The sequence below is a fragment of the Lytechinus variegatus genome, chromosome 8, assembly GCF_018143015.1.
Source record: "Lytechinus variegatus isolate NC3 chromosome 8, Lvar_3.0, whole genome shotgun sequence".
Lineage (NCBI taxonomy): Eukaryota > Metazoa > Echinodermata > Echinoidea > Temnopleuroida > Toxopneustidae > Lytechinus > Lytechinus variegatus.
Window position 1 is genome coordinate 30415442 of NC_054747.1, and position 72089 is coordinate 30487530.

General features: G+C 35.2%; 2 protein-coding genes across 2 annotated transcripts; one reads left to right on the forward strand and one right to left on the reverse strand.

Moving 5' to 3' along the window:
- Window positions 1-15842: 15842 nt before the first annotated feature.
- On the reverse strand, window positions 15843-26195 carry LOC121420320. The gene is made up of 2 exons (XM_041614908.1): window positions 25519-26195; window positions 15843-17896 (listed from the first exon to the last, which is right to left on the reverse strand). Exons 1-2 carry the CDS (start codon window positions 25659-25661, stop codon window positions 16849-16851), a joined length of 1191 nt encoding a protein of 396 aa, XP_041470842.1. The 5' UTR covers window positions 25662-26195; the 3' UTR covers window positions 15843-16848.
- Window positions 26196-40851: 14656 nt separating this feature from the next.
- LOC121420812 (carbohydrate sulfotransferase 11-like) lies at window positions 40852-47049 on the forward strand. Its single transcript, XM_041615446.1, has 3 exons — window positions 40852-41204; window positions 42665-42771; window positions 44884-47049. The coding sequence occupies exons 1-3, from the start codon at window positions 41129-41131 to the stop codon at window positions 45766-45768; spliced, it is 1068 nt and encodes a 355-aa protein (XP_041471380.1). The 5' UTR covers window positions 40852-41128; the 3' UTR covers window positions 45769-47049.
- Window positions 47050-72089: the final 25040 nt, after the last annotated feature.

Genomic DNA, 72089 nt, shown 5'->3' on the forward strand with positions numbered 1-72089 from the left:
GATTGGACCCAGTGACTGGAAAGATGTCGTGTTTAGATCTAAGTATAGCATCCCCAGATATATCGAATAAATGTTCTTGGGAAGTACTCGACACCTCACTCGGGAGTGACCACTTTCCAATAGCAATAAAGGTGCTAATGGAAAAGACTACAAGCATATGTTCTGAAATTGACAACCAAACTCCAGAAAATTTCTGGTCCTTCAAGAACATGGACTGGGTTAAATTCTCCGAAAGATGTGAAGAAATTTTCAAGGATATGACCTGGTCTGATTTACAAGAGGACTACGCTCTCTTCAAACAATGTGTTTTAAATGTTATAAATGAAACAATACCTAAAAGAGGCAAGAAACATCACAAGCCTATCCCCTGGTGGACAAAAGAATGTTCCAAAACAATTAAGGATAGAAATAAAGCTAGTAACAAATTGAAAAGACACATCTCAATAGAAAACCTGAATACATTCAAAAAGAAAAAAGCCCAAGCCCAAAAGACGCTCCGTCAAGCGGAACGTAATTACTGGCACAATTTTTGCATCAAATTAAATCGCTTCGTGCCAGAATCGGTAGTATGGTCGATTATAAAACAGATGAATGGAATTCAGATTAAAAAAGGAAATAAAATACCGATTATAGTAGAAAAAGAAAAGGAATTTATTACAGACCAAGAAAAGGCGGAAGCCTTTGGTACTTTTTTCCAAGCTATAAGCAAAAATAAAATCAGTCTAAGTTTGCCTCTAAACATAACTCAAATACATGGAAATATCCTCGATGAGCCATACAAATTCTTCGAATTGGAAAAGGCTCTAAACTCCTGCAAAAATTCTGCTCCAGGAGAGGATAAAATCCCCTACGAAGTATATAAAAAACTTCCATTTTCAACAAAAGAAACCATGCTAAAAATAATAAACTCAATGTGGGACACTGGAAAGATACCCACTGAACTGAAACACTCTATTCTCATCCCTATTCCGAAACAAAACAAAGACTTAAGTTTACTGTCCTCATACAGACCCATTGCACTTACTTCGTGTTTCATAAAAATATTTGAGCGTATGATTAAAGACAGACTTGACTGGTTCATAGAAAAATCTGATATATTGCCTATGCATATGGGCGGCTTCCGCAAAGGAAGAAGTACAACAGATAATATCATTAATCTAGAAAATGATATTCAAAAGAGCATCAATAATGGAGAATACACCCTTGCCTTCTTCTTAGATATTGAGAAAGCCTATGATAGGCTCAACATAGATGGACTTGTTTACAAACTATTAAAAAACAATATCAATGGAAAAATAATAATTTTTCTTCAAAACTATTTGAAAAATAGAACCTTCCAAGTGGCTGTGGGAAAAGCAAAATCTGAAATATACACTATGGACAACGGTCTACCGCAAGGGAGTGTCCTTAGTCCCATTTTATTTAACATCATGTTAAGTGATATTCCATCTGAAGAATCAATTTCTATCTCCACTTATGCAGACGATTGTGCAATATGGATATCAGGTAATAACCTTGACCAAATCACTGGAAAATTGCAGAAATATATAAATAGACTAAGTGATTGGTTTGAAAAATGGGGTTTCCATCTATCTCAAAATAAATCGAACCCAGTACTCTTCACAAAAAAACACAAAATACAATACCCAAAATTAGAACTGAATGGCAAGGACCTTACTTTCCAAAGTTCTAAACGATTTCTGGGAGTGATTTTTGATCAGAAGCTTACGTGGCAACAACATATTGCTGATATTATAATTAGATGCAAAAGAAAATTGAATATCATCCGCAATCTAACAGGAACCACATGGGGAAGCTCAACAAAATCTCTTCTAATGGTCTATAGAGCCTATATACGATCTTTAATTGACTATGGCTGTGAAGCCTATGACAGCGCGGCACCCTCTATTAAAAAACAACTAGATTCGATTCAGTATCAAGCCCTAAGAATATGTGCAGGTGCATTACCACTCACTTCTTTGGAAGCTCTCCAGGTGGAACTAGGAGAACTTCCACTCGATTTACGTAGACAGATGTTGTCCGATAACTTTCGTCAAAAGATTGAAACGCATAAAGACCATCCTGTATTAAAAGGTATCGAACCATGTTGGCAGTTGGAACTTTCCAAACTACAAAAAATAAATAAACCTTTTGGCTGTAGAACAGAAAACCAGGGCCCCCATATTGAAACAAATATGAGTAATTTTCCACCGTGGTTTTTCATACCCCCTGTAGTATCCACTGAACTTAGTAACTCTTTAAATAAGAACGAAAACCCCTCATTTCTGCATCAAGAAAGTCTCAGACTAATTAACAAGAAATGGTGTCATCAACTACACATATATACAGATGGATCTAAAGCACCCAATACAGGTGCTTCTGCGGCTTCATTCTTCGTACCCACATGGTCTTACCACCAATCAAAAAGACTAAATGATAATACTTCAGTTTTCCGGGCTGAGTTGGCTGCAATAGTACTTGCATTAGAGTGGTTAGAAAATATTAATGTTTACGTTGGAACAGTTATTTTAAGTGACTCACAAAGTGCGCTGTTAGCTATTCAAAATATGAAAAACATATCATTTGTAACTGAAATACTAACTTTAACTACTAAGCTTCAATACCAGGGTAAAGAAATATTTCTAGAATGGATACCAAGCCATTGTGGTATAAGTGGAAACGAAACAGCAGATTTTCATGCAAAAGTAGCTTTAACGAAGAGAATCGAAATTCAAAATAGTTTAGGTTCCGATGAAGCAAAAACATTGATAACAAAAAAATATACACAGGAATGGCAAAACAGGTGGAAGTATTCCATTTGTAATATGAGACAGATACAACCACGAGTGAATCTTTCTTTATACGAATGCCACTTGAACAGATTTGCCGAAAGTCTACTACATAAACTTCGTTTCGGAATAATAGGTCTTAACTTTGATCTTTTCCGATTAAAACTACATCCCACCGGTTTTTGTGATTCCTGTAAAATATTGGAAACTGTTGACCATTTTCTCGTGAAATGCCCACGTTATATCATTCAAAGAGCTATGCTGCTCGCTGAAACAAATTTGACGGAACCTATAGAGATTCCCTCCCTGCTAAAAAGCATAGACACCGACAAACAAAAATCACTCGTACGTTTCGTCCTTAGAACGAAACGAATATATAACAAACAGTAATACATATATCTTCTCAGAACAGTTTGAATTGTACAACTTGTTGAATTATACGAAATAATATAACAATCCTGAAACAATGAACATTATATAAACCCCTTTAAAGAATGGCATGAAGTATGGTATTTTCGATTTTCTCAAAATTTACCTAAAATACAAAAGAAAATTATTAAAGGAAGAATGTTTTATGTATTTATATTTGCATGCCTTTTCGGCTAGCTTGTTTTTAAATATATATTATAATCCTTTGGAAAAAAAACACTGCAATATGCACAGAAAGCCCGGATGCTTTCCTCAATTAATTCTGTAAATCGGATACTGGGGCCAATGTTTTTATGTTGGTCAACGGTTGGAGAAAGTCTCCTTCTCGGCTGATGATTAGTCATAGGTGACTCGAGGAAAATGGCCGATGAAAGCACAATGTCGATCTAGTTCATCAGTTACCCAGCTATTCGAGGAGCAGTTAAAAAATTGAGCTTTTTGTTTTGCCATAACCATATGCCAAGCTTCATTGGTGATATTCAAACTCACGAGAGAGAGGGGAAAAAAAGAATTACAATTCGATTTTCTCAAAATTTACCTAAAATACAAAATAAAAATATTGAAGGAAGAATGTTTTATGTATTTATATTTGCATGCATTTTCGGCTAGTTTGTTTTGAAATATATATCATAATCCTTTGGAAAACAATGCAATATGCACAGAAAGCCCGGATGCTTTCCTCAATTAATTCTGTAAGTCGGATACTGGGGCCAATGTATTTATGTTGGTCAACGGTTGGAGAAAGTCTCCTTCTCGGCTGATGATTAGTCATGGGTGACTCGAGGAAAACGGCCGATGAAAGCACCATGTCGATCTAGTTCATCAGTTACCCAGCTATTCGAGGAGCAGTTAAAAAATTGAGCTTTTTTGTTTTGTTTTCCCATAACCATATGCCAAGCTCCATGGGGGATATTCAAACTCACGACAAAAAAAAAAGAATTACAAGAGAGCCAATTGAGAAAGAAAAAAACACAGAAAAAATAGAAAGTTGGACTGTTCTTGATTACTTCTAATTACTTTACATTATAGCCAAATACTGTTTATTTTGCAATTACATCTTTATATATGGTCATGACTAACATGTATACTATAGCCTTCAGATAATTGCCTTACGGTTTACTTATACTTAAATTATGAATACGTATGCATATGAATATATATATATATATGTGTGTATGTATATATATATAAATAAATATATTTTTTCCCCCTAACTCATCCAAAATCACATTCCATCCTACAAGGGCTTGTCTCCTAAAGTAGGTAGGATTTAAAGGCGTCTTGTCTCCGGGAAAGATCGAGACTTCACTGACGTTGATGTTCACATCAACGGGACAGACGTATCCCTATACTCCGGTACGGGCGTAGGATTGGAGCTGTGATTTTCCTCATTTCTTTTCTCTGTCATCTCATCCTAGGTTTTACTTGCAAACTTGTTGTAGGTCTTTATAACATATTTTCAGTAAAAGCCCTGATTTTAAAACTGAGAGACACACCTACTTGACTTTAAATCCTAGTACGTGTAGATATATCCTATAAAAAAGACATAGAAAAGGAAAAAAAAGAAGAAAAAGAAATATAATTTTGAATTTTACTTTTTTCATTTATTTTTTAAGGAAAAAAAAAACGTTAAAAAAATTAATATGATGGCGAAAATAGTCAAATTTGACTGGTTGCCAAATAAAAATAAGAACCCCCCCCCTCCATTTCGCTGGTGTACCAAAGCAGTTGCGGTGTCCATAGGCTTGTACATGTAAAAAGGGAGCAGTGTGCACTTTTGACCCTCCAAAATTTTCTTCAATTCTGACCGGATGCAGAAGCGGAGTTTCCACCCCCTGTGGACAGATTGTAATAGCGCCCCCGCTTGGTAGCAACAACGCATTTTTGTCATCGAATTCGACGATTTTTGCATCATTTTCGTCGTGACCTAGTGATTGGTGGCCGGGGGGGGGGGGGGGAGTCCTACAGCCACAAATTTCCCGGTCATTTCCTGATATGAACAGGGAATTGCGTAATGAGGCAAACATTTTGAGGGCGCCAGACATGGTGTATCAGGCAGAAAATATTTAAAAAAGTTGCGATCGAACAAACAATTTCACATTTTATTACAAAAATTCATTTTCGTGATAGATTTTGACAAAATATTGAAAAAATATATCACACTTCTCTATTACTTTTCTCTCCTTTTCTTTTTTTTCTTGGTCTGTTATGCCACAGTGACTCGGAGCACGATTTTTTTTAAATGAGTGAAAAAATATATAATAAAAAAAGAGGAAGCACAGTATGGCGCGTGTAGCAAAAAGTTGCTTAATAAAAGCCTCGAGCGAGGAAAATCACCTTTTCTTTGAGGCAAATATTGATGAAATTCAGAAAATAACATCACTTTTCCTTTTCTTTTTTTTGTTCTTAGGTGTAGAACTTGTGGGGGCCATGGTACGCCATTGGTATGCGGGTAGGGTACGGGGGCTCCACCCCCGGAGCCTCTTGAAATTATCGTCATTTTTAAACCTTACAGATGGCCGCTGTTTTTGATCAAATTCTGCATAGGTTTTTTACTCAACACATTAATTCAACCCAGTTGTGTAATAAACCAAATAACAAATTGGAAAAAAAAAACGTAAAAGTCGCCAGTGAGCAAAGCCAGTCAGAAAACAATTGGCCTTGACAGGTTTTTACATCATATTCATGAAATGATAATGACATATTTCATTGCTTCCCCTTATATTCATTTCATTGCCTTTTCTTTTATTACTCCTTGGCTGAGGAATCATGCATGCAAGAACTCACCCCCCCCCCTCACGCCAGTGCTTGAATGTAAAGCTTAATAGTGCAGGAAGGGTCCATACAGGGGGCCCGTTGTACAGTGCGTATCAAGAAAAAGTTGCAATATCCTGACAATTTTTCAACATTTTAATCATTGGTACAGATCCAGTTAAGCAAATTATGATATAACTTTTGAAAAGTTAGTGAAAAATGATTTGCGCAGAACTTTGAAATAGTAATGCGAATAAAAGTACATGTAGACCTTAATCATGAAGAACACTTGGAATTTAGCTAGTAAAATTGATTTGAAAATATATATCACCCTTTTTTAAACTTGTTTCCTTGCTCAAAATATTTCGAAGAGTGCACCCCGCTCCTCCACATACCAAGGTCATCGTGACCATTGGCGGCGGAAGCCAAAAAATTTAGGGGGTGTCCACTTGAACTTTTGGGATGGACACAGGTAAACAAATTTGACAAGCAAAAAAATAAAACTAAAAGAAAAAAGAAATAAAAAGGTCATCAACCTAAATTTTAGGGGGGGACAACACACGTTTCAGGGGGGTCCACGGGAATTTAGGAGGGGCGCAGGAAAAAAATTGACAAGCAAAAAAAAAAGTATCAAATTTTTCTTTGCGGGGGAATGTCCCCCACCTAAAATTTAGGGGGGACACGTTCCCCCCCCCCCCGCTTCCGCCGCCTATGATCGTGAAGATATTTGCTTTACACTGAGCTGTGATTTACATTAAATGGCTTAGGCTTGATTTTCGTATTGATAATCATTGTGAAGCCTGGAAAAAGTGTGGAGAAAGAAGTATTAGATGAAAAATGAAATGTAAACCCCCTTTAAATTATAAAAACTTAGTGAAAAAAATGCTGGACATGTCTGATATAAAGTTTTGTTCACATTCAGTTATATCCTCAGATCCAGCTGGCACAAAAAGGGTGAAGGCTGTGCTTACTTAGTGTTGAAATTTCAGTTTGGGTGGCAAAAGTGCAAGGGAAATGCTTGAGAAATATTTCGCAGGCATGGCAGGGTAAGTTTGATTTCACCCTGAATTCCCTTGACACAACATGAAAATGAGCATTTCTGCGCAAACAGATTTATGCGGGCTTTACAAAAATGGACATTGCCCACTCAAGTGTAACATTCTGTTAAAACTTTTAATTTCATATGATAGATGAGACCCTAACCCAAGATTATATGAGAAAAAAATTATCCACGTGTTGTATATTTTTTAATTCCCTTGGATTTTCAAAGAGTAAACTTTCTGTTTGATACGCACTGTGGAGCCCTTTGAAGGTTTGAGATGAAGAGCCCCTTTACCGAAGGGACACAACGTACATATAATCATGGTAGTTCCAAAGTCATTGATATATCTTCCCAATTTGGGGAAGGTAGTTCAGTAGTTGCCATTTCTAGAATCAGTGTTAGATTTTCAATTATATTCATACGCTTTTGTCATTTAGTAATATGAAAGTGAAAAAAAAATCGAATGGGTTGGGTCGAACGAATATCTTTAGCCTTCCTGTTGGAATTAGGCTCATGAACGTACAATGATTACGAAAAGGCTATACCGTTATATATGAGGTATACGGGAAGCAGGGGAGTAAGCTGGATGAGAGGAGGAATGATGTAAGAAAGGAGGGGCAACTGCATGAAGACATAAAAAAGGCCCAACTTTCCGACCATTCCCGTCTTTCCTTTAATAAGGTGAAGTATAAATCAGAATACCTTATTTGCTGCAAAACATCATAAGATTAAGCAGCGCTTTCAAAAGTTTGTTTCTGTTATCCAACTTGAATAAACCTGCATTTTCATTTCATTTATTGATTTTTTCAACATTTTTTTCTTAAACTAAACTTTGAACAAGAAAATGCTTTATTTGAAATCAAGATAATGAACAAATAATTATGTGTATTAATCATGCAATGAACCATACAATTTAAATAGTATTTTATGTTGATGGTTGTAAGGGTGGTGACAAAAGCAAAGCTTGAAATCATGACAGCCTTTGTGAATCAATTTTGAAAGCCCAATAAAAATGATAAAACATGAAATACAATGAATACGACTGAATTGTAATTCAAAAGAGAGAGAGAAAAAAAGTGGGGGCCCGAAATGAAGAATGAATAAGGTATTTAGTTTGGGGTCAATTGTAAAAGCATTTATTGAAATAAACCACAATGACATTCATACCAATTGGTCCAGTAATGTATACATTCAGACGTGATGTGAATCCGAACAATGAATTACACAAATGTATCGCATATATACAGTGCGTATCAACAAAAAAGTTTACACTTAGAAAAAATCCTGTAAAATAATTTTTCCACATTTTAACATTGGTACAGATCCATTTAAGAAAATGATGATAAAACTGTCGAAAAATATTTCCGCTTGAGTGAGCAACACTTACTTTTGAAAAGTTAGTGAAAAATGATTTGCGAAGAACTTTGAAATAGTTCTGCGAATAAAAGTAGACCTTAATCATAAAAAACACGTGGAATTTAGCAAGTAAAATTGATTTGAAGATATATTTTACCTTTTTTTAACTTGTTCCCTTGCCACAAAACACTTCGAAGAGTGAGTGCATTGCGCCCCATCCCACTCCCCCACACACTAAGGCTATCTTGACGAATTTTGCTTTACAATGAGCTGTGATTTGCATGAAATGGCTAACGCTTGACTTTCGTTTTGTTAATCATTGTCAACCTTGGTAAGTGTGTGGAGAAACAAGTATTGAATGAAACATGAAATGTAAACCCACTTTAAATGATAAAAACTCAGCGAAAAAAATGCTGGAGATGTCAGATATATACTTTTGTTCAGATTTAAATATGTCCCCATATCCAGCTGGCACAAAAAAGGGTAAAAGTTGTGCTTTCTAAGTGTTGAATTTTCAATTTGGGTGGCAAAATCGTTTCAAAATGCTTGAATGTATCCGTTATATTTCAATTGACTAAAATTGCAAGGGAATATATAAGAAATGTTTCGCAGGGTGAGTTTGATTTTGTCCTTTCTCCTTGACACAGCGTCAAAACGAGCATTTCTGCGAGCTTTACAAAAATGGGCAGTGCTCACTCAAGTGTAACATTCTGTCAAAACTTTTACTTTCATTGGATAGATGACACCCAAACAAAAGATTATATGTGAAAAAATCACCCACATGTTGTATATTTTTTAATTCCCAGGGCTTTTTCAAAGTGTAAACTTTTTTTTGATACGCACTGTAGTATGAACATCAATGAGATCAAGGCAATTGTCATAATGATGCAAAAACACAACTGACTTTATATTAATAAACATTGTTAGTAGGGGCGGCGATTCTAGGGGGCGGGGGAGGGGCATAGTGTTCCCCACTTTTTGAAGCACTGAAAAGGTGCCCCTTTTACTCAAGAAAAATTCCCCCTCACGAACGTTTACTGTGACCCTTTCAATTACGGAAAAAATCATGTAATTCTATTTTCATGGATTTAGCTCCTTTTGGTGAATGTCAATTTTTACCAATTTAAACATCAATATTGGAAATTGTACACCGTAAAAAATAAATATTGCAGCGGAGGAGGTTTTGCGTCATTTCTGATGTTTATCCATCAAAAGTTTAAAAAATATATATTTTTAAGGACAGTGAATTTTCAATTCTCAAATTAGCTAAATCTTCCAAAAATGTTCGTAAAAATAGTAAAAGTCTGTTATTTAAAAAAAAAAATTGCACAGATGGTTTGAACTATGTACCTTAAAAATTTTAATACATAACTCTATCTTAAGTTTCAAAATTAATCTTAAACGACCCGGCGGTAGATTTACCTTCTTTAGAATAAAACTGTTTGGATTTATAGCTCCTTTCGGAATAAAACCCAAATTTGCAATCAATTTTTATCAAACTTTCCTAAAAGAAAAATCAAATGAGACAAGGTGCATTTGATTCCCAGTCCTAAAACAATTATATTTATATTAAAAAAACAAATGGTCAAGAGTGGATTTAGCCCCTTTTGGAATCAAGCTCTTCAGTTAACAATACATTTTAAGGGGAAGTTCACCCCAGTAAAAGTGTAAAAAAGAAACAAAAATCAAAAAGATACATCGGCAAAGGTTGGCGAAAAATTCATCAAAGAATAAAAAAGTTATTAGCATTTTTATCATTTGTCACGTTAAGTGCGAGCAGCTTTATTAGATATCGTATGGTAAAAAAAATATATAAAACGTTATTTTCTCAGAAAATTGAAAATGGAAATTTACTATTTCTTCAGAATCTCAATAGACAAATAATTTCACACCCGTTTCTAAAAAGGAAAACAAAAATAAGTCACCACGAACCATTAAGAAACTTTAACATATGCATTGCATATTACATAACATATTGGGCAGCTACACATTAATGACGTCACAAATCCAAAACCTAATATCTAATAACTTTTTTTAAAATCTTTAATGGACTTTCCTTGAACTTTCACTAATATTGTTATAATCCCTTTCTGCTATATTTACAACAAACTTCCCATCAGGGTGAGCTTCCACTTTAATCCTATGAAATATTTTTCTCTCTTTCTCTCTCTCTCCTGGTAACCCCCCCCCCCGCAATTAAAATTTATCTAAATTATCATACTAGAACAGCGGGTAGCTCACCAATACCATAATTTTTCCTAAAATTATACGTCTTGTTCTTTTGCATTTTTAAACATAAATAGTAGAAGTTCAATTAATCAACTCTTTATCAATGAAATTATTACGAACCGTCTGTCTTCACAATTAAAGAATTAGGGACAACAATTATAGTAAACCTTTGAGACATACAATGTATACAAAATTTTTCATCTTTGGCTTCCAATAAATTCAGCCCAGAAGATGGACTTCAGAATACGGGTCATAGTATTTAAAGGACAAGTCCACCTCAACAAAAACTTGATTTGAATAAAAATACAAAAATTCAACAAGCATGACATTGAAAAATCAACAAAATCGGATGTAAAATAAGAAAGTTATGGCATTTTAAAGTTTCGCTTCATTTCACAAAACAGTTATATGCACATCTCAGACAATATGCAAATGAGGGAACTGATGACATCACTCACTATTTCTTTTGTATTTTATTACATGAAATATATATGCATATATATATATATATATATATATATATATATATATATATATATATATACAGTGCGTCCCAGAAAAAACGAAACCGAGATTTAGCGATGATTTATCATAACTTAATCATAAATAAAATAGACAAATGACCTATCAATGTAAAGCTTAGAATCTCCTCTTTCATCTGGTATTACTTAGATTATTCCTCATTCACGCATGAGTGAGTAAAAACAATTTGAAAAGGGGATACCAAAAACTCACTTGGCGGGGGGTATCTGAATTTCAAAAAGAAAATCACATGACTAAAAAGTTCAATATCTGCTCTTTTCTGTGATACCTTAATCACAGAAAATGGTCGAGAATTAAAAAAGTTATGATCCCTCGAAACAATGCTTGTATTTCCCTAATTTCATTAAATAAACTTGTTTTCACCGGTTTCCCACAGAAGCTATCGCACGGTAACAAAAGACTTCATGCATGGCTGATCGTCAACAAAACGGAGTGTCGAGTGAGTTTGAACGCTAGCCTGTAAAACCTCTTCATTTTCTGAAATTATTGAAATTCAAGCCTTATTTCAAATAACCAGAACTTTGTTATTTCTTGACCATTTTCTGTAATTGAGGTATCAAATTAAAGAGTAGATATTGAACTTTTTAAAAATGTGGTTTTCTTTTTAAAACACAGATACGGCCCGCCAAGTGACTTTTTGGTATCCCCTTTTCAAATTGTTTTTGCTCACTCATGCGTGAATGAGAAATAATCTAAGTAATACCAGATGAAAGAGGAGATTCTAAGCTTTATATTGGTAGGTCATTTGTCTATTTTATTTATGATTAAGTTATGATATTTCATCGCTAAATCTCGGTTTCGTTTTTTCTGGGACGCACTGTATATATATATATATATATATATATATATATATATATATATATATATATATATATATCATGTATATATATATATATATATTGTAAAGAAATGGATGAAGAGAACAATGGTAGGCGTAGCTTAAATCAAGGTTACCCAGAGCTATCTACCCTTTGGAAAAAATGGTGATGCCGAAAAAATGTCTCTGCCGGGAATCGAACCCGGGCTCCCTGCTTTGAACACCGGTGCCTTAACCACTAGACCACAGAGACGGTTAGTAGCTAGGGCGAGCCCGATCCGATTGACCGTCAGATAGACAGATTTTCGACACTATACCAATTATATATTCCTTTGTCGGGTGAAGGTGAGTTTTGGACAATGACAAGCCGCCATGCCTCAGCTGGATCAAAGCTATTGCTTCGATACAGTACACATATGGGAGAAGAAATACAAATGTGTAAAGTTATACATGTACAACAGTTTTTGGCAACTCTTTTTTTTATTTATATTATTATATATATATTATTATTATATATATATATATATATATATATATATATATATATATATATATATATATATATATATATATATATATATATATATATATATAAATGTATGAAGTTACACATGCACAACAGCTTTGGCAACTCTTTTATTTAGATATTGTAAAGAAATTCATTCATTTCTTTACAATACATAGATATATTGCTTTATTGCTTTATTCCGAAGTATCTGATCACTTGCCTATATTCACTGTGTGTGGAAAATCATTGACTCGTTTTAAACCACCACAACATTTGATGTATCGGAAAGAAACCCCTCGTAATATTGAAATGGTAAAACAAGATTTATTATTCGAAGAATGGAATGATATCCTAAATACAAATGATATGAATACTGCATATGAAAATTTTAATTCAAAGCTACAATTCTATTACAATAAAAACATTCCACTTGTAAGAAATAAACATAAACGTAATACACCCATAAACCCATGGATAACGAAAGGTATACTTAAATCTATAAAAACAAGAAACCGACTTTATAAACAACATTTGAAAAACCCTACGGATACGAGTCTAGTTGTGAACAAAACGTATCGTAACAAATTAACAAAGTTAATTCGCTTTTCTCGCAAGTTACATTTTTCAAACAAATTACAAAAGGTAAAATCCAACTCAGGAGCCACGTGGAAAGTTATAAAAGAAATTATGGGAACAAAAAACGAGTCTATACCTAAGGATGACCTTACTTTCCATGGTAACAAAATCACAGATTCTAACGACTATGCCGATAGCTTTAATTCTTTCTTCACTAATATTGGTCCTCAACTTGCCACCCAAATTGCTACTCCGAATAATGCTCATTTTACTGAATTCTTTTCAGAACCGATTCAAGACTCTTTATTTTTAAGACCGACAAACCCGAATGAAATCATTAATATTGCTAAATCATTAAATTCTTCGAAATCCAAAGGTCATGATAACATTAATACTTCACTTTTAAAGGAAATAATCCATTTCATTGCTGATCCACTAACACACATATTTAACCAGTCTTTACAATCCGGTATTTTCCCAGACTTGTTAAAAATAGCCAAAGTAACCCCAATTTTCAAAAAAGATGACCAACATGAAATCACTTATTACCGTCCTATTTCCATTCTCCCAAGTATATCAAAAATTTTAGAAAAAATTGTTTATAATAGATTATATAATTTTCTAAACTTCCATAAAATATTAAATCCAAACCAGTATGGTTTTCGAAAAAATCATTCCACGGATCTAGCTCTGGTTCAGATATATGATAAAATTACAGAAGCCATGGCCAAAAAAGAACACATTATTGGTATTTTCTTAGACCTTAGTAAAGCATTCGACACTCTTAATCATGATATATTGTTTTCGAAATTGTATTCCTTTGGTGTAAGGGGCTCGGCGCTCGTATGGTTTAAAAGTTATTTAAGCAATCGAAAACAGTATGTGACTTTTAATGGTATTAACTCACGGTCTCTTCCAATCAAATGTGGTGTTCCCCAGGGATCTATCCTGGGTCCACTTCTGTTTTTATTATACGTTAATGACATAATCAATACATCATCACTGTTATCTTTTGTTTTATTTGCAGATGACACTAACATATTTTATTCTCATAAGAGCCTTAAGTCTCTAGAAAATATTTTGAATGCCGAATTAATAAAAATTTCGAAATGGTTCAAATGCAATAAACTTTCTCTCAATATTCAGAAAACCCATTTTATACATTTCAAGCATAACAATATCCATGTGAATAATAATCCAATTAATATTAACATTGACAACAATACAATCGAAGAAAAGAAGAGTTCGAAATTCCTGGGTGTCATTATTGACGAGAATTTAACTTGGAATAATCACATAAATCATGTTACACTATGTATTTCTCGAGGCGTGGGAATTATTAATAAGTTAAAGTTTATGTTACCACGAGTAACTCTGTTTTTACTATACAATACACTAGTACTTCCTTACATAACATATTGTAATATTGTTTGGGCCAATTATGGAACTACCAAACTCAATCCTATTCTCACTACAAAAGCGGGCTCTTCGTATCTGTACAGGATCGTCTTATTTTTCTCATTCTGATCCACTATTCTGTAAGCTCAAAACATTGAAGGTTTCTGATTTGAATGTCATGCAAGTTGCAGTTTTTATGTTCAAATACAAAAACCACCAACTTCCCTCCTCATTTCAAAATTTATTTAATCTAAACAGTACAATTCACACATACCCTACACGTATTTCTGGAAATTTTCACCTAACAAACCCAAAGTTATTAATAACTCATAAATCAATTAGACACCATGGCCCCGACTTATGGAACAATTTACCCGAAACTACAAAAATGTGTTCCTCACTTTATTCCTTTAAAGCCACTATGAAGCGCAACCTAATATCATTGTATTCAAATCCGCCACATTGATTATACTTGTATTTCTTTTAATGATGAATTTTGACCCCTCTTCTAATGTACTTGCACTACACTTGCACTACACTCGCACTTGCACTACACCCTCATGACCTTTTGTCAAAAAATGTGTAAGTTTTACATGTCGCTTTTTTTACCCTGAGGCCGTCGTCTACATCAAGCAGGTCGCTCATGACGACGGTCTCCTGCGTTCTGAAATTGAGTTAAATAATATTATTCATATATTTTTTTTATATTCAGAAAGAGATCGTAAATGATACGTGTGTCTAAAATGTATATACATGTAATTGTAAAATCTATGTTATAATTGATTATGTTGTATTATGTTGAACATGTTGAACGCAGAAATAAATTTCAAGCAAACAAACAAAATATATAGATTTTTAAACAGATGTATACCGGTAAATAGACTGATAGGTAGATAGACATGTTTGAACAAAAGGTAGATATTAGATAAAGATAGATAGAAAGGCATATACACAACATAGATCCACAAACAGATAGAATGATAGATACTTTTAAAAAATAAATTAATAACGAAGTGAATAGAATGACAGACAAAATCAAGATAGATAGACAGATACCTATAATAGATAAGTAGATAGATAAATAGCTGATATAGAATAGATAGACTAGAATAGATAGATAGAGAAAGAGATACCGAAAGATAAATAGGCAGATGGATATGAAGACTGATGGACAGATATATATTTAAACAGCTGGATAAATCATTAAAGAGATAGATAAATAGATAGATAGATTGATTGATAGATATGATTGATTAGTCGATTGATTGATCAATTGATTGATTGAGAAAAAAAAGCATTAACATATTTAATGAGATGAATACATATAATAATTAAATAGATATATAGATAGAGAGAAAGACAGACAGATTGATATATATATATAGAGAGAGAGAGAAAATAAGATAGGTAGATAGATATATTGATATATATAACAGAGATAGTGGATAGACAGATTATGATTAGAGATAATAAAGGTTAGAGATAATATGAAAAAGAATACTGTATGTTTAATTTTAGATGATTTTGTGATGACCACACCTGTACTTTACTTAAGCGAGATTCAATCTGAGCAATCACTGTGGCACGATTGGCATTTTGTTGAAAAGAAATTTAGATTTGACTGTCATCAGCATGTATCATTCTGTTAATACCACATTTCTCTATTTTATCTTCTAACGGTAAAGCGTACATTGACAAACACAGTGGCCCCATTACTGAACCCTGAGAAACGCCTTCGCTGAGGACAACAGGATGAGAAAGAGTACCGTTTACAACAACACTTTGAGTACGATTAAGCATGAGTGAAAAAGTTCAATGCCGATCCAGTAATTCCATATCTCGTTGACAGGCGCCGGAACATAATGTCATGATCAAGAGTGTCAAAAACAGACGAGTAATCAAGCACCAAGAGCACCGATTCCTGGCCTCTGTCTGCTGCAAGGAGTAAATGAGAACCATTGCCGTCTCAACGCTGTGATGTTTCCTGTAAGCCGATTGTGTACTCCCTTGTCATGTAAACCATTCACATTTAGATAAGCATGTATTTGATCTTCAGATGCTCGCTCAGTTAATTTTCCAAGAAATTGAAGCATCGCAATTGGTCGTGCGTGTGAGCGCAGGAACAAGTTCATTAATGCATTTTTGACAAACCATGTAGGTATAGAATCCTACTCGCAGGATAAAGATGGAAAGTACGCGTTTGACTGCTCCTTCAGTGACAGTATTGCACTTTTGTAAAAGTAGGACAGTCTACAGCATTCGATGGTTGTGCTACTAGAACGCGATGTAGCTGACATCTGGCAACTTAATCTTTAACCTTCTTTAGAGAAGAATTTATGCATAGGCCTACTAGTCAGCTGGCCGTGTATCGTTAGAATAAGCTCATTGCGTAATTGGCAGGATTTTCCTAATGATTGTTGGTAAGGAACGCCAAACTTTGACGCTTGAATATTTCTTTAGCTTTTTCATAAATGACTATATCAGCGCGAAGAGCTTCATAGACCTCCGGGTCTTCTTTAAGGTTTCTTTTCCATTCTACAACACTCTTCTCTTTGCTGATTCTTCTACTTCTTGCTACGTTGCGGTAATCACTCTTGTTCAGCTGGCTCCGGCCACACGTTTTTTGGAATGGTAAATGGTATACCTTTTCAAGCATTCGAAGTGTGAGGTCGTATTGCTCGGTTAGTCCGATCATAGTGAACCATTCTTCCAGATGTTCTACACAGTACTGTAGAAGGATGTCCATCTGGCCTGAGGTGAGGGCGCGCTTCAAGATAACCTTCTGCCGGAACCAGCACGGAGTATTAGAGAAAGTCCTTCCCTTGGAATGGGGAATGCCGTCAAGTCCTTGCTTTGCGTATTCGGGGTTTGCACCGCAGAACCACGGTTTCATCAGCAACTGTCTGAAGAAATAACTTCCTTGGTGAACAGCCCATCTCTTCAGATCAGCTTCCCAAGGGTTTAGTCCTTCGCATAGCTGGTCTTTCGCGCGCTTGCAGTATGAGAACGAGGAGAGCAGCCTTTCGTATGGATCCCTCAAAATAGTAAAGTAAGAGCAGCTTTTATTACCGACTGCGTCGCAGATACCAAATGAATAATCACCCATTAAGATGTCATATTTTAATTTACCATTTTTGATGTCCGTTTGGATTCTTGCCCTAGCTTCACTAACCGTGACAACTGGTTTCGGATTGGGACGTGTCTTTGACATCATTGAGAGGCATGTCTTAGTGGTGGTCCCGGCTGCTTTATTGAGATGCATGTACACGAGAATGCCATCTGCGTACCTACGTTCATTTGTTACGTTGTCTCTCATCGTGAAGTAATTCGGCAGTAAGTTTTTGGTATCGGGGAGCCATTTCTTGATGTGATCAGTGGAGATTTCTTGTGCAGCTGTATGGTTGTCGGACTTCATTTCTTCATGATCTTCGGACATGTAAGAGATGTCTAGCGATCTGTAAACGAAGTGGGAAAATGACATTATTAATTACGAATAATCATTCGAAATGGTGATAAATGAATTATTGATCATAATGATCTTATGCAACCACGTGAGTGCGGTTTTCGGATTCCAGTGACCGGGGTTCCATTCCCACTTGTTGCGCTAGTGCCTCTTTGGTATTGACACCAATCCTCACTACCATGTCCATTGGAGACTCGGGGGGGGGGGGGCAGTGGCACTTCCATTGATAAGTAGAGATCATGCGCGACAATAGGGTCTCGAAAAAGGACCCAAAGCAAGTATTTTCCGTATCCTGAAAATACACCCTAACAAGTATTGGTGTGTGAAACCCTACCCTTAACAAGCATTGGAAACAAAACGATACTTATGACAGGTATTCCCTGAATTATTGAACCCCTAAACAAGTACAGCGGTATTGTCACGGATGTCGGTAGTCGGTTTTACCTTTAATTTACCTACATCGTTGGGTTTAGTACGGCCCCATCTCGCACTCTAAAACGGTCGTCGGTAGTCGGTTTTACCCTTAATTTACCTAAGTCATTGGGTTTAGTACGGCCCCACCTCGTACTCTAAACGGACGTCGGTAGATGGTTTTATCTTTAATTTACCTACATCATTGGGTCTAGTACGGCCCCACCTAGCTCTTACTCAAAACAGGTAGTGTTGACTGTTGGGGCAGAAAGTACATCCTTTATTTTTCATATCCTCACAAATTTGACCCTAAACACGGAGCTTTCCAAGCGAAAATAGATACCCGTTTTAGCATTATTTTAGTGTTTCTTACACCCTTATTCCGTTACGTACGTAACATGCCCTATCTCGAAAAAGGCATTTTTTATACGTGTTTTTTTCTTGGTCGCGCATGGTATCCTCTCGTCATAAGTGCCCCCCCCCCCCCCGGATCGGAGAGGACCTGAAGCCGTCGGTTTCCTGGTTGATTACTCACAGACATTCATGCTTTCTAAGCAATCAGGGTAAAAAATCACCACCATTAACCATTAAAAATCGCGAAGAATGTCAAACAAAAGACACACAACGGAGGGTGTTTTCTGACTGGTACTATTATAATCAAGGTTTTTTACATCCCATACTTTGACTAATGTAACTGTACACAGCCAAAACGGTGGCGTTAACCGGTGTACCTAGAGGACCACACCAGTTATTTTAAAATTGTTGGTGTTAGTTTTACACCTATAGGTGTTATTACAACACCTTTTGTTATTACATTTACACTCTTTGCTGGTATGTTTAATCTCTAGGGTGTAATTTTCAGGGTGTGGTCCTCTATTAACACAAATTGGTGTCAGTTTTAACACCGAAGTTTTTACAGTGTAGAAAAGTGGCATGTCAAGCGCTGTCTAAGCATCACTGATCGAGATTCTGAACAGCAGAAAACACATCATTGTTCAAGAACTCATACACTTGACAAACTTGAAAGAAATAAGTTGAAAATCGATACGATGAGGTGTCGGACTAAAAAAAAATCCAAGGGGGGGGTGTTAGCTCGGGGGATTGGTAGCTATGCCTACTATTATTCTCTATTCCTATTTCTTTCACAAGATTTTTTATTAAGAGTTCCCAATCTGTTATACATGCAATTTTACACATACATACAGCATGGTCATGGGAAGTGGGGTGCTGGGCTGCAGAAGTAGGCAGGAATCTGGTAGGTGTCGGAAATTTGGAAAATATTTTTTTAAAATACCCACAATTTGTAGTGAAACTATTTTTGGACGGGTCAAATCTTCTTCCGCACCCCATCCAACAGAATCGTTTCCAGGGCCGCCCTGACATACAGTGCTGCTCAAAGCTTGAACTTCACCAAAAAATAACATAATTAGAGTGTTCTGTGTTGTCTTAGATAATTATGAAGTCAGATAATAAAATAGTTTGTGTTTCTGGGCTCGCCGAACATTATAGTGCTGTTGTCTACATTCAACTCTTAGCATGAATGAGTGCCTTTTGTGGTAGGGTTTACTTACCTTTAAGCACAACTATATGTGCGTGAGAGAGTGGGTGTGAGGGGGCGTGTATAATTTTACTATCGACCAGAGCCCCGTTGAATGACTTACATGTATTGCCATCTAGTGGTAACTTCCGTGGTAACGATGATCAACAGCCAATCAGAATCAAAGATTCCATGCAAGTTACCACCGCTGGATGGCATGATGGCGACTTTATTATGCAACGGGGCCCAGGTGACTGCCCAGGGTCGCTGCTAATGAAATTAAATGGACTGCGCATGCACCTGTTGCGTAATTTCAGCGATTGTTTTTCAGTTGTATTCTATAGCGATTAGCGAACCTAAAATCTATCCTCGACGAGGAAATACTCTGGCATTCAGGTTTTGCATGTTTGGCAGGTATACTGTAAAGGTCTATGCTCTGGCGCATTGCGTTTTTCATTTTTTATTCTTTCATTGGCAATAACACACTTCTCCAAACAGCTCAATGGATCTGGTATTTTCTTATCTTCTTATCCACTAAACCTTGTTTACTATATATGAACCTTACTGTATAGCTGCTTAAACGGTTCAAACAGATGTTGAAAATCTTGATCAACTGAGTTTGATATTTAATTCTCAACAAATCAAACATGTTTTTTAACTGTTAAACAATTATTGTATAGACAAACTAGTGAACCACTGCATAGAGGATAGGAGCGTTTCATTAATATTTTGAGCTAACAAGTATGCAGATCTGATTCCTTGATCTTTACTGCCGGATGAAATAGGACTTAGTCTGTTCATGAAACGTTTCCACCGGGCCAGTTAAACAACTAGAAAGCTGTGTTAATTTATGATTGAGAATTAGGCCTCTATTAATTTCTATCTTTTCACTTTTTAGCTATCATTTAACCCGCTGCCAAATAACAATCCTGTCTGAAATTTTTGTCTTATTCTTAAAAAAATGCATATTTGAAAACAACATGAAATGATTAGCTGAAAGCACTTGTTGGTATTTGTTATTTCTTTTTATCTTAATTTGATTTACTCTTGCGAGGTCTGGTAAACAGTACATTGTTTTCAACCAACGGTGACATCGTACACTTTTATGACTTTGGTGCTTTATTCAACAAATAATTTTGCCATGTATATTCCCTATTATCTCCAAACGCGTCCGGTCTACAACCATTCGATTCTTTCATTATCTACGCATAATGGAACTTTCATTTTGAAAAAAAAAATGTTTCGAAGTGCCCATGAAAATAATAATGATAGGCATTTATATAGCGCCATCTATCTAGTCATTACTATTATTATTACCCCGGCTTTAGCTCGAGCTGCCTTTCAACGCTCATGCATTGTAGTAATTAATCCTGCCGGATACCCATTCATCTCACCTGGGTTGAGTGCAGGACAATGTGGATAAATATCTTGCTGAAGAAAATTACGCCATGGCTGGGATTCGAACACATGACCCTTTGTTTCAAAGTCAGAAGACTAATCCACTGGGCCACAACGCTCCAGTCTTTTCCATGTAATCACAAATGTACGTATTGAGGTATCAGCTGTTAAGATTGCATGTTACAATTGACACATTTTTGTGAGAAAGGGATATTGTACAATAAAGGTTGCTGTTGTTTTATTCATATTCTGTTTAAATTGTAAAGCGCTTAGAAACAGTTTTGTAATAGGCGCTATATGAAAGGTCCATATTATTATTATTTATTATTATGTAGTAATGGATAATTGGATATGTACACTTACATTGCATATTTTCTCCCCTGTGGAACTGGATTTCTGAAATATACAGTACATTGCGATACGAATAAAGAACGCGAGGTAGAACAAGGAAAATTGAAAAGCCATGCAGAAAATTTGAAAAGAATCGTAAGAGTTTATCCAGTGAACATCCAGTTAACAGTGCAGTGCCATAACAGTATGCAGATTCGAGGAATGATTAATTCACCATTTTTATGAAATGAATAAAAAAATATGATAATGATTAAAACATTTGTTACCAAATATTTAAACGGGCTGTGTCTACGTAGCAACTCTAATCGCTGCAAGCTATTTAACTGGTAAGCACTGGCACCTACATGTACGCAGGGGGGGGGGTAGGGGGCAGTCTACCCTCCCTGACGAGTCACAACCCATGCAAGGGGTGTGTCCCTGCCGCCACCCCCCCCCCCCCCCCCGACGAGTTTGAAGACCTATTTTTTCCCTTACGAAATCCTACATTTGTGGTTGAAGACCTTTTTTTTCTTTTTTTCCTTTTCAAATTTTTCGGCGGACGAATTGCCCCTCCCCCCCTGTGGAAAATCCTAGGTACGCCACTGCTGGTAAGCAGGTGATTGTAACTCCTATATAGGCTTAAAAAGGAGTTAGGAGATTTAGTCAGGTACTCTTTTATCCGGTCATGGCAGAGTAAGTCCATGATGCTAGGTTGAGACACCAAAAACCTAGGGCAATGCATATGCATATGCATACAGCTAAGAGCGCCATATAACTGCTAGGACGATGCAAAGTTAATTTAGCAGCAGGAAACCCAAGAGTCATAGTCCAAGATAGAAGAGGCATAACTTGTTTTTTTCATGTATACAATATTTTTTTATGGTTTCTTGTCAATTCGAGGGTGCTGATTACGAATCTAAATAATGCCACTCGTGTAACCTTGAGCATTTTCCGCAAATTGGCAAAATCCAATATGGCCGCTAAAATATGCAAATTGCCCCAATATTGTATATAATGCATGAAATTGTGTGGCAGGAGTGAAATACTCTGAAAAAAATTACAAAATATTTATTTTCTGGATATCCAAAATGGCCAAAGTTACACAAGTAGCGTCATTCAGATTCGTAATCAGCACCCTCGAACTGACAAGAAACCCTAAAAAAATATTGTATATATGAAAATTAAGGTTTAGTCACTTTTTCTATGGGGCCTATCCTGGCCTTGATGCCAGGACACGCATGGAACACATCCTGCAGTCCCAGTGAACATATTTCTTTTAAGACATCGGCCTACCGTAACTGTTTTTTTTTTACTTTATGAGAGTAGGCCTACATGTGTAAACAAACCATGATCTAAAAGATGAGTGGTTTACATGACAGTCACTGGTGTCTATTCAATCGGTATATCAATTGTTATATATATATTACTCATATATTGTTCAAGAGGGATGATTGATTGTTTCACCCCCTTACATAGTATGACATCACGGATCGACACCAGTACCTACCTAATAGTGTTTAAAGATGGACTGAAAATGAGTGTGCACCAATGCACATCAACGATACTTCCATCTTGTTGGGCCTGATGCATGTTTTACCCTCCGAATCGATTATATTTATTACACGTTTTACCATGGATACTGGGGCCATACGGCATGTACGCATATTTTATTACTTCCATTCCGACTATACCATCGTCATCCCTGTGTATCTGTTAATGTATAGTTAAAATTTAAATGCAATTATCTCCGCTAGTTGATCACTTGCAGAGTTAAGGGTAGGCTTTTCTCTATCAGCTACGTAAAACAAAATGTTGGCACATCGAAGCTTAACATTGTCAGGGGTTGGGGTGTCGAAGGCCCCCCCCCCCCCCCCTAGGCTCTATCATGTTGTTGTATATTGCCTATATTTATTGGAAAATCACTATTTTTTGAAGCACCCATGGAGGCAAAAGGCATTTCTGTTATACAGTACAGCCACTTTACTTTAAAACCACTTGGAGGGAAAAGAGTTGGCTTTGTTCGACCAGCTACATCAAAATAAGTAGCACATCGAAGCCTACCCCTCTGGTGGGGGGGGGGGGGGTGGGGCGGACTGTGGAAGTCACCCTCCCCCTTCTGCTTATTGCTAATTTATTTGGAAATTCACTATTTTGGACCCAACATTGAGGCAAAAAAGCGTTTGTGCTTTATAGTACACCACATTTTATTGATTTGAAAGACTAGAGTTCGTTCTACCAGCTACATAAATAAGCACATCGAACTCTAGCAATCTCAGGTGCTGTCTAAGTCACCCCTTCCCCCTCCTCTATATCATGTATATATATATATAGTGTGGAAGCGCCGTGGTGTAGCGGTTCTGACTCTCGCCTTGTAATCAGGTGGTCGTGTGTTCGAATCCCGCCATGGCCTAGCGCCCTTTGGCAAGGCGTTGGGTACCGGTAAGAAACAACCGTCATTGTGGTGGGTTTAGCAAGTTTGCGCCTAACAGGCTGCTTGGAATGCTATGAATCCAGTGACCGGGTAATAATAATTGTGAAGCGCTTTGAACAGTCCTAGATTGATATAAAGCGCTATATAAATGCCAATTATGATTATTATTATTGGCAATTTCACCATTTTGGATCGCCCATTGAGGCATAAGGGCATTCCTACTTACAACCAATTTTGATTTTCTTGCTATTACTTGGAGAGGAAAGCATGGGCTTTGGTCTTTCAGCTACATAAAGCGCTTGCACATCGAAATCTAGCCATCTCAGGGGCTGTCTTAGTCAACCTCCCCCTCTATATTATGTATATTGCCTATGTATTGGAAATTACAGCATTTTGAATCACTCATTGAGGCAAAAGTTCATTTCTACTATACATGTATATAGTACAGCAATTTTATTTTTCTTGCAATGACTTGGATAGGAAAGTGTAGGCTTTGCTATATCAGCTATACAGGTGCTGGCAAATAAAAGCCTGTCCCCTTCGGGATGCAGTTGAAATCACCACCATCGCTTTTGCATTATTGCATATTTATTAACAAATTAACCATTTTGAAGCCCCCATTAAATGGGGGCTTCAAAATGGTGAATTTTTCAAAAAAAATTTCAATAACGCCTTTTTGCCTAAACTTTAGGCAAAAAAGCGTTTCTGATTTATAGTTCTTCCACTTTTGCCTTGAAACCACTTTGATAGGGAGGAAATAATAGGTTTTGTTTTTCAGCCACATTCAAAGAAGTGCTGGCAAATAAAAGCCTACCCCCTGCGGGAGGCTGTTACAATCACCCCATCCTTTTTTGCAATATCGCCTATTCATTGGGAAATTCATCATTTTCAGTCCCCAATTAATGCAAAAAGGCGTTCTGATAAATAGTTCTACCACTTTTACTGCCGTGAAACCACTTTAGTAGGGAGGAGAGAATAGGTTTTGCCTTATCAGGCACATATAAAGAAGTGCTGGCAAATAAAAGCCTACCCCCTCCGAGAGGCTGTCGAAATTACCCCATCCTTTTTCATGATTGCCTATTTATTGAAAAATTCACCATTTTGAAGCACACATTGAGGCAAAAAGTCATTTCGGATTATAATATATATATATGTATGTATGTATGTATGTATAAATATATATATCTCTGTGTGTGTGAAGTTATACATGTACAACAGCTTTGGCAACTCCTTTATTTAAATATCGTGTGAAAAAAATGGACGAAGAGAACAATGGTAGGCGTAGCTTAAATCAAGGTTCCTATCTACCCTTTGGAAAAATTGTCTCTACCGGGAATATATATATATATTTAGGGGGGGGGACGCAGGAAAAAAATTGACAATATGGTGTGGCGGACTGTCAAGTCAAACTTCAAATGCCTAATTAATCAACACTATGACACTATGATTGTTGGGGGTTTTTTTAGACCGGAAAGATAACAGAGAAGAACAAGATTATTTTCCAAACCTTTCTGAATCTGGATTACTCCAGTAATCTCGTCCGTAGATTGGCGCATTGAATAAATGACGTTGGTTCGAGAAGAACTGTACAGACACGAAAAATCCACAGCAGGCCACTCCAACGACGACCAATGCTCGCAGAAGCCTCATTTCTAAAGTCACAATCTCTAAATGTATCCCAATCCTAATTGTATGAAGGCCTGATCAGAAGAATGCAACACGCGTCGTCTCTGATGGCCGAATCACTGCACTGGACCATGTACGACAATACACCAGACGGTGGACTGTACTGTTTCCAGAAGAAGAAGATGTACACGTGGAAATCCTGATCCGATATGCCAGAACACAAATATATACCAGACATTCTTTCCTGATGCTATCAGAATATGGAACTCACTCCCAGCAAAGATAGTCCACAGCACTAGCTCCCTCGCGTCTTTTAAGCAGGAGCTGCAGCGAAGGAGGCTTTTTTACTCGCACTATTCATCTGGGCACTTGACAAGCACTACCAGTACGATGATACGCCAACGGCAGTCTGTACTTTACAGGAAGAAGAAGGGGAACATATCAGCGCTGATGATCCATCGACTTCGGTCAAGCTAAATGGCACACGCAAATCTGAAGGAAGGTCATCTTTTGAATTGTATTCATTACAGAGATCTTGAAATCCCCCTACGCTTATAGAAATGAATGGTCAATAAGGGTCTTCCTTTGATGAAATATTGACCCCAACAAAGGAGACTACCGAAGCGTATCTTCATGGACTTATCCACGGAGAATTATTCTATTGTTACGGGGTGCTGAGCATTGTCACAGCACCCCCAGTATTAATTGATAATCCTCCGTGGATAGTTCCGTGCCTATCTTCCCAGAAATGGCTAAGGAAAAAAGTTGATTTGTCTCTCCTTCCCATAGAATATACCCCCTTTTAAAAATTTCTAATAGCCTTAATGTGTTTTCACAACAGTTTGTACGCTTCAAACACACGATTCATTGACGAAAACGTCCCCGAAATTATTTTTCATATCTACTTTGGATCGTGATATGCGTGTCTTTCCCTGCGCTCTGTCTTGGCACTAAGTTTGTATGATACCGCATTGTGTCTGATGTGTGTGTGGTGGGAGACGCGGCGGGTCACGTGTAAGATAGTCGCAGTCGAAATTTTTTTGCATTACCATATTTCAGACATGTCAGATATGCCTACTGTGTGGTGGATTATATGTGTATACCTTCAATGAAAAACAACTCAATATTTCGTCAGATGGTTGCGCTTTTAACACGCTTTTAAGGGAATGCACCCGAGTAGTAAGATTACCGTTTCTTCCATCGCCCAGAAATTTTTTTTATAGCATGACCATATGGCATGACTACTTAAAAGACCTTTCAATACAGTATTCTGCCAGTTTGAACACCCAGCAGGCAATTTGCAAAACTGATACTTATCATTGAATTCAAGCGTTACTTTCCAAATGAACATGATGAAGGCAACAACGATTCTTATTATCCTATTGAATCACGAAATAAGCTGTGGATCAAACCTAACTCATGTATAGATTTAGTCATTTTATTGTATTTTTCACTTTTTTAAGGTCATTTTCAAGTTAGGGGCTATTCGGTTGCCATGGTAATGGCCTAAACTTGTGTGCAGCAATTTATACATGGCTAGCAGCAAGCACTTCCTGAATCAGCAACGATAACTAAGGAGAAAAGGGGAAAAAATCAGATTCTGCATTTCTTACCAAAATTTCTTTCTGAGGGAAAAGCCGTTGCCATGGCAACGGTCAAATTTGTTAAACGTTGAATCTATGTTGATATCAGAATATTTGAAGTAAAATTTCTGTGTCGATGTGTCATCATTAAAGCATCATCACCATCATCATCCTCTCCATCACCTTCATCTTCACCATTTCACCGTCATCTTCATCCTTATCATCTCCATCTTCATTGCTCAAATTAGATTACTGCTGTTTTTCATAAAATGTACTGTATATCGATTCTGCTGTATTAATGTATTATATTAATCAATGAGTTTAAACCTGGGGTTGTCATTTTTTCAAGCAATCTGCTTATGATGACAATCCTTCTCCTGCAAATTGTAAATGTTAACTAATTTGGTATGAGATCAATTTTGTTTGTAATGATAATTTTAGTACATTTAGTTATGATTCATGCCAAAAAATTTATCAATATACTATGTTTGTTATGTTATGGAAAATGTATTATATGTGAGCCATCCTGGGAAAATGGGTATTATAGGTGAAATTTTGGATTTTGGTGTTTTTATGTTTTTTGGTACCTGGACACAGGTACAATGTCTATACAAAATATTAGAGTCTAATTCATGTTTAAATTAGAGATATGGCCAATTGAATCAGGGGTACCCCCCCCCCCCTGCCTGGCTGTAAGGGTAGTCATGGTAGTCTGGCATATTATTCATCTTTTCATGATAGGGAAATGTTGGTTCTCTTGTAACGCCCAACATACCTGGCCTAGGCGAGGTGATCTTTGTAGTGCAGACATAATTTCATACATAAACACCTAGGCGAATACAATAAAACAAATTATTATGCATATTCAACCACACCCACACTAGAACCCACACCCACACACTCACATTATATGCAAAAAAAAACCCTTATGGAGACCATTTGTCATACTACATTCGTCATAGCGCGTAGTTTTAACATGGGAGGAGATCACCAGATCCAATGACCAGGGGCAGATGTGGTTGGATTATTTATCTGAATTCTTTTTTTTGGGGGGGGACAGCTTATCATTATTTTTTTGGGGGGTGCCCACCCCCACATACGCCGCAGAATATTTTCGAAAATGGGAGGGGGCTGTCCATGCAAACAAAAAGATCACAATCAAATTGTATTTTTTTTACATGTTTATACATGCGTTCTAGGTAAAAAGGTGGGGCCAAAGCCCCTGCCCACCTCTACCCTACTAGATTCCTCCCTGCCCATAACCCCCCCCCAAAAAAAAGACACTACCTTGCTGTTTGTCCATACTTTACTTTCTCGCAAAGTAAAATCTAAAAAAATCATGCTTAAGCTTTGGAAAATAAACACAAACAAAATTCAATTTTGCAAAACCAAGTTTTTTATGTGGCAATAAAGCTGATGCGAGCTACATTTCATAAAGGTTTAATATGACAGCAACTCTTGACGAAATATCAACTTTCATTGAACGAGCGAATCAGGAAGCAGAAGTTTCACTGTTTTCATGGTAGTTTTCATTCGAGCAAGGGATCATAATTACCAACATTTCTTGAAATGGGCCACAGTTGGTTTCTTTTTAGGGATGGGGTAGTCATGGAAATATATTTCACAAATTAGTGCCAAATTATCTGGATCACTGAAGGATTATGATTTTTTGGCACTTCGTTTAAAAAGAAAAAAAAAACTTTGCATAAAAACTTGTCTCCACATATTAAAACGACAGGTGTTATAACTAACAAATAATCACAAATACATAATCTTCTTTTCTATGCTACACTCTGTACACGTGTGAATGAAATGCGTTGTAAACATCTAATGCTTGAATAAAAATATAATTTCAGAGGTTAATTCTTGATATGGAAGAGACTACATACATTTACTCTTTTCTACGCAGCAGTATTAGCAAAACTCAGGGATGTGCATCGCTCTCCACTGTCCAAATTTGCACTAAAAAGGATATTAAACACGACAATCTCTCCTTAGTGTGTGCCTTTAGTATTATTACACACTCCTTAATACAGTAGCAAACTTACCACATTTCAATTTTCTACAATGACATCCTTCTAATGGGTCAGCAAACGTCATAAATTAAGTTAAATGTTTTTTAATCGAAAAAATTCATAGAGTTTGTTCATTCAAAGAAAAACATGTATTTTTTTTCCATTTCCTCCCCAACCGGGGAGACCGAGGTGCCTTGTCATCATCTAAGATCTTTCCATATATCCTAATCCTTCTATTTGGAAAATCCAGTTGATATATATGGGAGTATCTGAGAGAGTATGTCAGCAGGGTCACCAAAAGGGATAATTTTCGTCCTCTGCATTGTTTGCTTTCTTCATGTCCCGGTCTTAAAAATGCCACGTTCCGATGACTCGAATCTGCATGTTTGATGAATGCAATTGAAAAGTTCACCGATATTAATGTGTTATAAAAACAGTCACATTACATTCTTATTTCTTCATGATTCATGGACATTTATCAACAACATGATATTTAACATTTCACTCTTTGACTGTGTGTAAATGTTATTTGTATTTCTAATAATGGTGGAAGTACTCGCTGATGTCATATTTTTCTACCAAAAATAATAAGATTAAACTATTGTTGGGTAAAAGAAAAATTGAAGGGCGGCTGTCAGCTGCATTGTGGTTCTGAGATGCCTTGTCCTCACTGCACTAATACAGTTGCTCTGTAGATCCATGATGTGCCTTTAACATGCTTCACATAACGAAATAAAGGCCAATTAGTTAACAAATTTTCAGAGTTGAAGTTTATTTTTAAAAAAGACTTTAAAAAAATATATTTCTTTTTATTTTCAAAAATATTTCTTGTTTAAACATTGAATGATTTTGTGTAGAAAGTTGGCGAACCTCATGTAATGTAGCTCGACTAGATGGTAGAAAAAATAAGAAATAACCCCCCCCCCAAAAAAAAAAAAATATATATATTGTTATTTTTGAATAAATTTCTTATAAATTGTGACAATCTGTTTTCTAGTTATAATTTCGATATCATTTGCACAGTTTTGGTAAACCTCATGCAAATGAACCCCACCCCTCTGAAAAAAAATTAAAATCAGAAGTCCGACAAATAAGAATTTGTTTTGGAAGGGGATTTGAAAAATGTCCATAATTAAAAAGGATACTTCGAGCTTAAAATGATCTCATCAAACGTACTAAGATACAAGCAAATGCTGCAAATTTCATCAAAATCTGATAACTAGATCTAAAAAGGTTTTTCATGCAATATAAGCACGTCTTAATAGATATTCGTTAGATGGGCTGATGATGTCACATCCCTACTTTAATTTTTCTTATGTCAAAACATAAAATCATACTTATTTATTTTGTCATACGTGTGTGAATGATAAATCACCCTTTTTGCATTCATTAATATCTAGTCTTGGAGGCGGACAATAGAACAAACATAATTTCATGTAATGATATACAAAATAACATTCAAGTTGAAACATCTTTGCATAAGTTTTTTTGGTATTGGTATTGGTATTTATTTTCCATATCACAATGTTAAAAAAACAATACAATGTAAATGTATGTACATAATAAAAATCGAAAGAGAGATGGCTGGATTAACCCACTCAGCTTTGTTAATGTAACAAAGCTGTTCTTCCTTGGGGTCCAGAAATATGTAACAACAGTTACTGTACATAACATATGATATAACAACAGTTACTGTACATGACATAAAATAGAATTAAACATAATAATTTAACTAAACAATAATGAAAAACAGTAAAAAGAATACAAGAGAATACATCTATACCCTATAACGCGACCCCCCCCCCCCATCCCCACCCGCCCACTTGTCGCTAGTATTTCTTTTAAAGGTCAGGGCAAGACTGAATTAACTTATTTAAATTTTTATAAAAAGTAAATAGGCTATTTGACAATTTTATTGTAGATGGTAGGTTATTATATTCTTGTGATCCTCTATATAAGAACGTTCTTCGACAGCATTCACTCTTGGGTTTGGGGATTTTAATATTTCCTTGCGATCGGAGAGAATACGAATGATTACAATATTGAAAAGACTCTGCTAAATAATGTGGGGATAAGTTATGAAGGGATTTGTATACCATTATGTTTAAATGTGATTTACGCCTTGATTTGAGAGACTGCCATCCTAGTTTTATATGAATATCATTGTTTGAAACGTGATTAAACGGATTTATTTTTAAAATGAGACGTCCGGCCCTATTTTGTAATTTTTGCAAACGTTCAGTGTGTTTTTTGCTTGCCGAATCATAAACAATATCTGCATAATCAAAAAGTGGAAGGATAATAGAATTGTAAACCATCTTCAGATTGGATTCTGATATAAAATGTCTAAGACGGGCCAGAAAGCTGACTACCTTACTAATTTTAGTGCACATTTCGTCAATGTGTATATTCCATTTTTTACTTTGGATCAAGGTACATTCCCAGATATTTAACAGTATTTCGTTGATCAATACGTTTACCAGATATAGTTACATTTAAAATATCACATTTAGATAGCATTTTCCCAGTTCCAAATAACATGCAAATGGTTTTATTAACATTAAGACTTAGTTTATTACAACATAACCAGTTATGAATTTTACGGAGATCAAAATTTACATTTTTTTCAATAATATCAACATTTCTATGAGAAAAATACAACACTGTATCATCTGCATATAAATGCAATTTGCAGTTTTTTACTTGTGTTATGAGATCATTTATGTAAATTGTAAATAAAATTGGTCCAAGTATGGAGCCCTGAGGAATTCCATAGTTTATATATGATATATTTGATATTACAGAATCTATTAAAGTACACATCTTCCTATTGTACAAGTAACTTTCGAACCAGCGTAAGGCGTCCGTCGAAACACCAATTCTTGAGAGTTTTCTAATAAGTATTGTAGTATCTACGGTGTCAAAAGCTTTTTTCAGGTCGATGAACACAGCACCAGTATAAAAGCCATTATCCATTTCTTTCAACCATTCATCGGTAACTTTCAATAAAGACGTTACAGTCGAATGCTTTTCTCTGAAGCCCGACTGTTGGGGACAAAGTATATTGTATTCTTTCATGTAAGATTTCAATTGATTACTAACAAGTTTCTCAAGAATTTTCGAAACAGTTGGTAAAATTGATATCGGTCTAAAATTAGAAGGGTCATCTTTGTTACCATATTTAAATAATGGAATTACTTTAGCAATTTTAAACTGATTAGGAAAAACACAATCTAGTAGTGACTTATTAAAAAGATAAGTTAAAGAAGGAACTATAACAGCAGAAGATAATTTTAAAAACTGTGCTGTGATTCCATCAATTCCATAAGAAGATTTATTTTTCAAGAGATTTATTTCTTTCAAAACAGCTGCCTCTGATAATACTCTAAAATTGAAAGAAGATACGGCTTGATATTCTTGATTAGATATGGATTCATTTGTAATAGGAATTGTGGATGCTAAATAATTTCCAACGTTTGCAAAATACTCGTTAAATTTTTCACTTTTTTCGAACAAAGTTTCACTATCTCTTTGAAATGTATTTTTATTACTATTGGTGCGAGGTAATAAAGATGTCAATACTTTCCAGGTGTTACCAGAGTTTTCTTTTATTTTCAATATCTTTTCGGAATAATATTTTTTCTTTCTTTTCCTTATCTCAAAAGTAACATTATTTCTCAGTTTTCTGTATTCTTTCATCATTGTTTCATCTTTATTTTTCCAAGCTTTTCGCTTTAATTTATCTCTTTTTCTTATCAATTCAAAAATATATGAATTCATCCATGGAGACTTCTTATTACTAATTTTCTTGCTCTTGATAGGCATATGCTGGTTAACAACATTCATAAGTAAAGCCTCCCATTTACTGACTGCTTCACTGATACACGTACAATCAAGAATTTCATGCCAAGGTTGATTACTTAAATCATCTAAATAAGATTCTAAATCAAAACCAGAAAATTTTCTATAATTTATAACTCGAGAAGAATTTTCAGTCTTTGACTTCCATATTGGCTTAAAGAGTGATCACTCATTCCAACATGCAAAACACCATGTGATTTTATTTTCTCAATTGAGTTAGTTAACATATGGTCAATGAGTGTCATTGTTTTTGCTGTAATCCTGGTATAATCTGTTGTATTAATTTGCTGTAATGAAAATAAGTTATGTATATCACTTAAACGGTTTGAATCGGACGATCCAGATATTTTCAGTAAATCACAGTTTGTATCTCCCATGACAATGATTGAATAATTAAAAGTATCCAAGAATGATAACAAATTTTCATATTGAAGATATAAATGAACATTGCTATTAGGTGGTCTATACCAAGTAAGAAAAATGATTGGGTTAGAGAATTTTGGTCGAATAATTAATGGGATGATTTCTAAGGAATTTACAACATCATATTTAATAAGTTCAAAAGACAAAGAATTACGTATATACACGGCCACTCCACCACCATTCCTATTTCTGTCTTTTCGAACAAGGTTAAAATTATCAATATTTAGTTCACTGTCAAAAATAGAATCATCAAGGAATGTTTCATTTAATGCAAGAAGATGAATATCGTTACTATGTAAAAACAATTTGATTTCATCTATATTACGGAGAAGACTCCGGACATTAAGATGAGCAAATTTAAGGCTTTTTCCTTTCAAACAGTCAACATTTAAAGGATTTTGAACATTCATTACATGGGTGGAATCATAATCAGATATATCATGAACATTTTGAATATCATTTAAAAAGTCATCATCAATACCAAAGAAGGGTAAGTGGTTAAAAAGACATTTCGAACATTCCCAATTAAAGAAATGGTAAGAAGGATCGTTGTAAGTTTTAATACTTATATCAGTGCAACATATATGAACCCACTTTTTACACTTTGTGCACTGTAATGCCCTATGGTTATTTTTTACAATTTTAAGGCAACTTACACATGAAAAGGTCCTAACCATTTAACAATGCAAATATATATATATATCTAAAGTAACTTAAAAACAACAACAACAAATTACAGGATTAATTGGATTTTAATACAATTAAAGAAGAATGCACCAATGCATAAAAAGTCATTAGTTATACTGAATTAAGCATGACAATCATTCGGAAAAGGATTTATATCAAGTCCAATTCACTCTCTTCTTTGATGACACGTTTAATAGTCTTTCCTCCACTCGCTGGGAGGAGAGCTATAATTCGTCCGTCGGAAGTCCAGGCAGCTAGGACTTTTGTCATAGCCTTAGTCTTTTTCAGAAGCTCTGCATTTTGCTTCGTTAGATCTTCGTCGATTCCTAGTTTTTTTCCTTTGAGGTTACGACGTTTTGATAGAATGAGACTACGAGTCCGATAGGAGACGAACTTTGCTATTATGACCCGTGGCCTAGTCAAAGACTTGCTGCTGCGAGTCACTCTACTTGATTGCGAGTCTGACGATTTCTTTGTGCTCAGACGATGTGATCTTTCAATGTCATCCTTGGGTATTGAGAGATTCAAATTTTCACGAGCAAGTCTGCAGATAAGGTCATCGGTGTCCTCTCCTTCGGATTCGGGGATGCCATAAAAACGTAGACAATTACGCCGACTGTATTGTTCTTGGTCATTCGCTGTCCGTTGAAGCATACGAAGAGATTCACGTTGACCGTCGATGGTGTTTGATAGGGTAGCGATCTCTTTGTCCTTAGTTGCAAGCTTACTTTCGAGGTCCAGTAATCTTCCTTCGCTCTCTTCAATTCTGCCGATGATCTTGTTAAATGCATCTTCAACGGCTTCACGCACTACCTGGCGAATTGTATTGAGAAACTTATCACCATTCATGTAGCTCTTAATTGCATCGTCGGTAATCGATTCGATTTTCTTTTGGGTCAAACCTTCTGGCATGTTGATAGGTGATTGTGAAGTAAAACTGTAAATAGAAGCTGTTGGACCCTGGGTTTCAAATCTGCACAGTGTATAGGCCTTCTGTACGATAAGTGTTGTAACAGGCCAAAAAGTTCATAAAAGTTAATAAAGGTATAGAAAAATGTAGAATACTGGCTCAGGTTAAGCAATGCGTTTTGACGAAAAGTATATAGGATGGCAAGATATGACACGATGATAACATTCACATTGCGATAAGTAGTGCAATACTTGTATAGTGAAGAATATCAATAAAGAATGATAACTTTCACTTTGCGATAAATCAATGTAGTATAATGACGAATATCAATAAAGAATGAAGTCCATACTCCAAAGAACGGTGATATATAAATCGGAGATAATCAGATGGTGTAGAATATATTTTGATGCATTCTCCAAAAATAAAGTATGTCTCGTTAAAGCATGTTGTTAATGAAGTTCAAGACGTGAAAGCCGAAGCATAACAAAAATATTTGTCGAAATCAGAACAATCCACCAAAAGCATCAATGAAATAGTTTCACTTCACAAAAATACTCCAGATATATTAAAGATGATTATAAAACACAAAATAAACTATCCTGGTCTCAAGATGCATATCAGGAAAGGTGATTTTCGACGATTTTTAATTCCAAATTCTGACAACTCTTGAATATACGTCTTGCTCGAACGGGGCGCCCTCTAGTCATTTGTCAAGTAAATTCATAAAAAATCATGCATAGAACTGTTTCACCGAAATAATCCATATCTTTAAATTATCATGGCTTTTTTACTCCTTGTCCAATTTTGATTTTTTTAAATATATATTTTTACAAACTTATTGCATGTGATAGATTTAACTTAAATGGCTATGTTACATACAAATGTGTAACATAGCCCGTCCGCACCTACTTAGATAGTCCGTCGCTACATACAAGTATGAAACGACGGACTATCTAAGTAGGTGCAGATCTAGTTGATAGCCTAGGCAGACATAAGTTAGATCTTAAAAAGGCCGTCAAAGGCCCGGACAAATACCGCGAATCGCTTCAGCAGTCGCATGTAATTTGAAGTTCCTAAAAATAAATACGCAACACAAAATTCACATTCAAGTGTTAAGTTGCCATATTCCTCGCATCACAATTATCAATGAATCTAACAAAACAACTCAATCTGCAACATAATTCAACTTACCTTCATGAGTTTGAGCCAGGGGAATTAAATCCAATCAACATATATCCGAACCCGCCACCAAATATATCGAGCAAATATCCACTGTTCTGAAAAATAAAAATGCGCCTGACATTTTTTTATTTCCCACGGGTTGTTTGTTTTGTTTTTCCTCGCGACGCGCGCCAGACAAAAGTTTGATGACACGCGTATTTAAATGACGTCCTAGCGCATTTATTGTCTCTCACCAATAGTCTGGTTATCGCGCGACGCCACACATATACGAATGATGTAATTGCAGAAGTAAACAATAAAATCAAATCAAATTTCAACTTTTGTGATGACTTAAGATATGTGGCAGTATTATATGTATAGTTACACGTACACTGTGAAACACGTTGCAACTGTGAGGGAGGTATATGTTCACCAGTTTATATATATATATATATATATATATATATATATATATATATATATATATATATATATATATATATATATGTATATATATATATATGTGTGTGTGTGTGTGTGTGTGTGTACATACATATTTGTGGCTTATACATAGTAACAACACTCAAGTCGCTACATATTAGACAAACATTCACAATAACATCATCAAAATTAACATATATATATGAGGGGGAAAATATGTAATTCTCTAATATGATTATGAAAATAGGTATTATTTGACACTTGATTGGAATGTCTTAAGAGTGTTCATATTCCTGATAGTACTTGACAGTCTATTCCACATAATTTGGGCCACATAGCTACAAACCATAATGCCTGGTCCGGCTACGCGGAATAGTGGCCCTGCTTCACGACAAGAAGATCCTTGATGTAATTAGGTGCTGTGTCTTGTAGAGCTTTGAACACTAATGTGAGGATTTTGTATTCAATACTTCTCGACACAGGAAGCCAGTGGAGTTCTTTTAGGGTTGGGGTAATATGTTCGTATTTGCCCAATTTTTAAGAACTCGGACAGCGTTGTTGAGTATTCTTTGTAGTCTTGAGGCCGAAGACTGTGGGAGACCAGCAAGCAGGGCATTACAGCAGTCCACCCACGGCGTGGCAGAGAAGAATCTGCGAATCTTTCCTATGTTTCGCAAGTGATAGAAAGCATCTTTGCAGGTAGACGAAATATGTGCATCCATGTTCAAAGACATGTCAAAAATTACAGCCAAATCTCGAACAGTATTAGAAACAGGCAGAACATCTCCATTCATTGTAAGTTCTTCGAGGTCGAAAGTGGATTATGTATAATTATGTACATTATATGAAGAGTTTAGTTGCAAAAGGGGCTAGGTCCACCTTGGACCATTCCGAGAAAAAAACATATATTTATTCTCACTTATTGCAATACTAAACTGTCATGATGTACTACCCTAACATGTGAACATAGAATTGGGTAATAAAGGAATCTACCTGTCTTCAAGGATATTCTATATATTTAAAAAAAAAATATATTGTTGTGGACCTAACCCCTTTTGCAAGTAAACTGAAGTGAATCCAATCTCTTTTGATTAAAAAAGTGATTTTTCTTTGCCACTTTCATTCACGTTTTCATTTTAATTTAAAAAATTTTCTTTGGTATCATTAGAGTGACTAAAAATTTAGAGATTTAGAGAAGAAAACAATCAAATTTATGAAAAATGGACCTAACCCCTTTTGACAAATGAGTTCTTCAGAATATTTTGGTTGCAAAAGGGGTTAGGTCAACTCCAAATTGGGTATAAAAGAAATCTACCTCTCTTCATATTTTTAAAGATATTCTTTTCCAAATAAAAAAAATTGTGTGGACCTAACTAACCACTTTTGCAACTAGTCTGAAATGGACGTAACTCCTTTTGAAAAAAAAAAGTGATTTTTGTTTGCCATTTTAGTTCACTTTTTAATAGGAATGTCAACTTTTCTTTGGTATCATCTTATAGAGCTACTAAAAATCTATACATTTAGACATAAAAATCAAATTTGATGAAAAATGGACCTAACCCCTCTTGCAAGTGAGCTCTTCATATGTATATTATCCTTGTGATTATACTAATGACAGATGTTTGTAATGTTGACAATGATGTAAATAAAATGCATCTGCTCCCCAAACAAGCCGCCATGCCACGGTTGGATCAAAGTTATTGCTTAGATACATTCCATGTATGAGACAAATTATACAAAATGTGAGAAATTATACATGAACAACAGCTTTGGCAACTCTTTATGTTGTGAGAGAACGAGAACAATGGTAGTCATTTTGGTCAGATGCATAACAAGTAGCAATTACTGACAAGCCAAAACTTTAAACGCGACTGTTTTAGAATGACAAAAAAAACGAAAAGGCCCTCTTTTGTATAAGGCCGACGATAAAAATCATTAAAAACCGCAAACGCCCTGATCAAGCAAACGCTCAAGCTGCTCTGACCTGCTGACGGAGCTTGAAAAAAACGAGCAAGTGCTTACAAGCGAAATGTTCACTTTATGCATACTTTTTGATCAATAGCTTAATTATTTTAATCTCCAGGGGAATGCTAGCAGTCAGTTAGAGATTGCTTGAACTTACTAGCAAAAACATTTGCTCGTTCATTTTTATGCATACGGAATCAAGCAAAAGCCCAGCAAAAGCAGTTGCTACTTAATACATCTGACCCATTATCATGTGATCTGAAAGGAAAAATGTTCTCCCAACTCATGATCGCCCATAATTGATTACGTTCCATAATTGTGCAAGTTCAATCGATTCAACTTTCAGATCCAAATAAATTTCATAGTACAAATTAACATATCATTCATGATTGCTCATACTTATTTTTCAAGGCTCAAGAAATTGACCACAATGTGACAGTTTTAACATTGTTATTTGAAAATGGCCAGAAAGAGACGAAGAAGGGAGGAAATTTTAATCATCATTGAATAAGAGCTGCAGCCTACATGCAAAAATTAATTGCATGGGAGAACAATACACACGCCTATATGGATACCGTTGCCAAAACCACCACCCCCATCTCTCTCTCTCTCTCTCTCTCTCTCACTCTCTCTCTCTCTCCCTCTCTGCCTTTTCGATACTCACCGAGCCATCGTCATCTCTGCTATTGTGACAATGGAGACTATGGAGGTTTTGCCTGAAATGGCGTTTCTAGAGCATCAAAGCACAATTCATGCAATATTGATGCGTATTTTCATTAATTAGCAGCGTACTCGCTCTTCGTTTCACCTCATTGGCTCGCCGATTGTTCGGGTTTTTGAGGAACAAATTATCCCCGAACGAGTACCTTGGGTCCGTACTGATGATCTACCGTAGGCCTATATCCGTATACTGTTACACCCATGTAATATCTATTTCGCCATTATTCTATAATAAGCGAATGGTTGCATATTCGTAAGTGTCCACCCAGAAACTTTTTATTGGAAAATCTATTGTCATGTAGTTATTTTTATTAATCACTACATACATATAGTCTAGATAGCACAATGTATATACACTCTAAAAAGTGAAGTGCTGATTTAGCTCTTAAAGAGCGTGTATAGTGACTGCACTTCGGAGTGCTGATTTGTCTAGTTCAAATTTGAACTAGACTTTGGGGGAAACGACTTATATATATATGGAAAGCCAATAAAGTCATCCTTCAAATGACACCAAAATGTTGGAAAACTATTCATGCTTGAGTGAGCACTGCCCACTTAAACAAAGGGTATGAAAATTAGGGTGGGCAGGAATTAGCCTTTCGGTTTCTTTCAGTTTTTGAGAGGCGAGTCCCTTGGAACTTGCAAACTTGAGGGTGTTGTGATGAATCAATGGTCATTCATTAACAATCTAAATTGTTAGAGCAAATTTCATGAATTATCAAACTGAAATTCCATGCATAATTAACCCCCCCTTGTATATCCTATACCCAAACCCTTGGATTATAATTTGTGTTGAAGCTTGATTATATAATGGGTGCACACCCAAGGGTTGAGGGTTGGAAATGTTGAAATCATCACAGAGTTGAGATCTACATCTACGTACGTTACGATATTCTTTACAACTCTAGATGTGATACTGCTGGAGATCGATTATTATTAAAGTTTCTTGATAATATTGTACATGCCCGATCTATTCCTTCGTCTTCGTTTCTTATCGCACGCCATATCAAACCATTTCTCACTGTAATGTGCTATATCAACCCTTCGCTCGCCTTCGGCTACAGAAAGAGATGAACTGTAAAATCGATATCCCCCGCATATCCCTCGAAGCGCGAGCTGAGTTTTAAAAATATTTTTTAGTTATCATGAAAAAGATGAGTATGAAATTAATAAAAGTTTAAAGCGTAATATAAATATTTCTCGTACATTGACCTTTAAACGTTTAAGCGCCATTTTATCCTCTTTAAACGGGGTTATGTACATGTATTCTATTAAACGGCCAATGCGTGCGTTTAGAGGAGTGAGTATAATTTCCCTAAACAAATTATTTCATTAAATTGTTAAAAACGATATTGTTCATGTATTTAATTTCACCTTTTGCTACTTTACATATCTTTTTACCCTCCTATTCTCATTCTTTTTGGTCCAATTGATCAGGAGAGAGCACGTGCCCCCTTGCCCTTTTTAATTGCTCCATTGTTACCAAGGCAACGTTACACCGTTTCTCTATCCTGTGATAGGATTGGAGCTCAGCAATGCCACTATGTTCACTTCTTCCATCCACTGGATAACCTACATTTTATAACTGCTATAGCACTTGCCATAGGGATAGGGTGTGGTCTCGTTTTAAAGATACCCCTAACCTATATTTAACTCTCTGGAACGGATAAAAACTATATATGTATATTTTTTTTACAATATAAAACGACACTGCAATATTCCATCATGTCCAGGACTATAAAACCATTGGTTGTCTGTATGTTTGTTGCAACATCACTTTTGATCATATTCGTCGTCAGAGGTAAGTAAATATTTTCAACCTACCCGTCGTTATTTACATGATTTAGAAAAACCCTTTTTTGTACTTTTTAGTGAAATTATTCAAAGGAAGAGCATGATCAATTCAATGCTTATATTTTATGTTTTTTGTTTATTTTTTATATAATTGTATTGTAATTTATATTTTCATCGGGGATGTAATCTTGTACGGGGTTTTCAAACCTTTCAGTGTATCCCTTGAAATGTTTTACATGTGTGTTTTACTCGTACGTAAATAAAAATGTTATTTCATTCAACCATAAAAAAAACTAGCAAATCTAGCATAATATAATGTATAATTTATCAAACAAAATTGCTAGTTTACCCTTGAAGTCGGATCTCGAGGCAAAGGGCCAAAACATAAAAAGATTCAACGTACTAATTTAATTCAAAATGATTTATTTCATTTCAAATAAAATGGTCGTAAATAATTATAATGTCATTTGCAAAAGAAACATACAAGCAATATGAATTGAGGTCGGAACAATTTATGATAGTTTTTATAACTAAAACAAAATATGATGTAAATGCATATTATTAATAACATTATAAAGATCATAAAAAATGGAGGGATCCACTAAAAAAGCAAAGGCTTGTAGTGTGAACATTTAGAAAATGATAATAAAATAGTAGGCCTAAGTAGTTCTCATTAACTTGAGAAATAGACCCATCACCTACTTTCTCATGTATATTGCATGTTTTTGTTTTTAATTTGTAATCAAGAACAATCTGTAAACTTATCTCCAAAGCTTTTTGTAAATACTAGATGATAAATCAGGGGAAGGGTGTGGGTGCAGGGATAGGGGCGCCAAGAGGCCCTAGATACCCTTCCTCAAAACAAACCCTTTCTTTTATACAATATTCACTTTTTGTCCTTTATCGATCTCCCCCCCCCCTTTTATTTTTTTTTAAATCCATAGCTGTGCACTTTCCCCCTGCCTTAAATGCCCCGATTCAACATTAATGTCAAATGGTTCAAGATACATGACAAATTAAAGGTTTGCGGCTAGATCTATCATAAAGTGTGTTTAATATTACAATTTGATCCCCGAATCCCCATCTCATTGCAGTTACATGTGTACCGTCAATACAGTAACCATTATAAGCTTTTGTTGTCATGGTTCTGTTAAGTTGTATGTAGTAGTAGTAGAAATAATAGTAATAGTAGTGGTAGTAATAGTAGTAGTAGTAGTAGTAGTAGTAGTAGTAGTAGTAGTAGTAGTAGTTGTTGTAGTAGTTTCAGTAGTAGTAGTAGTAGTAGTAGTAGTAGTAGTAGTAGTAGTAGTAGTAGTAGTGGTAGACAGTATAGTAGTAGAAGTAGTAGTAATCGTAGAAGTGTAAGCGCTTGTATTAACAAGCCTCCGATAACAAGGGTCAATTCTCCTGGGATTAAAGAAACACAATGCTGAATGATTATTCTCCGAATTTATTCCCTTCTTTCAGATAATTATAATTGGTATCTAACAGCTAAAAGTACATCCATTAAGAAATGGACACGAATGTCAACGGGTACGACTCAAAATACTGTTTCCAAGGATACAACTAAAAATGTGAGTATATTTCAACCTCTTTCTCCCTCTCTCTCTGTTTAACCCCCCCCCCCCTCCCTTCTCTCTCTCCGACACACAAACACAAACATATACCCTCTTTTTCCTACTAACAAAAAATGTCCATGGGCCAATTCGTAAAGTTACCTTACTTTGGACTATACTACAAATAAACTAAGAACGAAGTTAGGTAGGCGACGTTGGTATTTTGTAACTTCTTACAAACTTTTTTTAATTTGCTAATGCAGTAAAAACGAAATTTCTTCATTTGATTCCATACAGTGACCGTCGCCGATCTTGTAGCCCTCTCTTTGGGAAACAGAGCTGGTTGAATTCCATGTTATTACATACGGGATTTTTCGGAAGGCCACCTAGTCCAGCTCGATTTTTTATTTATTTACTTTTTGGGGGGGGGCTGATTTATAAACAAGGGGACGTTTGTCGTCTAGGTTCGCTTCCGTTACTTCATGGGCTGATCCAGCGTTCACCAATATGGGGCCGGAAAAATATTTTCATCCAATTTTTCCCCTATCGGCCGCTAAAAGTTAAATAAAGATGGAAGTTTTAATTACATCTCAACTTTATTCTTACAATAAAAATTAAAAGGTTAGATGCGTTAAAAGTAGCAATTGCTTACAAGCAATATTATTGCTTTAAGCAAAAGCAATTGCCAGCCAGACAAAAGATCGAGCCTGAGAAATTGATTTTACCTTTTACTTTTGCTTAAACCATTTCCTTGCCTTCAGACAGCATTAGCTACGCACTAAAATTTGTTTGAACCCAAAATGAAACATTTGCAACAACCTCTTCTGTGTAATGGGGCACTCTTAGTGGAAGAGGGTGCAAAAATGCATCTTTTATCATTAAGGGCACCCAGAATGCAAGGGTGTTAAAACGCACCTTTTGTCATTAAGTGCACCAAGAAATGTAAGGGTGTGAGAATGAACTTTGTATCATTGAATGCACCAAGAAATGCTAGTTTGCACCCTACAAGGTGCAAAGTTTCAACTTTTACAGTGCATAATACTTGGCATTAAAAAATGTTCAAATGTGCACCTTTATTTTTATCATATGGTTCATCTCTTCACCCTCTTAGGGTGTTCAAAATAGCTGCACCCTTAATAACTGAGCATAATTCCACCCATTAGCACCCCTTGGAGTGCTGCTATATGACCGACCCCTTGCCTTAAAATTTGAACCCCTAAAGGCAACGTCACGCTGGTGCTAACATGACCAGCTGCAAAACAAAGGCGGGAGTCGGGGGCAAAGGGGTTTCCTGACATGGCAATGCAAAGTATACCGTGATATATTCATGAAATTTTCATTGTTGTGCTTGGTAGATTATAGCTAGTTTCCGACTAATTAGTTTCACTTTTATATTTTCAGTTGGCATGATTGATTGACGTTATGTAAAACACCTTTTCCCCTTAGACGTGATGTCAAACTGTTTTTCTAACATGTTTCTTATTAATTGATTTTGTTTGCATTTACCAGAGGAAAATACATTTAATGATCAAGTAAATGCTAGAAGGCAGTTGGCAATTGCTTAAACTTACTTGTAAAAGCATTTGCTAGCTAGCAATTGCTCATTTTTATGCATGTGGAATCGAGCGAAAGTCAAGTAAAAGCCTAACAAACTCAACTGAGACACTGGATCTCGTAAACAGAAATAAATAAGGCGAGCGCGAGCTCAATTCATTTTTTCATACTTGAAAATTTTATATTCTGAGCACGATGAAGGCTAATATCGAAACCCGCTAATTAGATTTTTACTTCGCAAAATGACTAGCTAACAAAAGTTGAATATGCATGAAGCTTGCATTTTTGCTTTGTAGATATAGACTTTTGATTAATTAGTTGGGCAAACCCATTAAATATTCAACCTGTTTCTTTTGCATGTCCAACCTCCATTTTTCTCAATTCTTACTTCATAAGCTGACCAACCTACAGACTGTCAAAAGAACAAACAAATCAGAGACAGAAAAAATCCACGGAGGCCCCACGAATAGGGGGTCGGACGTACATATATTATGGAATTGCCAAGTTTCAATGTTACAGTTTTAGATTGAGTTGGGGTCTTTAAATCAAGCTTATTTTATTTGCATTTCACTCCAGATATCCAAACCTCTCTCTGTCAAAGATATTCAGCAACAGCGTTACTCAAATCTTCTAGAGGCATGTGAGCGTTTAAACTCCAAGGAACGTCGAGACACCATCGATGGCCTGACCGCTGATATCTTAAAGAAAATGAATCACATTTTCGTGTTAGACAAATTAAAAACTCTTTACTGTTATATACCCAAAGTTGGCTGCACAACGATGAAACGAATGCTGCTCTTGCTTAATGGTAATATCAATTCAACCAACATAGACCATGAAACGGTTCATATACTTGCCGAAAGGCACTTTCCATCATTGAGTAAGTTCAGTCTGGAAGATTCAAAAGAGAAAATAAAATCTTACCGAAAACTGATATTTGTTCGCGAACCGTTTTCACGTATTCTCTCAGCATATCGCGATAAGCTGGATTCAAATGGAGCCTTCAGGAATGAATACTGGTCTCGTATAATCAACGGGCATGCGAAGCCAGGGGTCTCGAGAAATAAAGATGTCAACATCACATTCGGCAGTTTTGTCAATTACGTCGGTAATCCATCGCATACGCTAGCTCTTCCACAAGAAGAGCATTGGCGGGAGTTTCATCGTCTTTGCCATCCATGCAAGGTTTCTTACGATGTCATTGGACATTTTGAAACCTTCTACGAAGATGTGCGCGAAGGACTCCAGGAAATAGCGAAAGGTGTTGATGTAGAAATACCCAAGTCATCGAATCCTACTAAAAGCAGTAGATCGGAAGTCTTGGTGAAGTACTATTCTCAAGTTAGTTCGTCACAGTTAGAATCTCTCTACCAGAGGCTGGCGACAGATATAGAAATATTTGACTACCGAGTTCCATCCTTCATTGCTGGTCGTATCAACACATCACGTTCCAACATGTAAGAATGAATTGTCTTTTTATTATGTGTGTTAGGGTTCTCGCACTATGAAATTCAAACCAGTTGAAGGAATCATCGTAAAAAATAGAGAATTTAAAATACTTCGTTGTATAGAGATGGTTTCTTTGTTCGCTCAACTTACTGGACTTAAACTAAATTCACAAAAAAACCCGACATTATCTTTTGGGGTAACCTGAAAAAGTCAGTAATAGTCATTGAAGTAGAAGTAAACCTGATAAAGGATACTTAATTTCGTTATCTTGGTACAGATCCTGGATTTCAATTTGGATAGAATTTTTGAATAAATTAAAAAGACAGATTATTTCATGCTCAAAGAGAAATCTTACTACTTTGGGGAGAATAAATGTGGCTAGATATATTTTATTGCCACAACTTAACCATCTTTTTCTGTCAATCCCCAGTTCGTCTGCTCAACAAATGAAAAAAAAAATAAATTCAATTCTTATGAAATGGTAAACCAGACAAAGTTAGTTTGGAACAAATAATTGGTTCATATACGAAGAAGGGGGCTTGAAAATGATATATATAGAATTTTAACAAAGCATTAGAGTTAACATGGTTGAGAAGATTTCTTTGAAGAAAATGGAATGACGTTGAAAGTTTATCGGAATCTGTTTTAGGACAGCCTTTCCACCTATTTTATGGAGACGAATATTTTCATAGCATATCAAAAAAATTAATAATTCATTTTGGAAATATTTTTGATGCTGTTTTATATATTTAAGAAATCTGAAAAAAATAATTGGTTAGCGAAACTTTTATGTAAAAGAGGTAAATACAAATAGATTGAAAGTCTGTTTAATTTAAAAAAATATGACAATATAGGTGTAGATTTATTAATGATTTAATAGATCAAGAATGAAATAATCATATCTTTAAGCCAATGTGAATCAATTTTAAGGTTGATTTTTTGGTATGTCAATATGTCGGGCTCTGATATGTATATTTAATCGAAACTTCCTAAACCATGTAAACCTAAGTCATAGAATATGTGAGCCTGTTGTTATGCCTTTTATTTCTTCTATAATGCATGATAAAAAGGGATATTAAATATATAAAAACTGATAGGAAAAAAAAGACTTTGTCAAAACTATTGCAACAAAATGGGAAATGAATTCAAACCTCTTAGACCACACTATAATACCCGATTTCAATAGGATGATTTTCAGATTCACAATGGACATTAGGCTGAAATATTACCAATACAAGGTTTTCAATCGAATTGTGTTTTTAAAAATTACAGATGCTGATTATTGTACATTTTTTATACTGTGAAAAAACAATTGACCACTTTTGTTTACTTTTTTCTTTTGTCATTTTAGAAGAAATATTTTGAGTAAAGTGGAGTCGTGGATATCATCTCCTATTACTTCTACTCCACAGAAAATCGTTTGGATACAAAGAACAGCTAAAAGGTGTTTTCAAGTGTATTATTGTTTCAGTAAAACAACAACTATTTTTTCGAGGCTGAACAAGACCAAGCCCGATTTTTATAAAGATACAAAATTCAATTGAAACACATTATTTCGATAAATGTTACATTTATGATATGAATGGGAAAAGAACAAATCATTGCAAAATTAAGTATCTAGCTTTTGTTTGTATAATTCACCTAATAATTTTACTTTTGTAAATGTGTAAGTTTTCTTTTATTGTAAATGAAATTGCCCATCGGACAAAAATATATTTAAAAAAAAGTAACTACAAATTGAAAATTGAAATTTCTATTCGTGTTTAGTTCACACCGTCAATTGTTTTAACTGATAACATTTGCCTGAAATGTTTCATCTCTTATATAGATACTTTGTTTGCGCTTTTGCCTAACAAAATATTACACATGGTTAAGCTTTGATCTTGATAGTCCCTACGAATTTCGAAAGCTGCCAAATATTGGTGATGGTTTTCAAGATATACTCCTTTACACATTTTAGAATCGACGACCGTGCACTTAACGTTATATTTTTGCCTGACATAGTGCTTCACGTTGAACTCGATAGGACTACGAGAACGTGCAATGAACGATATGAACCAATGGCTATTTTATATGCTCATTCCGAGCAGACTTTCAAGGCTTACAAGATTTTAAAATTCTATTGCGTTTATGATTATGAAACCGGCTTCTTGTGTGTGTGAATGCTATTGATATTTTTTACCATATTTGAATTACAATTTCACACTTGATCAATGAAAAAATATTTATACCTTTGTTTACGAGGCCGCCGTCATCATCAAGCCTTATCGCTCACGATGGCGGTCTCCTGCATTCTTTTACTCGGTCATTTTGTTTTATTGAGTAATACATTAGAATGCAATGCTTATACTGTAACTGTATTATACCTTTGTTATTTATTTACATGTGTACATATTACCTTGTAAACCTATATCTGATACATTGAATGCAGGAATAAAAGCAATCAATCAATATTCATTTAGTTTTTAGAATGGTAACGTACATTCTCATACAATCGGAGACAGCAATAACATGTACATTGGCAGAGCAGGAACAAATATTTTCTATCACCAACAGTTAATGTACAATTTATTACCTGATAAGTAGTTGATCACTTAATTATTTATCTCTGCAACATAGCTTGGCTGTAAATTAGTTGGGTTCGTTTATGATATGTTTGCCTTTTCTACTGCCTCTCAGGAACCTCTATGTTTTATTGTATATATATTGGTGTGTGATTTTTTTTATCTGTACTATTTTTCGTATATGTTTTACTCGTATGCTAAGAAGAATTGAGTGAAAAGAGTTGTTTTATGTCATGTTTATTTCTCATAAACCATTGTATGAATTGAAATTTTCTCTGCCATTTCCTTTGTACTGTTCATCGTATTGCATTTATGTTTATAGGCGTATCCCGCGCCACAAGCCTCTGCTTTTAGGGTATACGTCTTTGTCCTCAAACTTAACATGTACATTTTTATATTCTCCATAACAAACTGATTTTTGTATGAATTTATGGTTACGAAAAATATAGAAATTGTGAAATGGAAGAAAACAAATATTTATTTGACTTGAATTGAATAAATCTAAATACACTGTAGTGTTAAGCATCCCACTAGAATTGCTATCGACCACCGTATTGTTCTAATCGAGATTATCATCCGATTGTGCATGTTTACTGGTCATGCAAGTGGAAGGCACTCGAAAATAGCGAAATATTTTTTTATTGGGATGAGCTTTGGATGGACAACCATGACAACTGAGCTTTCGTGTGACAATCGGCGGCCTAACTCCCGAGCGAAGCCATGTGCATTTTATTTGGCGGGATGTGGTTGAGTGAGCGAAGCAATTTACTGGCGAAAATGTGTGAAATGGGCATTAGTGCATCCAAACAAGAAGATTTAGAAAAGAGAGTGACAACAAAAGATGAATCAATTCATGTTGCTTCCGATTTTTAAAGAAGCACAAAAAATGCACATGTGCACTGTAGTCTTTGGTTAGTCTGCTATGCAGACTCTGAATGGCTCGTGAGGTAGGATCTCCTACTGGTTTGCGAAGCAAACCAGCCTGAAAGGCGAGCGAAGCGAGCCATTTCAGCCTCAGTAGACCTAGTCTGCTATGCAGACTCGTTGAATCAGCTGAGGTACACACACTGCAGATGTGGGTCTACATTTGTAGACTAGTCTTCGGTGGCGACCTGTGATGCCGCCAGATTCATGGGAAAACTGAAAAGTGATTTGCGTTGGAAATAGATAATTGAATATTTCCAATTTTATTTGATTACATAATGTGGATAGTATAATACGAAATAGATCTCAAAGCATTTATTATGTCCTAAAATTTGGCGAAATGTGGTATGATAACAATTTCAAAAATTAATGTGATGTACTCTCAGAATATGACAATTTTTAAATCATTTTACAAATTCCCATACACTTATAAATTATAGAAAAGATAAGATTAGTTTCGAGGAATATATTTATCTGTTATGCTGTTATCTGTTATGTGTCTCATGTGGCCTCAGCCACATGAGACACATAACCTATATATATATATATATATATATATATATATATATATATATATATATATATATATATATATATATATATAACAATTCACACAAAAAAAACTTAAAAACTATATACTTAACTACAAATATTTACTCAAGTAAAATCACATTAAATTTAAAAAAGAAATAAAATCACATACAAGCAGAGTATCTATATTAAGTTTAAATCAATTTTAATAACACAACTTTAACATTTACATTAAATCAAAGAATAACATGTCTGGCATATGCTATCATAGCGGCATTAAAATGGCTTTTAAGGGAAAGTGTTGTATGGTTTTCCGTCTCTTAAAACTCATTGGACCAAACTTTCGTTAAGATTGTGTATTGTTAATGGACGAAAGCTTGAGTTGTACACATAAATGCATTTTTGAACGTGTATTATTTAATAGGACATTACAGAGAATCGCAGTACGAACGAAAAGTAAATTGTCATTATTAAAAATTATCTTTTAGTAATTTTATCAAATATCATTTTTGCACGTGAGCCTATGGAGAGGTAAGTAATAAGTGTACTAAACAAAGACGAGCTGTTTTGGCGACTATTGGTGTCACGCGCATAAAACATTCCCATAGACTTGTATATGAAAATGGCACTTTAAAACAAATCATAAAAAATAAACGTGAAAATAGAGGGTCGAATGTTAACTGCCATTGGATAGGATATATATCTGAGATTCAATATCTGACCAGGAAAGGGCATCGGAGCCAGATAATTCTAAAAAATAAATTGCAATATATCGATATTTGTTTGTAATTATAATATATCAAAATAATAAAATAAGATGAGTGGATTACTAACCGATGTAGTATTCCTGTATATAAACTCCATTGTTTACGAAAGTTAACGATCTGTATATTCATTATTTTTTCGCTCGGTATGCAGTAAGTCGCCGAAAATAAAAGAAGAAACAATAAATCATCTCGCCATTAGTTTATGAATAGTTTCTAAAATTATAATGAAGTCAAGACTAAATCTTTGAAGGGAATTTTCTTTTTGTAAAGATGCTTTAGTTTCTATATCGTTTCTAACAGTCTAATAAAGTCACAACTAAAACTTTAAAGGGATTTTTTTTTTAAAGATGCATTAGTTTATATATTGTTTCTAGCAGTCTAATAAAGTCACAACTGGAACTGGAAAGAGAAAGCTGTGGGTCATAGTAATTTAGTTCGCCTTGGGGACACAGGTGGCGCCAAACAAATAGTAATAATAAATAAAGAAAAATAAATATATTAAACAATAAAACAAAATAAAGTAAAAAAAATATGAAAAAAATCACGACAAAGAAAAAAGATGGGGAGAAAACTAAAGGAAATAGGGGAAAGGTCTGATATTATTTTTTGAATATCATGTCAAAATATGACAAATTTGAGTTTTGTTTTTGAAAGGTTAGATGATTGAGAGCACTCACATTCTAATTTTATTGCTGCATATAATCATGATAATGGATATGTGTACATAACTCTGACTAGCACAACATCAATTATATCCCACTTTGAACTTTCGGGACAGATTAGGGGTTGTGAACTCTGATATCCCCCCCCCCCACCGGTTACTCAGAACATAAAATTGTGACTTTTTTCTTAAAGATAAGAAAATAATTGAATAAATCCTGTCACCATTACCTGATATTATTACATGTTTTGTTGACCATTATACATCGATATGGTATAGGTCACCCAGAGAGCGCCACAAGAGTTAATTTCAATTTTCTGACCAATCGAGGTGAAGACATAGGGAATTTTCGAGAAAAAATGTTTAAAGAGGGAGAGTAACGAGGAAAAGAAAAGGGAAAAGAGAGGATAGGAAAAAAATGCACTTAAAAAAAGAGAGAACGGCAAGTCAAATAAAGCTGGAAGCCATTATACCAACACACATCAACAGTTTACACCACGACGCCGAACAAACCCAGAACATAGTAAATGCATTGCAAAATGCAAGTCCGTTCACAATGATCAACTGGGAGGTCTTTGTCGCAAATTGGTGAACCGGAACAACAGTTCCGTCCTAAGTTTCGGGCTGAAGAAAAATTGAAATATGTCGTTTATCCTGAATTCAAAATGAAACTGCTGTTTTGATTCTCCAATTTTTGACAAAGACTTCTAAGTTTCTCTTTGTCATGAGAGGCGTTTGACAATACATTTTGTATGTCTTCAATATCGTTCTGCGTCGCGGTGCTAAAACTCCCAATGACTCAATATCCCCGCGCCTCACAATCATCTCTCAGGGGAACAGCGTTCAATATTGTTACTATGGCCTATAACACGCCATCTACGGCAATACTCGTACAATGATCATGGTAGACAATTTACACATCAATGGATGTCCAACGACATTTGCTCGGGCGACAAAGGCTCAGCTGTGATTTCAACACCTTAATGGAATGACCAACTTCAACCCTTGATTTAAAGGGATGGTTCGGGTTGAAAGTATGGATAGCTTAATAAATAGAGTAGAATTCACTGAGCAAAATGATGAAAATTTCATCAAAATTGGATAACAAGTAACAAAGTTATTGAGTTTTAAAATTTAGCAATATTTTGTGAAAACAGTCATCATGAATATTCATTAGGTGGGCTGGTGTTGTCACATCCCCACTTGTTCTTTTGTATTTTATTATATGAAATTATTTTTTTTCCTCCAAGAACTAGAAAAAATGGTAATGGATTGACAACTGATTTAGTGCATTAGATATTTATTGCTGCAACTTGTTTCTTTATAAGGGAGACATATTATTCACACAAGTATGAAATAATGAAAAAATATGATTTTATGTAATAACATAAGAAAACGGAAAGTGGGGATGTGACACCATCAGCCCACCTCATGAAAATTCATGACGAACGTTTTTACAAATATTGCTAAACTTTAAACTTCAATAACTTTATTATTTGTTATCCGATTTCGATGAAATTTTCGGCGTTTTGCTCAGTGAAATCTACTTTATGTATTAAGATATGAATACTTTCAGCCCGGACCATACCTTTAACATCTAAGCCTAACACAAAACCCTTTTGCAACCCTAACCCTTTATCTTAGACGAAATATAGCCCGGAGCAATTGTTGCAGAAGCAAATGTCATGTCACCTCGTCGGTGCGGGGGGGTGGAATTACCTGAAATTAATTGTTGTTTCCAACATGGCCCTGATGAGCAGAGATGCACGGGGATACACCCCTGGAAATTGTGTATATTATAATGTTTACCATTTGTCTTCGTTAAAAAAAATCACACAGCCTACAGCCACAACCCCCCACCCCCACCCCTTTATCTTAATGACTTTACTTCATTCATCATCATGGTGGGGGGCCACTTCCATTCACGAGTGGATACCATGCGCGACCATGGGGTCTCGAAAATATGGAAGCTTAAAAGTGCCACCGAGATGTTGAGATAATTATCTCGGGAAGTCGACATCTTGACAGCAAAAGATAAGATGACGAGATCCCAGATCTCATCATGTTGACATCTTGTAGAAGAGATGATGAGATGACAAGATCCCAGATCTCATCATGTCGACATCTTTTAGAAGAGATGATGAGATGACAAGATCCCGAATCTCATCATGTCAACGTCTTTTAGAAGAGATGTTGAGATGACAAGATCCCGGATCTCATCATGTCAACATCTTTAAGAAGAGATGATGAGATGACAAGATCCCGGATCTCATCATGTCAACATCTTTTAGAAGAGATGATGAGATGACAAGATCCCGGATATCATCATGTTGACATCTTTTAGAAGAGATGATGAGATGACAAGATTCCGGATCTCGTCATGTCGACATCTTTTAGAAGAAATGGTCAGATGACAAGATCTTCGATCCATGATCATGTCATCTAATCATCTCTTCAACAAGATGTCAACATTATGAGATCCGGGATCTTGTCATCTCATCATCTCTTCTTAAAGATGTTGACATGATGAGATCCAGGATCTTGTCATCTCATCATCTCTTCTACAAGATGTCAACATGATGAGATCCGGGATCTTGTCATCTCATCATCTTTTCTTAAAGATGTTGACATGATGAGATCCAGGATCTTGTCATCTCATCATCTCTTCTTAAAGATGTTGACATGATGAGATCCGGGATCTTGTCATCTCATCATCTCTTCTTAAAGATGTTGACATGATGAGATCCGGGATCTTGTCATCTCATCATCTCTTCTAAAAGATGTTGACATGATGAGATTCGGGATCTTGTCATCTCATCATCTCTTCTAAAAGATGTCGACTTCCCGAGATAATTATCTCAACATCTCGGTGGCACTTTTAAGCTTCCATACGAAAAGCACCCTAAACACGGAATATCAATAATCTGAAAATGCACCCCTTAACAAGTATTGGCGTGTGAAACCCTACCCTTAACAGGTATTGGAAACAAAACGATACTCCTGGCAAATATTCCCTGAAAGGAACCCCTAAACAAGTACAGGAATGTTTTATTGTTAGCTTTTCAGTACACAAAGAGTGGCATAAACAGTATGCAAAACGAGACAGAATTCTTCGATTCGAATTAATGGAGCACCATAAAAAGTAATCATTCCACTGGAATAATTGCAAATACTCATATGTTTGTTTAGCAAGCCTTGTATCAAATCTTGTGAATATACATATGGTAAATCAGATGAAATTTTAGATAAAATATAAACATTGAATCTTCCATGCACAGTAAATCATATCATAAAATATATGAAAATTATGTTTTGTTTTATGTTGTTTGTCTCAAAACTCCATTTTATGAGGCTGGGCACTTTATTCTTCCAGTTTATCATACTAGTAATTCATTATAAATATGAGAATTTTTTTTTCCTCATAATCTATATTAAAAGTAAAGTGATGCGTTTAAAATGCATGTATAGGATCTGACAACTTCGGTATAACAGTCGTTTGGAAACCAGTTTCAATAGCGGTGCCTATCACGGATTATTACATTTGTGTCGCAATTCATGAGATGAATGTACATATTCAGCAGCACAATCAATGTGCAATCAGGTCTGCTTCGCTCAGAAGTACATGGATATTGAAATTGATACCAGGGTTTCTGCAAAACATGTTTAGAAAATGCACAATAGTTCCTGGTATTATACTGTACAGTGTGTCCCACAAAAAGCAAACCAGGCTTGGCGAGTGTTCTTTTTTTAAACAATCGATTCACGATACCTTTACACACTCACAAAACTAAAATGTTCTTCATTTTGTAACAAAATATGAAATGAATAGTTCACTAATTGATAAGCAAGAAAATTTCAAAAATTCCATTTTAAAACGAAATAGCGCAGAAAAATTGGTCAAGATTTATTTCAGATGCAACGACCTTCTGCAAAAATAGGATGGCTCGTTTGCATTTGTTTCATATACATTGTAAAGTTATTTTTTAATGTGTCTATATTAATAGGTGCTGGTGCAGATTAACATACAGTTTCTGCGCAAATCAGCTCAGTATTTATCTATTTTACTTCGCAATGTGCGAACTATTCGCTATGTATGGGGGCGTCGTGGTCGTTACGAATCTCGTCTTTCATTGAGAGGGACGTGCATGGGTTCAAATCTCAGCCACGGCGTGTTTTCCTTCAGCAAGAAATTTATCCACATTGTGTTGCACTCAACCCCGGTGAGGTGAATGGGTACCCGGCAGGATTAGTTCCTTGAATGCACCAAGTGCCTTTAGCAGCTGGAAGCTACAACCTGGGTAATATATAGTGCACCATTATAATAAGAAACTACATGCAGTAGATAAATTGGCACCTAATAGATGCAATATATATCATTATTAAATGTATTTGGTAGCTAATCAAGGCAAGATTCTATTCATGTTATTGTCATGATCGAATCACTTCCTTTTTGTGGGACGCACGGTAGGCTTGTTGCTATTAGATACCACCAAAGTCCAAAGTCCGATTGAATTGAAATATGGATCATTATTTTCAACAGATGGAAATAACGTCCGTGGTAGTCTTAGTCACAGTTAGCTGCCTCACACTGTCGTCTATTGTTGTGGAAACCTTCAATTCAAAACAATGGGGGGAGCGTACGACAAATTAAAAAAGAAATGCGCTTCACGACGAAACACAACCTAGAAGTCTTTAGCCTCTGTCACATGCATGGGATCCTATATAATCGGAGTAAAATTCTATTGTGCATGGGTTAAAATTCAAAAGATGTTTATCTTTTAGGCTGTTCTGGTCGGATGAATTGTCGGTGGAAAGGTCGGAGTAGTGCCCGTCTGGACATAATTACTCCGACCTCCCTCCGACAAAAATCGGCCTACTCCTATTGGTTTCCAGGAGTCCTTTAAAGGAGGACACAAATCAACCCCCCCCCCCCCCCCCCTAGTGGAAGGTGTAACAACAAAAAAGAAGAAAGCCGGAAAGAAAAAAAAGAAAAAGAAAGGAGGAAAATAGAAGAGGAAAAACCAAAACAAGCGGAGATAGACAGGTGAATAAAATATGGTGAGGGGAAAACATTATTCATGTCATATAAAATTTTAGCTCACGCTTCGTGCTCGCATTGTCTGTTCTATGAGATATGCCTACATATCTTGATCAATAGGCTAATATGGAGTTTAACATATCAATTTTTTTAGATCAATATCCAAAACATTTCTCGGGAGTCGAGCTTTCCTTATTTTGTTGGATTTACAAATCATAATGGACGGTCTTTATGGTCTGAATATCAACATTTTCATGTTTTATATGTTAAGGATCAAAAGCTTTGCTCAAACTGTTATATGTTCAGGACAAAATACATCAAATTAAAAAAAAATAGCTCGCGCTTCGAAATAGTTATTTGTATATCTCTTGTTTTATAAGAAAAATGCTAAGAAGCGCCTATATAATATATAATATATTCGTTTGTGTGTGTGGGTGATTAAGAACATTGAAAACTCGATTGTGCCCCCCCCCCCCGCCTTTGAGGAGAGATTTCCGCCTATGTAGGAAATCCATGAGAACAATTTTGATTAATTGTGTGCATTGTCAAATGAGGAAAACTACATTAGCTTTTAGACAAGACTAGCAATAGTATTGAGACTGCGGGCTTTTTCCGTGATGTGACACGCCTATGATCGCAAATGCATAGCTTCTATTTCGCGCCATTGCAACATTCATGACATTATTTGTTTCCAATCTTTGCATGTAGCTCATTGTCGGGCTGCATTCCCTGAACTTTGTGTCACGGTTTGGATGGTACAAGAAAGAAACATTTCACTAGTAAGTGATAATACCATAATGGTCATCTTTCAAGCTCAAGGATCTCATTCTCAATGCCCGGTCTCAACGGTGAATGTTCATTTGATATAAACCTCACAATGGCAGCAACGTCATGGAATGGAGAAATTCTCCCCGATAGTCGTTCTTATTCATACATGCATCGCAAACTCAGACAAGGAATACATAATTCTAAACCTGAAAACGTCGGTGTCAGGCCTCTCAAGTGCACAACATCCATAACTTATCAAGCCATGGTAATCTTCATTATTTCCATGGGATTATTCGGCAAGGCAACGTGTAAGTAGTCAAGCAAGTAAATGGTGGATGAGTATGACGGACCGTTCATGTTGTCATTCCTTCACTCACATGCACGAGCATGTCGAGTAAGTGAATGATTTGTACGTATTTTACCATCTCTTACTCGGGAAAGTGGGCCAAATTGTGGTTTTGGGAACCACTCGTAGATTTGTGTACGCGCACTTGTGTACAAAGTGAATGGAGGTGGAAATAGGGAACCGTGCGTGTGACCATGGTGACTGAATAAAGCGCTGCTGTATGAAGTGAACGGTGGTTCCCTATATTACGATAATGCCGGAAAGTGAGTGATCCGATCAGAGAACTGGAATCGTTGTCGAGATCACCCTCACTGAGCGGGGTCTCGACAACGATTCCAGCTCTCTGGTTAGATTGTTCAATCACTCACACCCCCGAGTAAGAAATGGTAAAATACGTTTAAATTATTCACTCAATCGAATGAGTAAATGAATAACGACTAATGGAATTACTGGCCAGTTATAGGTGAGAGCGCCTAAATCTTGCAAAGTCACTACATCATGTATAATTACGTAAGCATACATTGTGTGATTTCATTGATTTTTCACCTTCATTTGAACAATAAATGTTGAAGATGACAACAAAACAACTTTACAATATACTTATTACTTTTTATCTTTATATGTGTATTTGCAAATTTCAGGCAAGTTCTTCACAAATCCGCTTCTTGTTTTAGCCTTAAATTCATTTCTATGATGAAAATTATTTCCTACATGAGGTGCATGTCCGCTAAATCTTGATTTATTTTAAAACTATATATTGTTTTAATCTTGAAAATCTTAAAACCTCCCGCCCCTCCTCTATTTTGCACACATTTTAATAGCCTAACTATTTGCTCATTAATTCAATTTGATAATTTTAAGTTAATCTAATATAATTTAGTAAAGGGGGAAAAAATGTAAGGGAAATGTATGTTTTGGTTAATCATTTTGATATAGCTTCATATTACTTTAAGTTATATGAAGTACCTTATAATATAAGGTACTTTCATTACATAAAGTTAATATCACGATATTTCTTTACAGCTCCTTCAAAGAATAGTCATTTATCTTTGTTATACATGTATTTCCCTTTTATGTATAAAATAGATCCCCTTCTTCTCTTACACAAGCTCCATCCAGCTTGTCCATTTCGATTGACACACTCTTCCTATATATTGCAAAAGGATATAGTTTTTCCTGCTGATTGAAGTGCCCCGTATTAAACTCCTTTATACATAAGACTTTACTGTTTGGGATCCTCTCGTTTAACTTTTAGCAATGTCACTCTTCTATTTATGTTAACCAGGTCTCTAATCCGGATCGAGTGTTGATTATTTTTCAGTGTTTTCATTTATTCGATTTTTATTTTTATTTATTTTAAAGGTTTTTTTGGGGGGGTTGAGGGGAGGGGGTATAAATGCCCATTTCCTTCCTCTTCCGATGTGTTGGATTGTACCATGATTTCAAACGCCTTAGGATATTATGTTCACTGTATTCTCTGTCGTTATAGCATTAGATGGATTTTTGTTTAGATGCCTTATAATCTCCCATACCTTTGAGGTCCATAAACTATGCATTGCATTATCAAACGAATGTTGTTATTTTTTTTCCTCTCCCAATTCGAAAATTTATTCATCATAGTTTTTGTTTAGATGTTAGCATTACTTCTTTTTACAGCGAATCGCTTAATGCACGCGAGACTCCAGAGGCGTTACTCATATATATCAATATTTGAAGAGTTTGGTTGCAAGAGGGATTAGGGCCAATTTGAACCATTCTGAGAAAAATCATGGTTTTTTATTTCAATTATTGCGATATTCTTTTGAGAAACTGAATTGTCTTGATATACTACCCTATCATATGAACTTAAAATTGGGTATAAAAGAAATCTACATGTATGCAATTTATATATATATATATATATATATATATATATATATATAATATATATATATATAATATATATATATATATATATATATATATATATTGCAAGCAAATTGTTATGAGTCTGATCTCTTTTGAATGAAAAAAAACCTTTAAATTTCTTTGCCACTTCGATTCATGTTTTAATGTGAATTTGACTAAAAATCTATAGGTTTTGGGACAGAAAACAAATTGATTTATGGAAAATTGACCTAGCCCTCTTTGACAAATCAGCTCTTCAGAAAAGTTTGGTTGCGAAAGGGGCCCACTCCAATAAAGTCTCTTTATTTATTCTTCCATATTGCAATATTCTTGTGCGAAACTAAATTTTCTTGATACCCTACCGTGTGAACATTAAATAAATCTACCTGTCTTCATATTTTCAAAAATATTCTTTAAAAAAAAAATCAGTTTGGACCTAACCCTTTTTGCAACCAAACTGAAATGGGCCTAACCCCTTTTGAAAAAGGGATTCTTCTTTGTCATTTTAGTCTGATAGGAATTTCAACTTTTCTTGGCATCATCTTATAGAGCTACTAAAGTTTTATACATTTAGACAACAAAAAAAAATCAAATTTGATGAAAAATGGACCTAACCCCTTTCCAACTCAGCTCTTCGTTATATTAAAAAAACGGTTTAAAACATATTACATAGCATGGAATTGGGTGAATTTCACAATTGGTTTGGAACATTGTCATAATCCTAAGCCTCCATCAATTTATAAGCCATTATTTCCGTAAAAAACCTCATTAAAATATCTAGCAATTACAAATGTTCGACAATTTTTTTTAGAACGAAATGGCTCAATGGGTGTGTCTATTTTTAGCTGTCCGTACAAATTGTATAGTGAAAGCGAAACAAGGATGTTTTACCGGTAACTAATAATTTGTCATGTATTCTACAGGCTGGGAATACAATGATTGAAGAAATTTTCCAAAACAGAATAATAATGCTAACACTTTCATATGTGGGGACGCAAATGGGAAGAATATGGGAATAAATAATACATAGAATGGTGAGGGTCATGTAATTCAATAATACCGCTGTTATTCAATTGGAAAAGAAATCTCAGAGCGCCCCGGGTATTATTATATAAAGAAATGTAGAAATTCCATTCATTTCTTGTTGGTGAGCTTCAACATGTTCAAAGATCATGAACATTTTTGCTGCCAACATAACTGTTTTGAAGATTTTGTAAATAAGAACTGCAAACTTCATTGGATTTCTGCTGATATTGACATTGTGGAAACTTTTCATTGAATCACATAAGGCAACAACAATGGCATGATATTACCACATATTATATAATATGGCCCACATAATGCTCCCCGCAAGGTCGCCGGAAGCGGGGGGGGGGCAGGGGAGCACTTGACCCCCCCCCCCAAAAAAAAAAAAATGGGGGGGGGGCAAAACGAGATTTTGCCCCCCCCCCCCACGTGCCCCCCTGAAAGATGAAAAAATGATAAATTATTTAAGGACAAAAGTAAATGAAGGCACTTTTCTGCCTGAAAATTGTCATTTCCATTGTCAAAAATGAAAAAAATTTGCCCCTGACGGGGCAAATACATTATCATAGTAAGCCTCGCGTCGTTTGGTGAACAGTTCCTCTGTGAAACAGAGCTTTGATAAACCCCTTTTCCATCTTATTACAGTGTGATAACGTTTAACCTTTTAATGAATACATTTCATATTAAAAGCGAATGGCAAATTGACAGTGATCCACCAATGATTAGGTTTATAATTCTATGATGCTGGCTGTGTCGTCTTACAAACGCGCGGTCGCCCAGAAACGCTCAGACCGGACCCGATATCACTAACGCGCGTAAACACTAGTTACTCGAGCAAGATATGGAATCTATGTCATAGCTGTCAAGCCCAGAGACCATAACATCTCGAGAAACTTGTTTCAATTATTTCATTTTCAACTAAATATAAATTGAGTTAATACAGTAATAACAAGAGAGCGGTGTTGGCTCAGTCGGTAACGCGTCTGCCCATCGAAGTCGAACCAAAGATCGTAGGTTCGAGTCCACCCTGGGCGGATGACTGAAGTCAGTGCGTTGTGTGTAAACGTCTCTCCCATGTTTCATAGATGCAGGCTATGTTACAATGGAAAACACTCCGTCCCTCGGATAGGACGTTAAATGGAGGCCCCGTGTAGAGGAGAGTCACCACCTTTGCACGTTAAGAACCCACTGCACTATTCGTATAAGAGTAGGGGGAAACCCCGGTGTCGAGGTCCACCTGCACCCCCCCCCCATCAGTTATATCGGGAGGAGAGACCTGTGGATCATAGTGATTAAGTTCGCTTTTTGCCTCCCAGGCACAGGTGACGCTAAACAACTAATAATAACAATTCAGTACCCTAAAGAAAATACCAAGGTCATTTCAACTCAATATAGACATGTTATCAGAAAATTACACTCAGAATAATCATGTGTAGAGTATTATAATTTATAATTTGTAAAAATGGTGAATCCCACTCGAAAGCAACTTAGAGATAATGTTTAGACATGAAAAAAATTAAATCATCTGTGAAAGTGTCTTCTTGACCGGACTCATATTATCCGAGATATGAATAAAAATGTAAAGAATATAAAATAAAAAAATAAGCGTTACAGTAGTGCTCTACTATAAAATAAAATCTTAAGATATTTTCACAGCCCCGTATTTTCCTCTTTTCCTTTTCATTGGCATGATTGGAAGGCGTTTTGTCTGATATTATTTCAGCTCATATATAGCACTAATGTATTTTAGATTCCAAAACTTCTTCCCATTACCTGTTACTAATCAGATCGAGATGGCAGCTATGTTCTCTGGTTCATCCCGGCTTTTGTTATTCATGGACTTTTGCCCCACCAAAACCAACAACCCGGGAGAACGTGGGTGGGGCTGCAAGACCTAAATTTTTGAAGAAACGTAAGAGCGAGGGGATTTGTGATCGGGGAGCTTTTGCATTTTCTAGAGTAAAATTGAAGGATTTCGTGCACACTTTTGGTGAATTTTGTGGATTTTGCCCTCTCGATCGGCGACCCCCGGCTGCGTACGGTCATGTTTGTCATCTTAGTCTTTAAAAGGCCGATATTACATTGGTTTGAAACAATTTCGTTTGCAATAAGGCTCGTAATTTGCTGGAACTGCGACCCTGATCATGAAGAAACACCAGGCTGGGTCAGAAGGGAGAAAACAGAAGGAGCAAAAAGAATTCCAAGACTGTTTAATTCTCAAGAAATTTATTTTTGAATGCACTTAGAAACGCAACTTTTATACTCCATTTTTACACAAAGTCCTTACCGTGGGGGGATCCCACACCCTCTCCCGCTCGATCGCTTCGGTATCTCACGCTGTCAAAAATATTGTGCCCCCTTCGGGATTTTGCCCCCCCCCAAAAAAAAAAAAAAAAAACTGAAAGTGTTCCGGCGCGCCTGCTTCCCCGCCATTTGTGAAAGCATATATTTTTTTCCTAGGTTAAATTTTCCTCTTTGATTCAAACTTATATTCGTAGTAAATTGAAACTTGTTTTGAATTCCATGCACATTAGTCACAGATGGTGATTTTCTTTTACTTTTTGTAGAAATTATTGCTTGATCTAAGTTTGCCCCTGACGGAGCACATCGTAGAATTGATAGATAACTTTGTTCAGCAAATTAGCTCTAAAAGAGGCATTTCACTCTTCCCTTACAGTGTCCTCGGGGGATGGAAATATGCTTGCTCTCATTCCTTTTCCACGATAACATATCGCTTGATTGATTGATTGATCGATCGATCGATCGATTGATTAATTGGTTGATTAATTGATCGATCATTAAATAGATTTTTTTCTAAACGAGTGCACACCTAGTTACCACTCAGCCACGGCAGATACAATTGATTGATTGATTGATGGATCGATGATTAATTGATTGATTGATGTATGTCATCAGAGGCCATGTAAAGGTCACGACCAAAATAGAGTATGATTCAGGTCATTTTAAGCATTTAAAAAATTTGCGCGCGCGCACGGTTACGAGACCGTTCTCGCGCATAACGGTACTATAGAGCATAGGATCGCATTTTGTTCATATCAATGCATTGATAAATAGTTCTCAGTAATTGGATACCTTGATCAACCTTCTAGGACAAGTAATAACGGAATTAGCCGTCCATCAAAGTTTACAGTGCGCGCGCTACCATTACCATGTATAGCACCAAAGACCACTCAGCCATGGCAGATACATTCGATTGATCGATCGATGATTGATTGATTGGTTGGTTGATTAGTTGACTTATTGATTGATTAATTGATTGATTGCTTTAATTTCTGCATTCAGTGTATGAAATATAAACGGTAGTTTATAAAAATGTAATATATGACAAAGTAATACTTTAGTTGTAGCCAATTATATGCTTTCTTCAAGCGATAAAAAAGGGTGCATTTCGTAAGGGAATTTTCCGAAGGTCAATTTGTTTTCAACAACATGTTATTACATGAAATCGTAATTATTTTCATATTCTCATACATACATGTGTGTATTATATGTCTCCCTTATAAGAGAAATAAGTTCCAGCAATTAATATTTAACGGATTAGTAAAGTTTTCATTGTTTGAATTCTTGGTGGGAAAATGACTAAATATAATGTCATGTAAAGATACAAAATAATAGGTGGGGATATGACAACATCAGCTTGCTCATTGCATATGTATGAAGACATGCATTATATATAGAACGGTTTCACAGAAATATGGAATGATTGTGTCCGATTCTGATGAAATTTCAGTGTTTTGTTTGATTGATTTGCCTTTGTTGTTCAAATCATATTATTTGCAGCCTAATTGATAGTACACTTTTATACATGAAATTGCTCATGGTCTAGATTCGAAACTTACGAAACCTATGATTTTACATTTATCAGGAACTAAAAATTAAAAAAAGCAGAAAGCAGTAGTCTGGAAGAGAACTATTATTTATACGAGGAAACCACGTTACATTTGACCCGCGTTCACATGACCTAGTCATGCTAGTCGTCATATTGGAATTCCCCAGTAGATCAACGTGGCGTACACATGCGCAGTAAATGACAAACATCCTTTCAATTGCATCTGTTCAAAAATCGATCAAGTGAGAATTTATTTGTATGAGTTCGACAGATGAAGGACTCGTATTTTCTCTGTTTTTACTATTCTATTTAAGTTTCTTCTCGTCATTATGCACGAGTATTTCTCATACGAAATATATCATGAGTCATTGTGTCTGACTGAATCTTCATTGAAAAATATAAACATCTTTGAAATAATAGGAAAGATAGCGTTATTTGCGGACGTTAAGATGATAACATTGCGTGCGCGTGTGATGGATTGTGTGTGATTGGGTGTGTGCCAGTGTGTGTTTTATATATTACTGTCACAGATATGCCGTCTCGGAACGACTTTTAACGTCACCACCATTTAAAGACATGATCAGAGTTCAAATGAAACCTCGAACATCTGCATCAATTCGTTACTTCCAAACTGGAGTAATGGAATCGAATTCGATGTTGCACTACAAATTGTCACCCCAGCACAAATTGTCGCCCATCGACAATTTGTGCTGCACGTGTCGGTCTCATTTTTTTTGCATGTTATGCAAATTTGGGTCGGCAAACAGAAAAAAACGCTAGAACCACAAATTATCACCCATAGTCTGGCGTGTAGTGTATGTGTGTCCTGGGGCCCGTTGCATAACACTTTTACCTGAGAAAACTCAGGTTGTTTTTACCTGAGATTTCGCCCTGTGTTAAAGTCAATGGCAGAAATCAGACTAACCTTAGTTTTCAGTTTAACCAGAGTTTTCTCAGGTAAAAGAAAATATGCAACAGGCACCAGGTTGGTGTTTCATAAAGCTTTTCGTTACGCAACTTACGCAAAACTTTACAAACGACTGGTGACCTTTCTTGTGCCAGAATATCCCTCTGTAGCTCACCTCGCACCTACGATCAAGCTCCAGTTATGCGTAACTTTACGAACAGCTTAATGAAACACACACCTGGGCCCCGTTGTACAAAGAGTTACGATTGATCCAATCAATCGTAACTATGGAAAGCCAGCAAAGTCAACAAATGAAATGCATGTTTGTTAAAAGAAAGTTAGATATGAATCCATATCCATAATTTCATAATTGGAGTGTTCTCCTTTGATTTCAAAGGATGTTTTGCAAATTTCCTGTAGAAACAATTTGACACTGATGGATTTACATAGAGTTACGATTGATTTGATCAATTGTTACTCTTTGTACAACGGGGCCCAGGTGTGTGTCGTTGTTTTTTGCAAGGTTGTGTGCGTTCTGTTAGAGGTAAGTGTGTGCGTATGTGAGCCATATGTGTATTATTATTATTATTAGTTTGGGTTTTTTGGGGGTAGGGGTGGGGGTGGGGTTATATCCACTAGGTCTAGCAGTAGGTCAAACTCTCTGATCGTCTAATACCATACGAGCTAATCCCAAGTGCTCTAGTAACATTTTGGTCTAACTTGCACTTGGTCTAATGTATAGGAATTGGTCGAATATAATTGGTCAGTATAATTGCCGAATCGTCCAATAGCCAAAAGGTCTAATCGCATTTTCGTCTAAATCCCAAGTAAATATTCCGTCTATTACAGGAATTGACCAAGTGGTGTTATAGACCAATTAGATATTAGACCAAATAAAATCAGACCAAATGGATATTAGACGTAATGGTAAATGGGCAAACGACAATCAGACCAAAAGGTTAACTGGTTGTAGACGGAATGGAATTAGACCATGTAAAGGATGAGGCAAATTTGGCCATAAGTCAAATCGGGCTTAGACCAACTGGCAATTTACTTCTATGGAGGCTAATATAGGGAACAGAAGCAGAGCCCGTGGAAAATTCGGTTTTCATCCACTTGGTCTAACAGCAGTTGGACTAATTCTCCGTTTGTCTAATAACACACGGGCTTAACCCATTGGTTTACTAATAATTTGGTCTAATTGCATTTGCAACTCTACATTCAATTCAATGCAATGTTTTATTCAGTTCCAATTAAATCAATACAAAGTATAGAATACAGTTAGAACAAATACAATGTACAATAATAAGGCAAGAAATGTAAGGTACATGTAAAACAAGTATAAAATAGATACAAATTACATTAAAAATATTGGAATGCGGTGGTCATAAAAAGTAACAAGGTGTGTCGAGAAAACCACCTTTATAAAATAAAATAAGCAACTGTTACATTGAAATTACAAATTTAGTAAAATGCTAATTTAAAATTAAATTCAATAAGTTATTTGATAATACATGTACATGTACAATAATAGTTAAAACACGTTTAACCGACAAACCCAACACATAAACACACAGTGGCAGTAAAAATCCTTTCTTTCACACATTATTGATTTTATACACATGACCTATTTTATTTGTTTGTCAACTGTTAAGTGAAATGGGGCGACAATTGTGGTGTCCCCTCCTCCACAAAATAATTGTCGCCTAAACTTTTGGTATCGAATTTTGCACAAATTGAGGGGCGACAATTCGGGGTGCAACATCCGACAAACGCAACAATAGTCAGGCCTTAGAATATGCTGCAACTTTTCATTACGAAATAATTACGTTATTTTGAATATAATCCCATTTAATATCATTCCAGCAATGGCGTGCAATTCTTAATATAGGACATTACCTTTTTTTTTATATATATATTGCGTATAATATCGGTTCGGTGTTATGCACCACTATGCACAATGATGAGCATTCCATTTTATTGTATGTGTTTGTGAGTGTCTGGGTGCGGGGGTGGGTGTACCCTTGTGAGGTGAGATGGGCCTATCGTTTTGGGATTGTGTTTATGTTGATATTACATTTTGCTGATGTCTATGTGTGCATCTGCTTTTGCTTATATACTTCTTTATATCCAAGTGAAGTATGCAAATCCAGGGGAGCGTTTCATCAATATTTTCATCCGACAAGTTGTCAGATCTGACATCTTTCCATGATTTTGATTGGCTGAGAGGCACTGTTCCTATGGAAACTGTCGGATAAAATGGGACTTGTTGGATAAAACGTCCGACAAGTCCTTTCATGAAATGCCCCCCAGATGCGCATGTTTGTAACGCTTAGGACTATGTATCGGACTGTTTTTTATTCCATTTTCTGATGTTTAATATGCTGTTGATGTAGTATTGCAGTTTTTATGTAAATCGCTCAATTCAATTTAATTGCTCAATTTAGGTTTTAAAACAACTCAGCCATAATGTATTTTTTGTGGTTTTTACTAACTAAATTCTTTTATTTATCCATCTATTTTGCTAGATGAATTTACGTGGCGCTATAAATGCCAAATATTAGTATTATTTTTGTATTATACATTAGAACAAAACTTCCCTCAAAGTTTTAATCGCCCTTCGTGTATATATATTTACAAAGAGCTCACTTGAAGAAGGGGTTAGGCCCATTTTTCATCAAATTTGATTATTATGTCTCAATGTAGATTTATAGAAGCTCTATAAGATGTTACCTAAGAAAACATTAAATTCCTATTAAAAAGTGAACTGGAATGGCAGAGAAAATTACCTTTTTTTCAAAAGGGGTTAGGTCCACACATAATTTGTTTGGAAGGTTGGAAATTTTGATTTCTTTTGTAGCCAATTTTTTGTTGTCATGGGAGGGTATCATGAAAATTCAGTTTCGCATAAGAATAAGAAGAATATAAGAATATTGCAATATAGGAAAAAAAAAATCTTGGAGTGGACCTAACCCCTTCTGTAACCAAACTCTTATGAAGAACTCATTTGTCAAAAATCACCTCTTTTAGTTAAAACAGATTGGATTCATTTCAGTTTGCTTGCAAAATGATTTTTTATATGTATATAAAAAATTGAAGACAGGTAGATTTCCAATTTTATGTTCACATGATAGGGTAGTACATCATGACAATTAAGTTTCTCATAAGAATATTGCAATAAGTGAGAATAAAAGAGATGGTTTTTCTCGGAATGGTCCAAAGTGGACCTAACCCCTTTTGCAACTAAACTAATATATATATATATATATAATATATATATATATATATATATATATATATATATATATATTCAATTCAATTCAATTCAATCTTTATTTCGCAAAATAGGATAAAAATACAAAGAAACATCAAATAATGAGATTAGATAATATAATACACTGCGTGGCTTTCCATGAAGGTTATCAGAAACCTGTAAGCCTGGATCGCCAAAACATAGTAAAAAGACAACAATATTAATGAAAAAGAAAAAACAGAATATCATATCATTGTAGTGAATACAATGTAGGAAAAGGGACAGAGAAAACAACAAAAAATACAAAAAAACACGAATCAAAGGGGGGGGGTAGATAGGGTACAAGTAGTGCATTGATGTCAACTGCGAAAATCAATAATCATTCACTAGAAATTTTTTGTACTGTTTTCTAAAGGAAGATATAAATTGTGAATTAGATATTATTGGGGAATCTCATTCCATTGTTTGGGACCTACATAACTTAATGATTTAGCTTCGTGACAAGACTTGATAGACCATACATGAAATTTATTGGAAGAACGGGTATTATGGTTATGAATTTGATTATTATATTGAAAAAGATCTGAAAAAGGAGTGGGTAACAACCTCTTCTTGTACTTATACATAAATATTGCGATTTCTTGTTTATTGATATCATATATATTAAGTAAAGACAATTTCTTAAATAAAGGTGCGGATGGTGCTAGGTAATGGGAATTAGTAATTATTCTTAAACATTTCTTTTGAATTTTGTATATTGAGTCCAATTCATATGAGGTTACATTGGTAGACCAGACAATATTGCAATATTTTAAATAAGGGAAAATTAAGGAATGGTATAGAGTTATCAGATTTTTATGAAGCAAACTATGCTTAAGTTTATAAAGTAAACCAGTATTCCTACTTATCTTATGTAATACATTTATCATATGGTACTTAAAACTCAAAAGATTATCCAATGTGACACCTAAAAAGTTAATGGAATTACTTAATTCGATACGTTTATTGTCGATATAAATGTGAATACGATCGTTGTCAATTGAATTATTATTATTAGATTTGTCAGTATGGGTTCGTGTCAAAGATTTTTTTTTGAAAATAGATGCATCTAGTTTTATTTATATTCAGGGACAACTTATTTGCTTTTAACCAGACGGAAACATTTTGGAGTTCATTGTTCAGGATGTGGATGGTATTATTTAAATCTTTAGAAGAATAAAAAATACTTGTGTCATCAGCAAATTGATTAAAGGTTAACAAATTAGATGATTTACAAAGGTCGTTTATATATAAAAGAAATAACAAGGGGCCTAAAATTGATCCTTGCGGTACCCCAACGGAAACATTTAATGAAGAAGATAAGACACCGTGGACAAATGTATGTTGAACCCTATTTAAAAGATAATCCCTAAACCAGTCTAACGCGATCCCTCGAATTCCATATTGATTAAGTTTAAATAAAAGTAATGAGTGGTCCATAGAATCGAAAGCTTTAGATAGATCTAAGAAAACTCCAATTATGTGTTCGTCAGCAATAAATGAATCCATTATTTTTTGTTTAACTTTTAAAAGAACATGCTCACAGGAAAAAGTGGGTCGAAATCCGTATTGAGAATCACTTAAGATATCATTACTGTTTAAAAACTTATGTAATCGATTATATACTATTCGTTCAAGCAATTTAGAGAAACATGGTAAGAGGGATATTGGTCTATAATTTACAAATTTATCGGGGTCATCTTTCTTAAAAACGGGAATTACTTTAGATTCTTTGAGTTTTGAAGGTACTTTCCCAGTTACAAAAGACAGGCAAGGCAATGGCATAAATGACACGTTTAACAACTTTACAATTTACGTTATCAATTCCACAACTTGCACTACTTTTAAGGCATTTACAAATATTAATCAATTCATTTATATGTACAGGTGATAAAAATAAGGAACCAACCACATTTGTTCGACAATAAAAATGAGAAGAATGAATAGATTGTGGGACCATATCACTAATATTTTTTCCAATATTTACAAAATACTCATTGAATGCATCAGATATTTCAGTTGGTTGAGAATATATTTTTTGATCACATTTAAACACTTTGGGGATTAGATTTTTCTTCTTACCTAATAACTCATTAATAGTTTTCCATGTCTTTTTTATACTACTCTGATTCATATATAATATTTTTTTTGGTAATATTCTTGACGAGATATACGAATGATATTAATAAGTTTGTTTCTGATTTTTAAAATTTTCTCTCGTTACTGGCAAGTTTAGTTTGGCAAAATATTTTGAAACATTTATTCTTTTTTCTGATTAATCTTAGAATTTTGTTGGTAACCCACGGTTTTCTATTTCTTCTTATCCTTTTTTGTTGTTGAAGAGGAAAATGTTTATCATAAAGTTTGATAAAAATTTTCATGAATAAATTATAAGATTTTTCAGCATCGATACATGCTAGTACTTCACTCCAGTCAACGTTATACAGTTCAACAGAAAAACTATTGATCGTTGAGTCATTGATTTTCCTTGAAGTATAATATTGAGCTGAATCATTCCTGAAAGTTCCTTTCTTGTAACAAAAAATTGGCATGTGATCAGTTATTGGAGAATAAAAGCACACCCGAGATAATATCACTTTCATTTGTTAATATATTGTCAATAATAGATTGAGATGTATTAGTTACACGAGTTGGCAAGTTAATTTTGATATAAAAGCCATATTGTGCAATTGTATTCATTAAATTAATAGTATTATTTGAAGTCATATTCAATAAATTAATATTATAATCTCCAAGTAGATATATTTGTTTGTTTTCTTTTGAAAGTTTTTGCAATAAATCGGAAAAATATTCAGCGTATTGACGAAGATTGGATTTCGGGGGCCTATAGATTATTCCAACTATAATACTTTTAACATTAGGTATATTGATTTCAATGAAAATAGATTCACACGAAGAACATGTCGGATTTAGATCATTGCGTAATTGATAGAGTAATCGTTCATCTAAATATACTCCAACGCCTCCTCCTCTACCGTCTTTTCTATTATTATTGACAAAATCATAACCCTCCAATATGAACCGATTTTCGTTTTCAGCGTTTAACCAAGTCTCAGTTATACCTATAACAGTAAAGTTGAAAGAAAGGCTGCTCAGGTACGCAGAAATTTGATCGAAATTTTTTACCATGCTCCTCGAATTAAAGTGGATAGCACTGAACTGTACCAAATTAGGGTCAATAGATTCTTTGAAGTCATCGTCGGAATAGTATTTGCAATCATTTACATATTGTTGATCAAATTCAAAATCGAGAATAGGAGCAGAATCATTTAGTCTTATATCTTCACTCATATTATTTAAATCATCATATGTTATAAGTTGATTGTTAGTTTGTTTTACACAGTTAAGAAAATCATCATTATTGATAGAGTAGAATGGGAAAACAGAACATAAATTAACAGGCATGTAAGTTTTCAACGACAACAAATGAGTATTAGAATAAACGAAAACTAAAAATAAACCAGTAAATCAAAATCACATAAAATGGTCTTTGCAAATTGACCAATACTAAAATTGAATAAAAGTAGTTTGAAAGTAGGAGGGGGGGGGGGGGGTGGCGAAACCAAAAATATATCAAAGAATGCATGAAATGCATTAGTGAAAAAAATGAATATGTAGTTATATGTGTTCATGATTTTTTTTAATTATTATTATTGTTCTCAACCATTTCATTGTCTCTGTCCAGTGATGTTATGTTCTTGTCATAATCATTCTTTCATCATAATTTCTTCAATTCTTCTTTGCTACGAAT

What these genes read in the sequence shown, in the direction of transcription:
- LOC121420320 (XM_041614908.1), bottom strand. Translation starts at nt 25,661, where the DNA reads ATGAGGCTTCTGCGAGCATTGGTCGTCGTTGGAGTGGCCTGCTGTGGA. An exon ending in AGTAATCCAGATTCAGAAAG is followed by an intron (nt 17,897 to 25,518) that starts GTTTGGAAAATA and finishes CTTCGTTTACAG; the next exon opens with ATCGCTAGACATCTCTTACA.
- LOC121420812 (XM_041615446.1), top strand. Translation starts at nt 41,129, where the DNA reads ATGTCCAGGACTATAAAACCATTGGTTGTCTGTATGTTTGTTGCAACA. An exon ending in GATCATATTCGTCGTCAGAG is followed by an intron (nt 41,205 to 42,664) that starts GTAAGTAAATAT and finishes CCCTTCTTTCAG; the next exon opens with ATAATTATAATTGGTATCTA. An exon ending in CCAAGGATACAACTAAAAAT is followed by an intron (nt 42,772 to 44,883) that starts GTGAGTATATTT and finishes ATTTCACTCCAG; the next exon opens with ATATCCAAACCTCTCTCTGT.